Here is a 69,979-nt window from a genome sequence, read left to right as displayed (position 1 = left end):
AAAGACAGTAGAGGTGTGAGCGCAGGCTCCGTGCTAGGCAATCCGGAGAGCAACACCTGGCGTGTTTTGAGTACTTGCTATGACCAGACACCATTAAATGTGCTGTGTTTGTATTGACTTGTTTGATCCTCACGACAAACCTATGAGGTAGGACCATTATTATCCCTGCTTTACAAGTTAGGGGACCAGTATGGTGAGGTTAAAGTCTGGCAGCCTGCATTCCGGGCCTCTAGGAAGTCATAATTCTCCTGTCCACAGCGGTTGACAATTGATAAAGGATGGTTTCGTTCTACTGTCACCCAAATTTTGCAACATAAAAATTATTTTCCGCCGAAACCGGTTTGGCTCAGTGGATAGAGCGTCGGCCTGCGGACTGAAGGGTCCCGGGTTCGATTCCGGTCAAGGGCATGTACCTTGGTTGCGGGCACATCCCCAGTGGGAGGTGTGCAGGAGGCAGCTGATCGATGTTTCTCTCTCATCGATGTTTCTAGCTCTCTATCCCTCTTCCTTCCTCTCTGTAAAATGTCAATAGAATATATTAAAAAAAATTATTTTCCTCATATTGCTGATGAGGAACTCAAAGGTCAGAGTGGTTAAGTGATGGGCCCCAAGTCACACAGCTAGTAGGTAACAGAGCTGGGACTTGAGCCCAGGGTCTTTTTCCTACTAAGCAGACCTGGGCCGTCCTGCGCTCACATGGGCAGGCAGGTCAGGACTGCTTAGTATATAGCTTTAGGCCCACAGGTTGAGAGCCGCTAGCAGGGTCGCCTAAGACCATCGGAAAACACAGATATTGACATTACGATATATAACAGTAGCAAAATTACAATTATGAAGTAGCAACGAAAATAATTTTATGGTTGGGGGTCACCACCACATGAGGAACTGTATTAAAGGGTCGCGGCATTAGAAAGGTTGAGAACCACTGCTCTAGGGGTTTGTGGGGGAAGGGGCGTGTTTCTGTGCTTTTAGCACAGCGCCAACCCTTTCTCTACACATCCACACACGCTCGCACACAGGCCCCGGCCCACGGAGGCTGTCCTCTCCCAGCCAGGGGCGGCCCACCCCCTCACAGCAGGCTTCCCAGGCAGGTGAGCCTGCCCACACCTGCGTGCTCCCCTGGGAGCGGCGGCTAGAGGCACATCTCCCCACCCCACTCATTCTGTGTGACTAGGCCCCACTTCCCAAGGAGGGAGAAACTTCCAGAGGTCTGTGAGGCCACTGGAACTTTTGGGATTTTTTTCCGAAAAAGAGTGAGGATCCTACATTTCCGAGCTTGGAGCCTAGGCTACATAAGGTAGGGGAGTCTCTGTCATCCCTAAAGGACACGGGCCTGTTGTTCTTCCAGTGCCCATGTTTTATTTCACATATTTGATTACCTGTCCCCTGATCTGATTATCTTCTGGATGGCGGCCTTTGATGTTTAAAAGTCCTACGATGCCTGCGGTAAGTGCAGTGGCCTTCTAACTATCTGTCTTTCTGTCTCGTCGCCGACAGACTATTCTATATTTCCAACTGAGAGGTTACCTCTAAGGTCTGGAAGGAAAATCACATTTGCTTACGATCCATCATGGCACAGATGTTGATCGTATGCCTTCCCTTCAGAGCCGGGGTCTCCATGGGAAAGTGAGGACGCCTTTAGACCCACCTCTTCCCACCTCTGCAGAGACAAGGGAGGCAACAGCAGCCTCCAGTCTTGCCAAGTTCCCTCTCAGAGGGTGGGCTAGAGAAGGGGCAGAGACCTGACGGGGCAGAATTAAGGTCCTCTCCCCAGCTCCATCGGCCTGACTCTCTGCCTCCATCCAGTTCCCTCTGAAAGGCCCACAGTCCGCCTTAGGACTTGAAACAGTCCTAAGAGGCTTGGACACCCCAGCTTTCCCCAGCAGCTGCAGACCCCGCCATGCCTCAGCATGAACCCCATGTCTGTTCAATGTCCAGCTGCAAAGGATCAGAGAAGTGTTAGCACACTGCAACCAGCTCCCAGTTTCCTCACTTGTGTAGAAGCCAGCCATGAAGCTTTCCTTTAGAGGACCGGACATCCATGCGCAGGACAGCCTGGCCCCCAAAGTGGAGTGGGCAAGGGGGAGAGGCTGCAGACACAGGGAGAAGGAGAGCCAGAAAGTGAGGAAGTGGGGGCTGGTGGGAGAGTGAGCAGAGGGGCGACCGGTGGTAAAAGTATGTCAATACCATGTTGTTATTCCTCTGGTGGGGAGGGGGATGAGGGAGGACATCCTGCTGCCTTGAGTGCTGAGCACCTGTGCACCCCCTCCCCCCAGCCTGGCTCGGGCATGCAGTGAGTATTTAGTAAGTGCACTAGAGCCGGTGGTTATGTTGATAAGATGACGGCACAGCACTCAGTCTGCGAAGTCCAGACTTCTGTCTCTCCCACCCCCTGGGAATGTCATAAATAAATCCCTGGACCTGTTCCAAGAAGAATTTCAAGGCTTCTCTGCGTGTGTGTGTGTGTGTGTGTGTGTGTGTTTTCAGAAACACAACAATTTTACATGCTGCTTGGTATGCAAACTTCTAAGCAACCCATGGGGGAAATGAGGGCTGGGCCCCACAAAGAGAAGGTAGAGGCAGGATCGGGCCAGACTGGGTCAGGCAAGCAGCGGTTAACAGCGTAGGTCCCAGCCAGCTCTGTAGCTGGCTCCGATAACCTGGCTCCCAGACACCCAGTCGGCCCCAGGCTCAGGTTGCTCAGCCCCCACCCCCTCGGGTTTGGCAGTATTCTCCACCAGGTTTTTGCAAAGTGCTGGGGTCTTAAAATAGCATAAAGGCACACACACTCAGACGCTAGTGTCAATTCCTGTACCACAGAATGGTCACAAAGGAGGGAGAGTGGAGAGGGGAGAGAGAACTGCAGGGCATCTTCCTGAGCAGAGAGCAGTGTGAGTGTGAGGATGGGGTGGGCACTTGGTGTGCGGAAGGGGATGAAGGAACAGGCAGGAGAAAACTCCCAGAGGGCAAGAACGAAGAACTTCATTGGAACCATTCCCAGGGCCTAGCCCAGTGCCTGGCACATAGACATCCAATACATGTTCCAGGATAAAGAAATGATGGATGGACCTGTGGATTTGCTAGAACATAAAATGATAGCAATATAGTCCAACTTCAAATAGCAAAATTAGAAATGGGTGCCCCAAATTAGAAGATTCTATCAATCAATAAGTATTTACTGAATGTCATGAGGGAAATGGAAGTGGTGGGGATTATGATCTGTCTGGGGAAGGAGAGATGAACACACCCAAAAGATGGAGGGTTGGGGGGGCGGGGGGGCTTCCTGGAGGAATCAGACCCGAGCTCCTTCTGAAGGCAGGGAAGAGTTCCTTGAGCTGGTGTTCTAGCCACAGCTCCTAATCTACGTACAAGACAAACACACTCAAACCAGTGGAAGTGAAAAGAGAATTTCCTGGAAAGATGCATGGAAATCTCAAAGAAATGCACTGTGGAAAATACACCAAATCTCATGGGATCGGAAAAGGCAGGGGGCTGGGTATGTGCTGAGGACAATTTGACTGCTACAGTGGGCGAGGCTGGAGGGCATGTGTGGGTAATCTCTCTCCCCCCACACACCCCCTTTCCCCTGCCGCTGCCCCCTCTCTTCTCCTGGCTCGTCCTGCTGCCACATGGCCCAACATGGCTTCCAGGCACTCCTCTGTGGCACCCACCACCATCTAAGTAACTGGGTTTCTATGCCTCGTTAGTTCAAATGCTCATGAAAGAGCAGCTGATTAGCTCGGCCAGTTTATTTTATTGCTTTCCCTTGGTTCAGATGCCCAACCCTGGTGCAATCATCTGTGGCCAGAGGGCAGACTGTGCACTCACCTAGGAGAAGAGGGTGTAGGCAGGTGAGAGCCATACACTCTTGTCATCCAGATATGAAAGAGGGAGCAAGGACTCTCCAGGCACGGGAAGACTATGAACGAGGGTGTGTGTGTGTGTGTGTGTGTGTGTGTGTGTGTGTGTGTGTGAGAGAGAGAGAGAGAGAGAGAGAGAGATAAAGCCAGGATAATAGGAGAGCTGTCAGGGCTAGAATTAGCTGATGACCTTGGCCAAGTTTTCTAAAATTTCTCTATGTCTCAGTTCCTTATCTCCACAATGGGTAAATAGTAGTACCTCTCTTATGGGCTTGTTGTGAAGAGTAAATAAATAACCTACATAAAGCTCTTAGGAGAGTAAATGGTCAGTCTCTGCACACTATTTTTATGTGTAGGGGGAAATAATTCTGGATGGATATCATGTAGAGGTCTTTTTTGGGGGGGAGGGTACAGTGAACTTTATTGATAGTGGTGCATGACAATGTAGGGCTTCCTAAACCCCTCTCCTTCTTCAGGGGTTTGGGAAGGAACCTGTGGGGGTCAGGAGATTCTCAGTGTGGTGGGGGCTTGATTGTGGGCAAGAGCTCCCCAGCAGCTGAGGGCCTCTTTTCCTCTCACTGGGGCTGGTGGTCAGGGGGCTCTTACTCCTTGGAGGCCATGTGGACCATAAGGTTCACTACCCTGTTGCTGTAAACAAATTCATTGTCATACCAGGAAACGAGCTTGACAAAGTGGTCATTGAGGGCAACGCCAGACCCAGCATTGAAGGTGGAGAAGTGGGTTTCACTGTTAAAGTTGCAGGAGACAACCTGGTACTAAGGATGACCCAGGATGTCCTTTTTTTTTTTTTTTTTTTTTAAATATATTTTATTGATATTTTTACAGAGAGGAAGGGAGAGGGATAGAAAGCTAGAAACATCGATGAGAGAGAAACATCGATCAGCTGCCTCCTGCACACCCCCCACTGGGGATGTGCCCGCAGCCAAGGTACATGCCCTTGACCGGAATCGAACCCGGGACCCTTCAGTCCACAGGCCGACGCTCTATCCACTGAGCCAAACCGGTTTCGGCCCAGGATGTCCTTGAGGGGGCCCTCTGACACCTGCTTCATTACCTTTTTGATGTCATTGGATTGGTCAGCTTTCTCCACGCAGTTGGTCAGATCCAAACCCAACACGTTGAGGCGGGGACATGGAAGCCCATGCCAGTGAGCTTCCCATTCAGCTCAGGAATGACCTTGCCCACAGCCTTGGCAGCACCAGTAGAAGCAGGGATGATGTTCTGGGCAGCCCCTTGGCCATCATGTCACAGCTTCCCAGAGGGGTCGCCCATGGTCTTCTGGGTGGCAATGATGCATGGACTGTGGCATGAGTCCCTTCATGATGCCAAAGTTGTGCATGACCTTGGCCAGGGACGCCAAGCAGTTGGTGACAATCTTGAGGGAGTTGTCACACTTGTCATGGCTCACACCCATCACAAACTTGGGGCCATCTGCAGAAGCGCAGAGATGATGATCCTCTTGGATCCATCCTTCAAGGGACCCCCAGCCTTCTTCAAGGTAGTGAAGGCGCCAGTGGACTCCAAGACATACTCAGCACCAGCATCACCCCCTTTGACGGTGGCGGGATCTCACTCCTGGAAGATGGAGATGGACTTTCCATTGATCACAGGCTTCCCGGTCTCAGCCTTGACTGTGCCTTTAAACTTGCCCTGAGTAGAATCATACTGGAATATGTAGACCATGTAGTTAGGGTCAATGAAAGGGTCATTGATGGCAACAAAATCCACTTGCCAGAGTTAAAAGCAGCCCTTGTGACCAGGCGCCCAAGAAGGCCGAATCTGTTCACTCTGACCTTCACCATCGTGTCTCAGGGTTGTGGCTGGCACTGTGCAGGAAGACGCGGCTGTCTGTCAAACAGGAGGAGCAGAGAGCTTCATGTAGAGGTCTTGATTGCCAGTTTTGGATCTTCCTGTGCAAGTCACTATCTTCTCTGAACTTCAGTCTCTCTATCTGTAAAACAATGGGATCAAACAAAATACTTTTGAAAATCTGCTCCAGATTTAGGATGCATTCATTTGGCCGGGTGTTATGGGTCAATAGGGAGCCTGTGTGTTTTCAAGAAGTCAGATGACAAAATGAAAGGGACCTTCTCGGAACACAGTTATTCGAGGTGTGCCTGGTAACTATAGGGAGGCATGGCCAGGAGGTAGGGCAGTGGTAGCAGTAGCAGTACCAGAAATGTGTGGTATGAGACTCTGGACTGTGGCTTCACTGAGGCCATGGAGAAGAGGGGGCCAGGTAGGCAAAAGCTCAGAGGTCCACAACAAAAGGAGAATAACCAGGAGAGCCATCCTGCTTGGCCACTGCGCATGCCGGATAGAAACTGAAGTATGAGTCATCAAGGCTGAGGGCACAGACCTGTTTACCAAGGAGGCACTGGGGTAGAACAAGGTCAGTGTGAGGGTTAAAGAAAGGAAAGAAGCCTTGCCTCTAAAATCATTCAATGGCCTCTGGAGAAAAGCCTAGGGAGGGTTTTCTTCAAGATGGAACAGCTCATCACCATCCCAAGAGATCACTGAGCACAGACTGCATGCTGCTGACCACATCAAGTCCCTGATGCTGACTAGGGCCTTTGGGCTTCTCAGGCCAGTAGCAGTCCCTCTAACCAGCGTCCCATCCTCAGCCACCAGGCACATCAAGTTCAAGTTCCTTCCATTGCTTAAGTGTTCCTCCCTCTGCTTCCTTCAACTCCCTGGCCCATCTGCTCTCCCACCAGCCCCTACACCTCACCTCCTACCGCTTCAGCCTCCAAATATCTCCTTTTCTTGTCCCACCCTGGGTTGCTGACCATTTCCAGAGGAAATTGTACCATCAAAGAAAGAGGCATGTTATGACCTTTACTCTCTGTGCTGCAACCCTAGCCTAATGCCATCTTGGCAATCACTTTCTGCTTTTCTAAGTCTCTGGACACCACTCCATGCTCCACAGTGGCTTTTACAAATTCTCACCACTCTCTTAGAGCACACCCACCATACATACCATCCTGCCTCCTGAGCATATTGTCACAAAACAAGTGGCCATGACTGAAAAGTGACCTTCTCATGCCTAAAAACTTCTTTGTTCAAACCTCTTTCCTCTAGCCTCCAAGAGGGTAATATTCTCCTCCAGGCCAAAGCTACTCCCTGTACCTCTGGGTCTTGATCCTGTGCCCTCATCAACCCTGGGTTCTGGTGTCATCACTTACTTCTTCTTCCTGTATCTTTGAGCAATTCCTGGCTCCTTTATAATGATCTGCGTTTCAGTCTCTCCTTCTTACAAAAGCAACAAAACAAAGGAAACACTTCTGTGATCTTGTGTCCTAGAATTCCCCTTTTCTCTCTTTCTCTTGTCTAGTTTAGAAATCTGTATTTTTAAATTGGATTATTTAGTCTATTTATATTTATTATAATCATGGATATATTTGAATTTATTTTCACTATTTTGTGTTTTCTATTTATTCCACCTCAATATTATCCTTTTCCTTTCCTTGCTTGCCTCCTTTTGGATTATTTTTATCTCACTCTATTTCCTTCCTTCTTTCACCCTGGGAGTTTTCCTTCTATTAGTCAATATCTGACAATTGACAAAGTACACATGAGTTCATACACAACTTATACCTTTCAATTAAACTCTAACGTTTAAAAGGCATTTTCTATGGGCATGCAATTCTAAATTGGCTATTTATTTGTTTATTTTTTTGGATTTAACTATGCAGGTTCTATTTCTTGGAATTTTGCCTGTGAGGATTCCTCGTAGTCTGAATTGAAGATGGGTTCCTCTGAAGAGGATTTGCTCTTCTTCCTTCCAGGTCCTACCAAGGAGTGCCACCAGCCCAGGATCACTTGAATCTAAATAGTGTTTAGTTTTTCAAACCACCCAGGTAGGGTGACTGTGGAATAAAATTAAATCATGAAGGCCATCTTGGGGTTATGAATCCTCAATGATGATTTCCCCCCAATTCTCACTCAAAGCCAAGATCCAGGTCAGGCAATTTCCCTTCCAGTCTTCTGGAAGAGTGTTCCTAGTTCATTGATCAAATGAGGGTATTATCACCCTTTGTGGGTCACAGCTTTGTGCGGATGGTCACTTATTAGACTGCCCACTTTGGGCAGACCTAGATTTTGTGTCCTGTCCCCTATATCCAGCTCACCTTAGAAAACCAAGGTTCAGCCCTGGCTGGTTTGGCTCACTGGATAGAGTGTTGGCCTGCAGACTGAAGGGTCCTGGGTTCGATTCTGGTCAAGGGCACATGCCCGGGGTGGGAGTTCAATCCCCAGTGTGGGTCGTGCAGGAGGCAGCTGATCCATGATTTTCTCTCATCATTGATGTTTCTAGCTCTCTCTCCCTCTCTGTTCCTCTCTGAAATCAATAAAAGTATATTAAAAAAAGAAAAGAGAAAAAAAACACACAAACAAATGAAAATCAAAGTTCAAGTTCACCTGGTATACAAATGTTCTCAAGGGGAAAGCCACCTTTGGTGTTCTGCTCTCCTATCTTTGTTCCTTAGTTTTGACTTGAGTGTTCTTCACTTTCTAGATTGTTTATCAAGTATTTTGAGTTGTTTCTTCAGCAGGAAGAATGTGGTCTATCATTCTGAAGAAAACCCAAATTTCCCCTTCCCATCACAGCCAAGTTCTTTTAAAGAATAGATGACCTCGGTCTTTTTAAGCCTTCACCTCCCATTCACTTGTAGCCTCCTGAAGATGGGCCTCCACACCATCTCCCAGTGAACCTGCTCAGGTAAATGTGACCAATGGGCTTCAAATTATCAAATCCTAGACACACTTTGCTCCTCATCTCACTTGAACCCTTCTTAACATTAGATACTGCTGATCTCTTGAACCCCTCTCCTGCCTTGGTTTCTATTCTTTCCAGGTTCTCTTCTATTTCTCTGATCGTTCCTTCTCTGTCTACTTTTTTCCTATAGTATTGATGTACTTCCAGAATTCTCTCACCGCCTCCCCCACCCCCACCCCGAGTTGTTTGAATAGGTATTATATGCTACTGACTTCCAAATCCATATCTCCATGGCTCCAGGTACCTTCAGGAGGCATCAATGCCCAGTGGGGGAGCTCAACATCTTCCTCCCAACCTGCTCTTGCTAATCTGCTAAAGGGAGCCACCAAGCAGCCGGGCAAGTCAGATTACCCAGGAGTCTTTGGGGCCATCCTCATTTCCTCCTCACTTCTCATATCCAATCACTCCTACAGTTTCTACCTCTTTAAAGCCTCTTGAATCTATTTCTCTTTCCCATTTCAATTGCTGCTGCCTCGGGTCAGGTCCTCCTCCTATCTTGTCTGGGCTACTGAAATGGCCTCTGGTTTCCTTTCTCAAACCATCTGCACAAAGTTCAAGTTCATTTGGATCAGCAAAGTAGTTTTTCTAAAACATAAATATGATCACTTTCCATCCTTGCTTAGAACCCTTCTAGTGTCCTGGAGAATAGTATACTTCCAAGTGTATATCCATATCTGTCTGTCTTTCCAACACTACCTTTCAGCTCCCGCATCATCCTTCTTCACTCTGCACTCCCTGGGGTGCTGCCATGCTGCTCATAGTTCCCTTAAATGCCAGGCAATTTCATTGCAGTATCTTGCTCATACTGCTCCCTGTGCCAGGAACAATCTCCTGCCTTCCCTTGCCCCATACAAGCCTGTCTATCTAGGAAACATTCTTTTATCTTCCAAGAGTCAGCTATAGCATGGCCTGTTCCTGAAACCCTTCCCACCTCCTCAGCTCGTCCCTACAGAGTTCAATCATCATGCCCTCCTAACTGCCCTCTCTGACCCTTTACAGGTGTATGCTATAACACATTGCTCTTAATCCTCACCCGAGGATATGTTTCTTGGTTTTTAGAGAGAGGAAGAGAAAGAGAAAGAGAGAGAGAGAGAAAGAGAGAGGAGAAACATCAAACATTGATGTGGGAGAAAAACTTTGATTGGTTACCTCTTGTACATGCCCCAACCGGGGACGAACCTACAACCCAGGTATGTGCCCTGGCTGGGAATCGGACCCCCAAACCCCTGGTGTACGGGATGATGTTCTAACCAACTGAGCCACAACAGCCAGGGCAACACTTGGTTGCTTTTTTTTTAATGCATGTTTTATTAGATTGTAAGTTCCATGAGGGCAAGAACTTATCTATGTTTATATGTTGTGCCTTGGACACCATGTGTTTAATAAGTGTTTGTAGAATGGATAACTGAAGATGGGCTATTGCCTTCTTGGGATTAATAATGCTGCTATTTGCGCACCAAGGCAAACTGTGCTGAATTCCCCAAGAGTTGGGGGGGGGGGGGAGGTGGTCTTGATTTGCTGCAAGCAAGAAGGCAGCTGTAGCACCAGGTGGTCTCATCAGTGGAGCCCGGGGAGGAGGACTTTTTCCTGGAAAAGGGAATCCTGGCAGCTCTGGGGAATCTCTGACAAAGGGCCAGAGCAGGGCTGGCGAGGAGTTCATAGACTGTGATATGGGTCCTGCCCTAAAGTTAAAGAGGCTTACTGAAATGGACACTTTGCTGAGGCCTTCAGGGGTGGTAAGAGAGCCAGGCTGCAGCAGGGGGCACAGTCTGTCCCCATGCAGCTCGGGACCTAAAAGGCAGGGTCAATGCATCACCTAGGACAGTGGTTGGCAAACTCATTAGTCAACAGAGAGGCAAACCGCAGCTCGCCGACCACTGACCTGGGAAATCTCTGACTTGAGCAGCTGCCTCAAACTCTCAGGAATAGGGTGTGAAGGACATTACTAACCTCCCTCCCCCACCCCATCGAGCCTAATCTCCCACCTTCAGCTGGCTCTTGAAGATCAGACCCTGAAAAAAGCATGAGATGCTTCAGTGTTGAAGAAGGACAGGACCAGCAGGCTGTGGCGTCGACACTTAATTATACGTGAGCCTGGGCAAGTCACTCACCTTGCTTAGGTCTCAGTTGCCTCGCCCATAAACTGAACACACCCTGACATGCCTCAACCACTTCACAGGATTATAGTAAAGGTCAAAGCATCATTGTAAGAATAGCCATTCTTTTTATATCACTTCCTATGCATCAGAGACTATGCTAGGTGCTATGCCATGTCTTCAGCCATCCTCACAACTCCTCTATGAGGTAGAACTATTTTTTAAAAATATATTTTATTGGTTTTTTACAGAGAGGAAGGGAGAGGGATAGAGAGTTAGAAACATCGATGAGAGAGAAACATTGATCAGCTGCCTCCAGCACACCCCCTATTGGGGATGTGCCCACAACTAAGGTACATGCCCTTGACCAGAATCCAACCTGGGACCCTTCAGTCCGCAGGCTGACGCACTGAGCCAAACCGGTCAGGGCGAGGTAGAACTATTATCAGCCTCATTTTACAGATAAGTGAATTGAGGTTTAGGGAGGTAAATGTCTTGCTAAAGTCCAATGCTAACAAGTGGGCTGGGTGAGGTGGCATTTGATCTGGGGACCCAGTGGTCCGGGTGCCTGGGCTGTATATTCAGGTATGTGGCTGACCTTGCAGTTTAGGAGCAGAGCTACCACAGGGCCCCTCTGGGACTCTTGGTCTTGCGGCCACAGTGGCAGCACTTAGTGAGATGTAGGACAGAACAGTCCCTTCCCCTGGGCCTCAGAGACCTGCCCCAGAGGGCTCAGCATTTCCTTCCCAACCACAGGGGTTGGTCAACATACTGTATTGAATAGTGGCCCCTAAAATTCATATCCAGCCAGAACCTGTGAATATGAACTTACTGGGACGTAGGATATTTGCATATGTAATCAAGTTATAATTACTTGAGCTCCTACTGGATTAGGCTGGACCCTAATTCAGTGACTGGTGTCTTTATAAGAAGAGAGAAATTTGGAAAGAGATACACACACAGAGGGAAGACGACCATATGAAGACGAAGGCAGAGATTGAAGTTATGCTTCCACAAGCAAAGAATTGGGGAAGAACACCAAGGATTCTGGGAACCAGCAGAAACTAGAAGAGACGAGGCATGGTTCTTCCCCAGAGCCTTCAGGGAGAACATGGGCCTGCTGACACCCTGGTTTCAGATTTCCAGCCTCCAGAACTGGGAGAGAATACATTTCTGTTATTTTAAGCTATCCAGTTTGTGGTGTTATAGCAGCCCCAGGAAACTAACACAGTCACCGAGTGCTGGGCCCACCACAGCGGGGAGCCCTAGGGTGTGGGTTCAGCAGAGTTTGGGAGACCAGTTTAATGGACTAGAGAAGGGAGGTGCCTATTGCGGGGGGGGGGGGAGGAGGGGGTAGGGAGGGTGAGGGAGAGCAGTATAAAAATAAGGTGTTTACTCATCTAGCTACACTGACCCATTTGTAGACAGTGCCTCTGCATGACTTTGCACGTGTGCGTGTCGGGGGAATGTGTCTACAGTCTTGTTTTTTTCTGGTGAGGATGGGGCTTCTTCAGGTTGGTGATAACTTACAAAGTGAGGACTTCATTTGAGAAACTCCTCCTTTTACCCTTTGGTCACCGTTTCCAACCCTAGATCCTAGACGATAAAACTGGACTTAGGTTAAAATACTTGCCCAAGTTGTCAGTCGGTAAGAAAAGGAGAATTCAGATCCATAATTCTGGCTTTTTTACAATCTCAAGCTCTTTCTTAAGCCAAAGAAAGTAAACTCTTTTCAGAAAGATAGAGGTGATTTTATCTTTTATAAGCATTTCCCCTGAATTTGAAAGTAACACTTGTTTATTTGTAAAAGGTTTAGAAAATACTGAAATGTTTAAAGAAAAAGTAAAAAATAATTCTGGCAATGACTACTGATAATATCCTCCTGGTCCTTTTCTATGCAGATATATATTATAATAAAATTAGAATAATACTGTAAACAGCTTTGTGTGTTTTTTTAAATCCTCACCCCAGGATATATAAGGGGTCCCCAAAAATATATACATACTTTTATAACTGATAATCAATTTTGAAAATGAACTGTATGTTAATAAACACTGACTTTATAATCACTCAAAGCATGTATCATTTTGGGGGACATCCTGTATTTCCATTGATTTGAGAGAAGGGGTAGAGACAGGAATGGGTTGCCTTCTTAGGGGTCCTGACCCTGACCAGGGATGGAACCTGAAACCTAGGTATGTGCTCTGATTGGAATTGAACCCTCAACCCTTTGGGTGTATGGGACCACACTCTAACCAAATGAGCCACACCACAGGGCACATCTTTGTATTTTGCTTTTTAATTTAATATTATCTCATTTATCATTATCATTTACTTAACATTTTCTCACTTCATGGCTTTTTATAACCATACCTTTTAATTACTAAACAATACTCCATCATATGGATGGGCCATAATTTTTTTGTCTTTTATAATTGCCTAGTTACTAGCCTTTTACAATGATAAACATGCAACAGTTAAAACTTTTCATAAGCATTTATTCTGTATTTATTTCCTGAAGACAGATAGAGGATGGTACAGGGCCAACGGGTATGAGTATTTTAAGGCATTATATACATAATGCCAAATTGTTTACCCAAAAGGTTCTACCTAGGAGTAGAATGTGAGTGCCTCTCAAGCACCCTCGCTGAGATTAAGTACTATCATTAAAGAGCCTTAGAATGTTCTGAAAAGGGGCATCCCATCATTGATCATACAGGTTGCTGGGCGCCCAGAGGATTGCAGACGGTTGCGAAGATCCTGCTGGGACATGAGGCTAGGCAGTGGGATGAAGGGAACCAGAAAACGCAGGGGAACCGCGGGACATTCGATGCGGGGGAGGAGGCTGGTGCTGATAAGATAACTGCACTGGGTGGGGTGCAGAGGAGGGCGGAAGCTGCGCGTTCCCCTCGGCTTCCTCCTAGCCTAGCCGCACTCTTACAAGCTGGTGAGGGGGACCAAGGGGCACACCCCTCCCACACCCCTCCCACCCTTTAACAGGGACACTCCCCTTTAAGGCGGGCGCCCGCGCGCACCCGGCCCCGCCCTTCGGGTGCGCGCGCGGCGGCCGCGGGGCCGGCTCCGCCGGGAGCGCACGTGCCGGCGCCGGGCGGAGGAGCGGGAGGCGGGAGCGGGGCCGCGGGAGGAGGGGAGGCGCCGGGGGCGCGCGCGCGCGCGCTGGGCGCTGCTGGGCTGCGGCGGCGGCGGCGGCGGCGGTTACTATGGCGGAGTCGGCCGGAGCCTCCCCATTCTTCCCCCTCGTCGTCCTCCTGCTCGCCGGCAGCAGCGGGTCCGGGCCCCGGGGAATCCAGGGTGAGTCCGGATGCGGGGGGCGGGGGCCGGGATGGAGAGGGCCGGGCGAGGGCGAGGCCTCGCGCCGCGGCGCCTGGGCTACAGCGCGCCCCTTCCCCACGCGCACAATATGGCCGGGCGGGGGGCGCGGAGGAGTCGGGTGACCCCAGTGTCTTCTCCTGACCCCCTAGGCTCGGCCGTCCAGCCTCGACCGAGCTCACGCCGGGCCCCTGAGGACTCGAGCCCTCTTCCAGGCGGAGCTGGATTCGGGGAGCTCTCGGGGGTTGTGCTCCAAGCACCCCTGTATTTCATAAAGGGAGTGCGGGCTTCTTTCCAAAAATGTGGAGATCATGTTTTTGCCCCTCCGCTTGTCCAGGGGCGGGGGTCTTCATTTCCTCTCTCCAGATGCTCCTGGGGGATGCCTTTTCTCCCGCCAAGATTGTGGGGCTGCGGCGGTAGGGTCTTTGCTTTCCAAGGTATCCAGATGCGGAGAGCCCTTGCGCACCTCAGATGGTAGGGGAAGGGGTCTCTAACCTTTCCTTCCGATCCTGCACTTGGGGCATCTTTTCGCCTCCCTCTCCCCCCTCCCTCATTCCGGGCAAGGGTGTCACATTTCCCCTTCACGCAGCCCCTGGAGTTCAGTGGGGCAATCCCCCCACCTCCAATACACGTGCCCTGTGGGAGCTCTTTGGAGGAAGTGGGATGAACAGGCCCCTCCACCGGTTAGGAGTTTGCCTTTGGAGTCTCTCTAACCCTAGGAAACCAGGTTCCAGAATGGTTAATCTTCATCTAGGTGTGTTTGCTTTCCATCTCGCCTCCCCCACCCCACCCCAGGGGGCCCATTCAGTTGCTCACTTCATGGATGCCTTTCAGGTGAAATCCTAGAACCCGCCTCCAACCCTCAAGATTATTTAAAGATCCCACCACTGGACCCGCTCCCTGGCCCTTGGTCAGTACTTATTTACCTTCCCACACGACCCCTCTTAACTCCCCTTCCCCCCTCACACTCCCCCACCTTCACACACCCCTCACCTTCCAACCCCCACAGCCTTTGGCTCCCCATACCACCCCCACCCTTGCAACTGTAGAGGTGGGTGCCTTTTTTTGGCACCCTTAACTGGGTGTGTTATTTATGAGGCTTTGTGGGGCTGAGAAGAGCAGATGAAACCCTAAAATATTTCATTTAAGAGAGTTGTCTCCGATGTGTTTTGGCTTTGGGGTAGCAGATGAAGGTTATATTTGGCAGTTATATTGAAGTGATTATTGACCCACAGATGGATCTGGGAGAGACGATCAGGATTGTATATGTTCTGATGTACGAAGCCTGCTGCTTTGACTTCTCAGCAGCCCCTAGCCTGTCAGCAGTGGGAGATCAAGTGTGTGTTCTGTGGCTCTCCTCTCCACTACACATAATGATTCTCAGGTGGGTTCAGGCTCCTTTAATACACCAGACCAGTGGTCGGCCACTCTGTTGACTAATGAGTTTGCCGACCACTGCACCAGACAATCAAGAAAGGACCTCATCCCACTTTGGAGTGTCAAAGACAAGTTCATTATCTCCAGCTCTGATGCTTGTTCCCAGTGGGGTAGCCTGTGCAGGTAGCCTGTGCAGTGGGGTCTTTGTTCAGTGGCTAATACTCCTGTTAAGCACCTCCTGTGTTCCTGGGTCTCCATGCGCTGTGCACGGTAATACACGGTAGTTCTCATCAACACAGGGAAGGTGTGTGAACACAGCCTGACATTTAAGATCATGGTTTTCGTGAATAACGTTTTCTGGGCCTTATTGTGGGCCATGTTTTTGGAAAGTGTAACATCAGGTTATTTCTCTACTGGGGTAGTAAATAAGGAGACTTGGCCTTCAGGTTTGTCATCTGATATGTGTATGAATAAATCTTTAAATTCCTTCCATAGGAATTTTTATCCAGTCCCTGCTGTGTGCAAGATTTTTAACAGCCGTTTCCCTGTTAACTTGTAGTGTTTGTGGGCTTGTTGTGAGCTTAATTAAGAATGTTTAATTGATAATCCAACTGTTTCTGAATGGGGCAGAGTTCATTTTATTTTTTTGTAACCTTCCTAAAATGGATGTTTGTTGGGGTGAGATGGGTGGTCAAAATAGGGAATTAGTTTCTTTTTTTGGTAAATTGGAAATTGGGTTGTGTGTCCAGCAAACATTCTCGAAGGCCTTTAAACTTCTTGGCCAGACACTACAGTTTTTTCCGGGACACAGCTAGTTGCCAATAGTGCATGCTACAGAGACCACTGTTGCAAAAGGCTTAAAGTAAAACGTCAGTTCTGGGAAAATAGAGGCTGATGATAACAAGAAGTTGATTGCTTTCCTCCCCTGCACTTCCTCTGTGCGCTTCCCTAGGTGGCCCGGAGGAGCCGCAGAGCCCCAGCCCTGCTGCCTGCTGCTCGGGCATGACATGAGGACAGCAAGGGATAGGTGTTTCTTTTAATTAGTGAATTAACTTGAACTTATTGAAAGGCCAGTGATAAGGCGAATGGCTTCCAGGTCATAAACAGCAGCCATTTGATAGGTGTACCATGTTTTAAGGCCTCTCTTTGGAATTTTCACATTAGTATTTAAAAATGAAAAATGGCATTGGTTAGTAACAGAAGACACTCATTTCTTAAGACAAAAGCAATAATGGCAACATTTGAGCTTCTGATAGGAACATTTTGAATTTCTTTGAACAGACTGAAAATCTCATTTCAGGCCCAGTCTTGTAACTATTCGGTGGACATGGTTGTGAAGTACAGCTGAAAGTGAACTCTTGTAGAGAGGAAGGGAATCTCTGATTAGTTTTGTTAAAAGCTCCTGGAACAGATGTGATTGAAACACAGTAAAATGGCTACTCTGGTTAAAGGTTAGAGCCAGAGGGAGGGAGGAAGCTGGTTTTCAGCCCCACAACGTCGTTCCCTTACAGATTGTCCTTGAATAAGTTACTTAACCTGACTGTGCCTGCCTCAGTTCTCCCTCTGTAAAGTAAGGAAACAATCTGTGTCACTCTTATTGGGACATTTGTGGTACTGACTTACTGATAGCCAGTTGGCTGGGAGGTATTTTTAGACACAGTTTCTGACTTCAGTGAACAAGCAAAGTTGCGTTACTTTCTATCTTATGGGGCAGAATAACATACTGTCGGGATTGATAGAAGCGCCACCTCGTCACAGTGTGGTTAATTTCTTCTTATTTGTGCATTTTTGTAGATGAGTCAGATTTCCTCAGTTAATTTCTGTCTTTTGACAGGCTCTTCCATCGTAGACCCGGCAGCATACCTGTGCTAATCAAAAACAGTCTGGAGGGAGTGACCTGCTTTAGGCTTTATTGGTTTGGCAACGTTTTAATTCTTACGCAACTCTGGGTATGTTTATGGCACTATGTAAATGTTACATAAGAACATGGAGGCTGCGAGGTGGCCGGAATGGTGCCTGTGAACACAGGAAGGTTAGGCTTCATCCTAAAGGACCTTGGGAACCTGCAATCAGTGCAGGGAGAAGCGGCACTTCATTTCCCTCTGGAAGCCTTTTTGGTTGATTGTGTCTTTCAGGTGGACTGCTGTGTTATAAATAGGTTTACTCTCCACTGGTGAGCTAATTGTAACCTTGCTACCAAAATATGAATCAGAAGGCGAGGAGAGGAGACGTGCTGCTGCTTTCAGCAGGTCCTGTGGAAGCCGCTTGTTGCATTTTGGAACATGAGTTGAATTGCGTTGCAGTCTGTTCTCATAATAACTCAGGGGTACAGGGTGTTGAGGTGGAATGGAATTGTCAGTTCATGGTGCTGTAGGGCTTTCTTTTTGAAGGTTAAATTAGAATACTGAAGTGGCTCTTTTGTTTTAATTTTGAAATCTTTATTGTTTACTGTTCAGTTTTTGCTCAGAACAGCAGTGAACATTAATTCTGGAATCCCGCCTCTTTGTCTTGAATTCTTGTGTTGTTTGTCTGGTATAGTAGGGGTTGATGTAAGGGGGTCTTATCTCATTTTCCTCTCTGTATTTATACAATGAAAATCCTAGAGTCCTCTTTCTCACCAACCCTGCTGCTGCTGGAAGTGCTGCAGGCACCGGAGCCCATCAGTTCCGCCTAGACTGGGGTTGCTGAAACCTTTTAAGGAATCAGCTGCTCAGCTGCTCAGACCTGACAGTCCCCCACAGTCTAACTTGCATGCTCTCACTCTGCAGGCACTGCTTCCTGGCCAGGTTCAAATACGTGCTCATGGTTTTTGCTCACCTCAGTTTCTCCCTCACACATGGTTTAACCTGAGCTTGGGCTCCAGAGGCACCATCTCGGCCCTGGTGTGTTCTCCCTGCCTCTGGCTTCTCTGTCATGGATAAAGGTAGCAGCAGGGGAAACTGCTATTGCACAGTGTACTCGTATCTTTCTGCCCTTACTCTGTAGAGTTGCCAGAATTTAGTTGTGAAGTTTCCATCCCAGGTAATCTCACCTGCTGTCTGGGTTTCAGACGGTGCTACTTCTGGCAGCTTGGGGGTTCTTTTCTCTCTCTCTCTCTCTCTCTCTCTCTCTCTCTCTCTCTCTCTCCATGTAGTCTTTTTTTTTCTCTCTCTCTCTCTCTTCACTTAGTCTTAAGCCTGCATTTGTCTTGCTAAATATATTAAATTTAACATGATAAAAGTAACTACTTCTCCCTTTACAGTATCAATCAACCCTAATATTTACACAATTACATACAGGAGAATTCTTTATTCATTCAGATGGGTATGTGCCTGGAATGGTTCTTGGCATGAGGAAATAACAGTGAACAAGATGGACAGAGATCCATAAATCCCTGATTGTCATGGAATTTACAACTGCAGTGGCTTAGACTGAAAATAAAGAAGTAAACACAGTGATCAGTTGTGAGTGCTGTGAAGACAATAAACCAGGATGCTGTGTTAGAGGGTGCTGGGAGCTGCCCTTTCACATCCACCTCAACTCTGTAAAATGGGGTGTTGCACTCATCTCGTTATTTGTGATCGTTATGTTCTATAAAGTCAACTAGAACGCTGAATTATCAAATACGGAACCAGTGCTCCCAGGGGAAACAGAGGGTTAGGTTCCTGTGAGCCGCTGGTCACAGCATTACATCAACCAATCAGTGCATCACCTTGTCTGCGTATTTCTATTTAAGACACCTTGTTTAACATACATTGTTGATTATTAAACATGGAACTCAAGGCCAATAGCACTATAACATATGCCTGAACAAAGCTTTTCTAACATACGTATTTTCTCTGTAAGGCACATCATGTTCTTAGCATTTCAGCACTACTCTTGAAGGCCATTTTAAACTGAAATCACCAACAAAACCACAGAAAGGCAAAAAGCACTGCACTAAATAGACCATGAAAAGGACGCATACTTGCAGTGTAAGAGCTGAAACAGGCAGAGCGCTGCCTGTCCACCTCAGCTGGGACATGTGCGTTGGGTGTTCAGACTTCCGGGCACATGTTCAGATTTTTCACCCCTCAGTGCATGTCCACAAATGACCGTGAGAGCATCGAGAGTACCGATTTGGGGGTTACAAGTAAATTTTAGCAATTAGGCTGATTCACAAATACAGAATCTATGATTGATAAGGATCAACTGTATTTTGTTAAAGCTGTTGAAATAATTGTGGGTGAGAGAAAATCATACAGACATTCAAGGACTCCATCTAAATGGTTTCATTGAACCAGGATTTTAATATATATAGTTAGAAGTCCCATTTTCAGCCTGTAAATAAATTAAACACACACACACACGCGCACACACACACACACACACACACATACACACACACACATAGAGAGAGGGAGAGAGAGAGAGAACTGTGGTATCTAAAGATTCTTTTAACATGTTTATTGAGCACCTACCATATTCCAAACACTATTGTTTACAGTAAACAAAAAGACAAAAATGCCTTTCTTCATGAAGCTTACCTTCCTGGCAGGTGAGATAGTCAATAAAGAAATAAAATATTTCTACAGCCCACCCTTTACCTCCCACCCCCCAAGACTCCCAGCCTTTGGTATACACACACCTCTTCCAGTTATTCAGTCAAACATGAATGTAGGTACTTCTGTGAAGGGAGTTTGTAGATGTAATTAAGGTCCCAAATAAGTTGATCTTCATATAGGGAGACTGTTATGGTAGACAGAACCTAATCAAGCTAGCTAGCCCTTTGAAAGCAGAGAATTTTCTCAGCTGATTGCAAAAGAGGAAGGCAGGGATACTCCAGCTGGCTTGAAAGAAAATAAACATCTGTATATGAACCGCCCACGGGGCCACGGGGGCCAGGAACTGCAGGCTGACTATAGGAGCTGAGAGTGGTCCCTGGCTGTCAGCATCGGGGGAAATGGGGATCTCAGCCCTTGTGCACAAGGTACTGGGGTTTGCCAACAACCAATGAACTTGAAAGATACTTGAGACCTGGTACTTGGCCATCCCATGGCTGGACCTTGCATGTGAAAAGCACTTTGACCATGTGGCTTTCATCTACTGCCTGTTGCCTTTTCCTAGCTATTTGATTGGCTCTGCCTCCAATCTCCCAGTTTTCCTCCATCCCAGTGCTGAATTTAACTTGGGAAAATACACCTCTGCATCTGATGGTTTGGAGGAGAGAGGAAATTTTGGGTGCTTTGGCTATAGTGTTTTTAGGTGATTGTGATGTGTATACACACACACACACACACACACACATACACACACACAGAGGGTGGGGCAAAAGTAGGTTTACAATTGTGAGTACGTGGAACACAGTTTATTCTCGTATTATTAATTATTAATAATCATTAATTATTGTATTTATTTTTAAGTAAGTATTTGTGGTGAACCCACCTTGCCCCAAATCTTCATTTGTTATCTTGGTATATGTTTGTGTATTACATTTTACAATTGTAGGTAAGATTGAATCAGATTCTATCAGTGTTTGTTTCTAATATCCAGACCAAGCTGAATGAGAGGGACACTGAGGAGTCTGTCTTTGCCCTTTAGAAGTTTATACACAGATTGACTTTTTGTCTGCTTGTTGGAACAACCACAGAATTACGAAGAGTTCATACCCTTATTGACTGGATGACAGTAGTAATAAAAGCTTCTGATTGACTGAATGTTTACTGCATACTCAAGTGTTGAGCGGAGGCACTCTTGTCCCCATTTTACCTAGGAAACAACTGGGGCTTACAGAGGTTAGGCCATGGGCCGAGCGAGGTCCGTCTGACTCCAAAGCATGTGCCCTAAATACTGTACTGTACACTACGATGCCTACTCAAGTAATTTTCTAACCAGGCTCTGCCTCCAATCTCCCAGTTTTCCTCCATCCCAGTGCTGAATTTAACTTGGGAAAATACACCTTCTGCATCTGATGGTTCTACCGTTTTTATGTGGCCTCCAGGATCAATGCCAGACCCCTTATTGCCTGGCATCACAATCCGTCCAGTCTGGCCTCGTCTCTCTTACTGCCCCATCTGTGGCTGGAACCTTGATATTGTTGCATCTGCCCATTCACTGTGGACCTAACATGCCTTGTGCTTTTCTTGGCCTTGGCCTTCTTTTAGCCAAATCCAGCATCCTGCAATGTGGACCTTCTCTGTCCTCTCTTTCCCCGGTCAGTGATCCCATCCTCTCTGCTTTTCTCTTTGGTCCTTATTGGTAGTACGGAGGTTTTTAGTTGTCTGCTCCTCCCATTCTCCCACCCTCTAGCCCCCCAAAATTGATGCTAGAAACTGGCTTATTCTTCTTTACATGGCTTTGTCCTGTCACAGAGCCTTGCATACTTTAAGTACATAATAAATTTGCTTATTTCTGTCCTCTCAGCAAAATCCTAGGTAAATAATTCCAATTCTGACCTATAATTTTATCATCTCCTGTATATGCAGTTTTTATCCCAGTTACTCAAAAATATTACAGAAATTTTGTGAGTTACTTGGAATGTCATAATCTCTCTTCCTACCTCACCTCTTTCATCTTCATTTATTCTACCACCTATTTTATTCCAGCCAAATTAACTTGATTTCAACCTCATTAGTTTTATTCTCAGGCCTGGCTGAATTTTTTTCTTCTCTTTCATTGTCCCAGATGCCTGAAACAACCATTTCTATCCTTTTTCTACTCATGTACACCATCTCCTTTCCACTCATCCATTGTATCGTAAATAGATCAGGAAACAAATACAAAATATCACCATAAATATCCTCCCTGCCCTAATGAGCCACAAATATGTCTACTTATATACAACAAAGAAAGAAAACAATGTTTTGCATGTTCATTGTAAACTGTTAGTAAAGGAGAGTTACCAAGTTACTAGTAGATAGTTTAAATATGGTGGCTGAGTCTGGAACATTGGACGTGCTCCATCATAATGATGCCACTCACTCTGGTTTTACCTTGACATTCTCCCAAACAGCAGGTGGGCCCTTGCTGGATGTTCAGGTATTTACAGTAGGCCATAAATTAAGTTGCATTGACAGGTCTATTTAGCATAAACATCAAACATCTCTTTTGAGAACAAAGCTTTCATTCTCTAGACCTGAGGCTTAGGGGTGAACTTGTTTAAACAGCTCTCCAAGTAGAATGTCAGAAAGGCAGTTTGTAGAATAGATATAGTGTGAAGCTGGCTTTTCAAACACCTTTCTCTCATGCAAACTCCATTCCGAGACCTTTTCCCAGAATGGAATTAAATACCAAGTTTATCAAGTGTTTTATTGCTAAATCTGTGTGTGTGGTTTTTTCCCCTCCTCATACAAATAGCTTCCTTTATGAAGTCAGTTACATTTTTTTTCACAAGTGCTTTTACCAGTACATTGTGTGTGTGTGTGTGTGTGTGTGTGTGTGTGTGTTTAGGTACCACCACTACACATGAAATTTGACTTTATTATGGCTCTTGGGAACTTGAGAGGTTTTGTTTTACAATCACCTTGTGAAAGGTGAAGGTGTAACTTGGGTCTTTTTTACCAATAACATCTGATCACTTTACTGCAAGATTTTTCTACTTTGGTTAGTTAGAGCTTTGGCTGCCGGTACAATGGCAGTCCCCATTATTCCCCCCTACACTTCCCCTTTTCAGGAAAACCTACCTTTGTTTTGTGACAGTTTACTGCCAGACACCACCTTCTTTAGAATAAATAACATTAAAAAATTTTTTTATTGATTTTACAGAGAGGAAGGGAAGGGGGATGGGGAGAGAGAGAGAGATAGAAACATCAATGAGTTGCCTCCCGCATGCTACCCCACACACCCAGACCAGGGATTGAATCTGCAACATGGGTATGTGTCCTGACTGGGAATCAAACGTGCCACCTTTGGTGTATGGAATGATGTTCCATTCAACTGAGCCACACCAGCCAGGTGATACCTCCATTTAAAAATATATATATATATATATATATATATATATATATATATATATATGTGTGTGTGTGTGTGTGTGTGTGTATATATATATATATATATATATATATATATATATATATATATATATCTTATTGATTTCAGAGAAGAAGGGAGAGGGGGAGAGAGAGAGAAACATCCATGATGAGAGAGAATCACTGATCAGCTGCCTCCTGCATGCTCCCTACTGGGGATCAAGCCCAAAACCTGGGCATGTGCCCTGACCAGGAATTGAACTGTGACCTCCTGGTTCATAGGTTGACACTTAACCATTGAGCCACGCTAGCCGGGCAACACCTCCATTTTTAAATTAAGGATTTTCATAAACACATTGGCTGTTGTCTAGATCAATAATTACTATAGCCCTAGCCAGTTTGGCTCAGTAGATAGAGCGTCGGCCTGTGGACTGAAGGGTCCCCGGTTGTCAAAGGGGTGGGGGTGGGGGATTAATTTGCTTTCTGGATATTTAATATAAATGGGATCATACAATGTGCTACTTTCACTTAACATAATGGTTTTTAAAAGTTTATCCATATTGTAGTATATGTCAGTAACTTATTTTTGTAGCTGAATAATACTCCATTGTATGAATATACCATATTTTGTTCACCCATTCATTATTTGATGGGTATTTGGGTTGTTTCTACCTTTTGATTATTGTGAATAGTGCTGTTACGAACATTTGTATACAAATTTTTGTGTGAACACTTGTTTTTAATCTTCTGAATATACTATATCTAGGAGTAGAATTACTGGGTTATATGGTAATTCAATGTTTAACTTAACGAGGAACCATCGAACTGTTTTCCACAGCAATGTTTGAGGGTTCAGTTTCTCTCACCAATACTTGCTGTTTTCCTTTTTCATTTCCTTTTGGCCTTCCTAGTAAGTATGAAGTGATATCTAATTGTGGTTTTTATTTGCATTTGAATTTGAAATTCACTTGCATTTGAGATCTTATTGAACATTTTTCGTGAGCTTGTTGACCATTTGTATATTTTCTTTGAAGAAATGTCTGTTCAGGTCCTTTGCCCATTTCTTTAAAAATTGTTTTTTTTGTTATTGAGTTGTAAGAGTTCTTTACATATTCTATATACTAGATCATTATTAGTTATGTGATTTCTTTTCACCCTCTTAATATTTGTTCTTCTTTGGTGCACAGAAGTTTTTAATTTTTATGAAGGCCAATTATCTATTTTTGTTTTGTTGCTTGTGCTCTCGGTGTGATATCTAAGAGACCATAACCAAATACAAAATCAAGAAGATTTGCCCCTGTTTTCTTTTTTAAGTTGTAGAATATAAGTTTCACTCTTATATGTAGATTTTTTTATTCATTTTGAGTTAGTTTTTGTCTATGGTGGAAGGTAAGGGTTCTATTTTTCTTTCTTTTTTGCATGTGGCTATCCAGTTGTCCAGCACCATTTGTTGAAGACTAGTCTTCCCCCCTGAAGGTTCTAGACATTCCTCTCAAAAATCCGTTGATCTTAGATATGTAGGTTTGTTTCTCACAAGTGTTTCATTGATTTACATGCCCATACTTATGCCTGGAGTAAGTTTTGAAATCAGGAAGTGTGAGTCCTCCTTTATTTTTTAGTTTTTCAAGATCACTTTGGCCATTCAGTATCACAGAGTTGTGTAGAGTTGTGGTCTTTGTTCGATCCTAAGGAAGATGTAGGGGGTTTGGATAAGAGTAAGGGCAGCACAGGCTGATTTGGGCACCAAATATTGGATACGCTAGATACAGTGGTCGGCAAACTGCGGCTCGCGAGCCACATGTGGCTCTTTGGCCCCTTGAGTGTGGCTCTTCTACAAAATACCATGGCCTGGGCGAGTCTATTTTGAAGAAGTGGCGTTAGAAGAAGTTTACGTTTTAAAAATTTGTCTCTCAAAAGAAATTTCAATCATTGTACTATTGATATTTGGCTCTGCTGACTAATGAGTTTGCCGACCACTGCGCTAGAAGTAGGAGGCTGCCTGGTGAAGTTTGAAGTGGCAAGTTTGGTGTGCTTATTAAACAGGACAGTACTCCACACAAGAACTAATTTGATGAAACTTATCTCCAAGAAGCACTTAACATAAGCTACAAATCATAAACACTATAGCTTTAAAACATTTTAGAACATTCACAAACCTTTATCTCCCAGGACAGACGTGCCTGTTTTGCGGTGTGCCTCTTACCTTTTGAGGTTTGTGCCACCACCTACGCTCTCCTACACTTTGTCCCTTGGTGATGTGGTCTGGGACCTAATACTGGGTGAGTGGCATGAGTCTAGCCCTGTATGGTGGTTCTTAGGAACTCCCAGTGAACCACAGCCTCACCGAGTGTCTTCCCAGTGTCCGCCAGTGGGTAATAGAGGGTACCGAACCAGTGTCCTGCCTGTGGTGAGTTTGTCTTGCTGGGACCTGGCTGTATTGGTGCCTCCACAGCATGCAGCTAGACCGAATCTGCCCAGGCTGGGGCTTGTCAGCCTTCCTCAAAACACAGCCTCTCTCACGAATCAAATTTGCATTTATTTCTTACCACAAACCACCTTGTAATCATACTTTGGAACCATGTTCAAATCCTGCCAAAGCGGTTTTGCCTTTTTAGTTCAGGTTTGACTAGCTTGTTAACAACAAAAATTCCGTGCTAGTGGGAATTTTGTTCCGACCCCTTTTAACTTGTTTGTGTGTAGAATGATTTTGTTACTCCTCTGTGATTGGTTTTCCTAACTGTGTTATTTCAACTATGTAACTGTTAGATAGGTGTTGTTTATATTCACGTGTATAGACTGATTTAACTTGATGAGACAATATGAAACATTATAAAGGCTGTTATCATTAATCCAGATTTAGCTTTTCAAAGACATTGAAATTAGGTTTGTGATTTATAGCAGATTTATAGTAAATTCAGATGTTTGTGTAATTTTATTATCACTTACTTTGTTTTGGTGAAAAATGAATATTTACAGAAGACTAGCCATAATGTCTGTCTTTAAAGTTCAGGATAAGGTATATAAAATTTAAAGCAGAACTTCCCAGTGTTGGATCAGTGAGGCAAACAATGTGGAATTTAGAAATAAACTGGATTCGCATTTCAGCTGGAGGGTTTTAGAGGTCATCTAGTTCAGTCTCTTCTTTCTGGTTAATCATGAGGAAAATGAGGTTCAGAGAGGTTAAATGACTTGCCCAATGCCACGCGACTCAGTTACTGGCAGAGCTGAGGCTCAAACAGCACTTTGTGCTGTGGTCTTGCTTTAACTTGCTACTCCCTAATTAATGGATAAAGAGACAAATGTTAAGTGTCTTTGAGTTTTACAATGAGAGTTAGGATTAAAATTTATTGAGCATCTATTTGTTAAGCACTTTTTAATTTCATTTAATTCTTACCTAGTCCTGTGACCTAATTATTAACAGTTCCACTTTACAGATTAGGAAACCAGGGTGCATGAAGGTTCCTAACTTGCTCAAGGTCATGTGATTAATATTAGAGCTGGTATTTGAGCCAGGTCTTTCTGACCCGTTTCCTGCTGTGATACCCTGCCGTGGCTCCAGTGATAGTAACGGAAACCTTTTCAGGGGTGCGGGCAGTAGTGATGGTTACGTTAAAAATAGATCTTTTTCAGACTTGTCACTCATTGTAAAACACATAGACGTACACAGATCGGTGCAGAGAGGATCTTTCTCAGAGTACCCACAGCACTTAACGGCTGATCTTTATACCATTTCTGTAAGATAAATGGTATTTTTTGGTTGGGCAGCCAAGGCCCAGATAGATTCAGGGACTTGCTCAATTCCTTATCGCAAACCCACAAGGCCCTGCTCCCAGTTCCGGTCTTCGTCCAGTCTAGCATAGATTTCACCACTTTTGTTCTTTCCTGTCTTACACCAAGATTGTTTAAGTACTTCCCAAAAATAATGAGCCACGTGTGGGTGTGTTCCTTCTCCAGGATGAGTCACTGTGAAAGGGGCCGTGAACCAATGAAAGGAGGATAAGTATCTGGAATCAGAGACTCCTGGCTCCCAATTGACGACTCTGAAGTGAGCTTTTTTCAAAAGGCGGCTTCGGGTCTGGCCTGTGTGTCCCACTGTGCTCAGAATAGCCCTCTTGGAGTTGTTCGCTTTCCCTTCTCGCTTCCCAAAATAGACCCAATGCTGTTCTCTTTGCTGGATGGCCTGGCGCATGTATTGAGAGGTGTTCACTCCATGGGGAACCCCTTTTGTGCTTGAATGTCCCCACTGACACAAAGGAGTGGCTATTGGCTTCCCTGAAGTAACAGGACTGCAGCTTGAGTAAAAGAGATTTGAATTGAGTATTCGGAAGGTCACAGAAGTAAATTTGTTAACAAGAGGAATAAAAGAGGGAGCAAATAAAGGTATTTGGGAGGAAAAATGGAGAAGGTTCTTTTAGTCTTTCTTGTGTCTAAAAGGGTTGGGATTGAAGTTTAGGAGGCGTTTACTTTTAAAATTCCTTCTGGATTTGGAATGTAGCCTGAAGAGTACCTGCTTTAAACTTCCTGCCTTTAAACATGTAGCCCTGCCCAAACCCTTCGGCAGGTAGCTACATGTTTGGGAATTCCTCCCAGAAGAAAGGCTCTGATCAAATGCTGTGAAGAAAATAACCACAGGCCATGCTGCTGTTCACCTGTCAGTGCTCGCTCTCCCTTGTTTCCGTGGCTGGGGATGGCAAGGGATTGTGTCCCTTATAGAAGCCTGAGAAAGGAGGGGTGTGACACTGAGATATTTAGAATCTGTCTTTGGATTTGAAAGCCAAGAGGTGCCTCCCATTGTATTGGAGAAGGAGACAAAGATAAACTGTTTACAGCCTGAAGGGGTGAGTTACAACAGACTAGGTTTTCATGGGACTGGTCATATGTGTCTCTTCTCTAGGGGCCCTAGTTTGAATACCTTCGCACTCGGTATCCAGATAGTATCCACTTAGTGTCTAGTCTGGGACCTGGGTGGGCCCTACCACCTCCATTCCCTGATGGGCAAGTGCTTCGTTCAGCACTGTGAGTCCCAACCTAAGCATTGTAGTGGCCAAAGCCACACTCCTGCCCCTCCCAAGAGGTCAGGGCTCGGTTAGGCTCATGAGAGACAGTGCTGGGCAGAACCAACTGCTGCTGTCTGTGCTATTCCTGTTAGACAGATAAATTAAGGATTTCAGACTCCAGGGCTGCTGAACTAGCTTTCAGAGGCACAAATTCACTTAAGAGTAATTTCCTGTCAATAGTCTACACTTATGTATACTACACACCCAGCTAAACTCACTAGGCCCAGAGATGATTGCATATACTACCTATTTGTTGGGGGGGGGGGGGGGACATATATTACTCTTTAAAGTGATATCCAGGGTCCTTTCAGAATGGGTTAAACACATTGAGTACTTTTTATGCATTAGCTCATTTAACCCTCACTATAACTTTATGAGGTAGCCACTGATACTATCTTCTTTGGGTATTGTTTTTGCCCCTCATGAGAGAGGTACTTGCCATAGACTAAAGGAAGAGGATGTTGGACAGTCAGGGGAAACTTTTCTTTTTTTTAAATCCTCACCTGAGGATATGTTTATTGATTTGAGAGAGAGAGAGAGAGAGAGAGAGAGAGAGAGAGAGAGAGAGAGAGAGAGAGACATTAATGTGGGAAACATCTATCAGTTGCCTCCTGCAGCACCCTGACCGGGATTGAACCCGCAGCCTTTTGGTGCACAGGACGATGCTCCAACCAGCTGAGCCACCCAGCCAGGATGGCAGGGGAAGCTTTTCAAAGGAAGTGATGTTTAAGCTGAATTTTAAAGGATTTGTAAGAATTAGCCAGGAAAAAGAGCATTGCAGCAAAAGAATATATGAGAGCATGCATACTGACTGCATTCAGGAGGCTAGGCATCTAAATTTAAAGAAAAACGTCTTTCCCAGTCACAAAATTATTTGTATTAAGTCTAAGGCAAAGTTCAGAAGCAGTTTCTCTGTGTCTCAGAGGCATAAAATAGAGCACTTAGAGGAAAGTGGTGGGGCCTAGAAAGTCTTGTTTGTGAGCTGAATAAACAGGTGAAAAGGTTGTGTCTCCATTGATGATATCATCTTTCTGACCCAATCTCTATAAAAGCTCCTTATTTTGGAACATCAAGGATGCTAAGGAATTATATTCTAAGTTTGTGAAAGGACCTCGGATAAGGTCTAATCTTTGATGTCAATGTCTGCTCCCAAATTTCCTGCAGCTCTGCTGTGTACATGCACCAGCTGTCTACAGGCCAACTACACGTGTGAAACCGATGGCGCCTGCATGGTTTCCATTTTCAACCTGGACGGGATGGAGCACCACGTGCGCACCTGCATCCCCAAAGTGGAGCTGGTCCCCGCTGGGAAGCCCTTCTATTGCCTGAGCTCCGAGGACCTGCGTAACACCCACTGCTGCTACACTGACTTCTGCAACAAGATCGACCTGAGGGTGCCCAGTGGTGAGTGGACACCCTTGTTGGACTATTGGCTCATCTTGTCATTTCATCCTTTTCTACGCTTCCCAATCCCTTGGTTTGATGATAGGTAAACTTTTTGAAGTTCCCTAAGGTGACAAGGGATGGGATTGCTCCCACATCAGGTTTGTAGATTAGAGGATGAGGGAGACAGATTGTTGTCAAATTGGTCCCAGAGGTGAAAGCTGCATTTTGGATGGTGGCCAAGTGGCATAGGCAACTGTTGAGGAGTGGGAGAACCAGGCAAGGATGGGGGGGGGGGGGGGAGAAGGGTATGGGACTGATTCTGAAGGAGGCAACCCCAGATCTCATGAAGGGAGCTTTTGGGGTGGGGTGAAGGCAGTAATGGAAAGAGGGGCTACAGTTAGGCAAAGAGGGCAGTGATCAAGGCTGGGAAGTTTTAGATCTCACCCCTCTGCAGGCCTGCCATTCAGAAGGTATCACTGAGGAGATAGAAGAGCAGGAGAGAGACTGGGACAGAGCTTAAAAGAGTTGTAAGTTGAAGAGTAGATCCTGGCATCTGTCTGGGCCACTGAGATGGGAAAAGTACCATAAATTACAAAATGGGTTATGGATTTGACTGCTGCAAAGGGCACTAGAGAGGTTTGCATTTGAGAGCAGGAAGACTGGAGAGGCCAAGCACACCTTGAGCATGTGGGGAGGGAAAGGGCATTTCACTTAGAGGGAGATGTTGGGGATAAATAAGGCCAATGCACTCCCTTGTTTTTACTCTTTGTTCTTTCCCTCTTCTTTCTCACTTGACCCAGGTCACCTCAAGGAGCCTGAGCACCCTTCCATGTGGGGCCCCGTGGAGCTGGTCGGCATCATTGCCGGCCCCGTGTTCCTCCTGTTTCTCATCATCATCATTGTTTTCCTTGTCATTAACTATCATCAGCGTGTCTATCACAACCGCCAGAGGCTGGACATGGAAGATCCCTCGTGTGAGATGTGCCTCTCCAAAGACAAGACGCTCCAAGATCTTGTCTACGATCTCTCCACATCGGGGTCTGGCTCAGGTACTGAGTTCTTCTGCCTTGTGTGTGTTGTTGGCCTTCATCACTGCTTCCCAGCAGAATAGAGCATGTATAAGAAAAGCTGGGCCTTACACTTGTTTCTAGCAGCATTCAGTCTTTTGGTTTCATACTTCCCCTTCTTGTGGAGTCTGACATGTAATAAGATAAGGGGGTCACAGAAAATCTTTCATTCCCTGGGATTCCAAAGGTCAAGTGCAAAACTCTCTCCTCCAGAAACTCTGCCTCTCTCCAAGTTCTGTAACCATACATCTATTAAAATTCATCTGGTTCCACCTGAGCGGCGGAGTGCTCAATTTAAGGGCCCCTTTTGAGAAACAGGAGTGTGCCGCGTTCCTGTGAGGTGGTGACAGCTAATCATTGATCTCTGAGCAACCACAAGGGGAGTTTAAGGACATTGAGTGAAGCTGAAAGCTGGGTTTGGTGAATCATTGACTTGTCCCAGTTGCCCAGGGTTTTTTTCATGCGGTTAAATAAAGGCAGCTTGGGCTTCCGGCAGGCATCAGCTCCATTTCTTGTCCTGCCTGTTGGTAACCGAGTCTTCCTTAGATGAGGGAATTGAGCCAAACACTGGGCCTTGTCGTGAGACCAGGATTGGCAAAAGGGAATTGGATTGGTCGGGTCTCAGGGTATATAGCTCAGCTAGCTATTAGAGATGAGTATGATGGCAAAATAGTCTTTTTATGAAGATAAACAGTTATTTTAGTGATGGTGGTATTCTGTTCTTGTAAAAAAAATCACAAAAATCATTATTGTTGCCATTGTAGCTAAAACATACAGATCATATTTGTGAGAATTTTGTGTTTATGTATTTTTTTTTTGCCACATGACAAGACCGTTCTGTAGGGAAATTATACCATCAGTCATAGCCAGACATTTCTCCTTGAACACAAGGAATACTTTGACATCTCTTGAATTTTAGTGGTTTTTGCCTTTATTAAGCTCTGCAGTAGAGTGTGCCAAAATGATGGATGTATTAAAAGCTGTATACATTTAGGAAGAGAGAAAAATAGATGGCCTGTTCTTTGATGAAGGAGGAAGGGCAGTGGTTAGAACTTCCTGACTGCCTGTGACTTGATTCGCTGCCAGAGGAGGGTAGCTCGGTTTCCAGAGTCTAGCTGAGGCTCTGGAAGGTGCGTGGTGGTTAGTCAGCTGGAGTGGAGTGATTAGTAACCATTTCTCTCTGGATGGTTTAGTCCATTCTTAATTCTGAATATGCAGAGTTTCCAAGATGTTGGAGTTTTAATTCTGTGGATTTAAAGCGAATAAGTCCTTGCTGCTTACGTGACTTTCAGTTCACATGAACAAATACATAAAGAACACCCTCTGGATGATACAGGATGAACCAAGATAAGAAGGAAGCTGAGCCAAAGTTGGATAAGAGATGGAGATGGTTGGGAAAGGTCCTACAGAGGGGGGTGCACTCACAGGGGTCTTTAACACTGAATTTGAAGTTTTAAGAGAAATGAGAGGACAGGGAACATTCCAGGCCAAAGAAAATCTCTTGAGCAAAAGGACAAAAAGGCATGGAAGTTCACTGGGTGTTTAGAGAATGATAGAGAGTCCGGCATGGCGTGGCCACGCTGGGTGTGGGAAAGGGCAGGCTGACCAGGAGGAAAGGACCTTGGGAGCTGTGCTTTTTCTGGCAAGATCAGAGGCATCTACTGAAACGTTAGTCATGATGGTAGGGGTGGATTGGTTAGATAGGGAGACATTGAATGAGTCAAATGAGGCAATAAATGAGTTCTAGAAAGACAATAAAATTAATCTTAGAATAAGTATGGGTAAGTCTCCCATTCTGCATCTGGAGCTCCACCTGTGAGCAGAACTTTGATCGCTAGATCCTTCTATGCCCTGACCACAATTTGGGTTTCATGGGCCACACAGCACTGCCCTCTAGTGGCAAATGAGCAGAGCAGCCAGAAGGTGCTCCCAGTGCTCAAGGCCTCACTTTCATCTTTTCTGCCCTCTTTCCTCTTCATCTACATAAGGTAGATGTGGGTGGATTGGCCCACAGGTGGCTAGTGACAGAGCTGATAAATCTGGTCAGATGTTTATATTAAAATCTGTCATCCACGCTAACTGAGAGGATAAATTGCTTAGATCAGCAACAGCTAATCCTTTGCATTTCCCTTTCTGTATTCACTCTTCTCAGGTGCTGCCTGGCTTAGTCTTCTGGTGGATTACCTGGACATGGTACAGGGGCAGCCACAGCTCTCCATGGCCAGGGCATCAGTGTAGCATGGGGCACGGTGATAAGGACTTTTCCAGTGTGGCAATGAGAGCGGGAGTTACAAAGTTTAGCAAAATTACAGTGTCAGCTTTCTTTCCATCCTTTGGTCCATAGGGTTACCACTTTTTGTCCAGCGCACAGTGGCCAGAACCATCGTTTTACAAGAGATTATTGGCAAGGGCCGGTTTGGAGAAGTGTGGCGCGGCCGCTGGAGGGGTGGTGATGTGGCTGTGAAAATTTTCTCTTCTCGTGAAGAACGGTCTTGGTTCCGGGAAGCAGAGATATACCAGACAGTCATGCTGCGCCACGAGAACATCCTCGGATTTATTGCTGCTGACAATAAAGGTAAAGAAAGGGCTGGGTGTGGAGACAGTGTGTCCTAAAGCCAACCATGGTTCCAGACAGAGGGGTGACTGGGCCAACACAGCTCTGTTTGCCTTCATAGTTATTACCCATAGAGAGAGAAGCTAAATCTATACTACTAATAGAGGACTTCGCAAATTGTCCAGGACACCGTCACAGTAGCGACCGAACAGCAGGCTGCATGGGGCAACCAGGCCAGCTGGGGGGTTAGTGAGGGACGACCAAACGACTGAACAGCAGGCTGCATGGGGCGACCAGGCCGGCAGGGGGGTTAGTGAGGGACGACCAAACGACTGAACAGCAGGCTGCATGGGGCGACCAGGCCGACAGGCAGAGGCAGTTAGGGGTGATCGGGCTGGGAAGGGGGGCAGTTAGGGGCAATCAGGCAGGCAGGCAGGTGAGCAGTTAGGAGCCAGCGGTCTCGGATTGTGAGAGGGATGTCCGACTGCCAGTTTAGGCCTGATCCCCAGGATTGGGCCTAAACCGGCAATCAGACATCCCCTGAGGGGTCCCGGATTGGAGAGGGTGCAGGCTGGGCTGAGGGCATGCACGAATTTTGTGCACCAGGCCTTTAGTAGGGTAATAATTTTCAAACTTTTCTTCTACAAAAAGCTATGTAGAAACCCAGGTTACTTAGCAAGTAAATAAGCAGTTATTAAGCAGGTAAACAGGATAAAGCTCTTGCCCCTCCTGCTCACTTCCCTTCCAAGACATTCTTAAACCTCCTCTCCCCCCCTTCCCCGCCAGGTTAGTCCCTGAGGGGCCCCAGGAAGTTTACCTTGAATATAACTGGAGGGAAGACCTGTGGCCTCAGCTCCTGCCAGGAAAGGATGGCCCCAGAAAAGCACGTCGTCCACATTCTGTGACACCCCAGCAGCAGGCACAGTTTAGCAGTGGAGCAGGTGCAGCAAAGCAGTGACCTGCTTGCCCCCAAAGTGCTACCTCGTGGCTTTCAGACTCAGCTTTGGGTCCACTTATTTCTGAGGTCCCTTATTTCCTCCTCCTCCTCGCTCCTGTTTTTGCTTTTGTTTTTGAGTCTCTCTTGTGCGACCAAGCACGTTGTCATTTTTGAGGACCTCATTCACTACAAAAGGATAAAGTAATGGTTAATTATAAGATGTGATCAAGTAACGTGCTGTTCTAGTGAGAACAGTCGGGGGTGAGAAGCGAGTCCGGGAGGGCATACCTGAGCTTGATTGAGGCGAAGGTGGCAGGAGCTGGTCAGAAAGCAAAACCAATGGAAGGTTCATTCCAGACAGGTGAGCAGAGGTGAAGTGTGTTTGGGAACCTGCAGGTAACTTGGGATGGCTATGTTACAGCAGAAGACGTGGTGAAGTCCCGGAGGACAGATTGTGAGGGCCTTTTTGAGAGGAGTGTATTTTTTTTATGAGATAGTGGGTGGTTACTGAAATTTCATTCATTAATTCAGTAACATCTATTGACAACTATGGGCAGGACCTCTGCCAGCTGCTTAGATCATCGCACCTAAGAACAAGGCACAGTCCCCGCCCTCACAGCCCCAGGAAGAGGGGACGGCAGACACATGGGGAGGTAGTCCGTCCACTTGGAGTCAAAGACCATGAGGCAATGGGCTTTACCGTTTTGGAATCTCCTGGCAGTTGTGACACAGTTTGCTCCCAGGGCACAGCGATTTTTAGAAGTTAGTGTCTACAAAGCCTACGGAAGATGCTAAGTATTTATGTTTCCTTCCTAAAACAGCAGCAGGCTGCTCATTCCTCACATTGCTGTGGGGGTTGGTAGTAATCCCAGCCGAAGAGTCTTGGACTCATACACAAGGGAAGAAGCAGAAGAGAATTTTTTACTCCTGAATAAAACAACATCACCTTGGAATAAAAGTTAAATCTTACATATATTTTAAAGGATCAAAAGATGTCTTCCCTTTTGACTTATTGGCAGGGTCTTCAAGACTTGGGGACTGGTTGGCGTGTAAGAGGGTGTGTTGAGTGGACCCCTGTTCAGAGAAGCCAAGACTAGTGCTTTTCAGAAGCCACTCCCTTGATTGATCTGGCAGCTGTGTGAGTCGGGCCTGGCTGTCAAAGCCACATAGGACCAGAGGAAGGGAAAATGGGACTCCTCTGACTTGCCTTTTAACACGATATGTAGTAACAGTGTAGGGTCCTGAAACCAGCACCGGCCTGGAATTTAGAAGATCTCAATCCAGTTTCCGATTTTCCTATTGACTACAGCATAACCCAATTAGATTGACAGCTTTTGGTTTTACTTTTTCTCCCCCTCCTCCTCCCCATGCACACCCCCACCCCCACAATGTATGAGTGTGTGCTATGCACCTTCCATTGCTCTTCTGAGGGCAAGATGACCTCTCTGGAATACTTGGACCTGTGTTCATCATGCCCTGAAAAGTGTTTTTTTGGCCTGAGATACAATAATGCACAAAGGAGCCCTTTCCTACTCAGAGCTCATAACCTGGAAAGAGCAATGGATTTAGGAAAGAAATGCTACAAATGAGACAGGTGCTGGGCTGGGCTCAAAGGGTCTTGGAGACTGGGGGTGGGGCAAGGGGGATAATGGTGATTTAAGGAGACTTGAACACACAATACAATATACCAGATGATGTATTATAGAACTGCACACCTGAAACCGATATAATTTTATTAACCCGTGTTACCACAATAAATTTCATTTTTGAAAAAGGGTCTTGCCGCAGAGAGGGCCTGCGAAGCCTCCGTCTATGGCGTTGGTGGACGCAGCCAGTCGTGGTTGCTAACGTAGATGAGCGGTCTCCTCAGGATCAAAAGCAGCGTTACTCTCTCTAGGCGTACGCTTCCTCTTCTGGAGACCTCTCACTTAAAATTTGGGGTTACAGTGGGATGCTGTCCAGAACCCTACAGGCACCTACGAGAAATAAGGGAGCAGGTCTAAGAAAGAAATGCTGTTCTCCTGTCCTCCCTGGAGCCCGAAACTGGTAGACACCTGCAGATGAAACGGGCGCAGAGGGGGCCTCGGAGGTGTGGAGGCCAGAGGCGGGAGTTCAGGAGCAGCTGGAGTCCATGGGGTACACTTCTTCCTTTCCTGCTTTAACCTCTGTGGTTGTGCCTTTTGTGGAACTCTTCTGTGGTTCTCTGCAGATAATGGCACCTGGACACAGCTGTGGCTCGTCTCGGACTACCATGAGCACGGCTCCCTGTTCGATTATCTTAACCGGTACACAGTGACCATCGAGGGGATGATCAAGCTGGCCTTGTCTGCTGCCAGTGGGCTGGCACACCTGCACATGGAGATCGTGGGCACCCAAGGTGCGTGGACCCAGCCGAGGGGCAGTGATGCTGGGTTGACTGTAAAAGCTTGTACCATCCTGATTTGGTCCCCAGACACCTTTTTACTGAGAAAGTTGGAGCTGGACCTCAGGAACTATCGTCTGATCTAAAGGAGAGAGGTTTGGGCTTGACTTGAGTGAGAACAAGAGGATCTCCAGGCTTCTTCCCGCCTGCCTCCAGCACTCCCACAGAGGCTCCCGTGGGAAAGGGCGGGTATTGGCCACTCCTTGGCCTGGCATCGTTGTTGGTTGGTGAGCTAGTGTTCACTGAGTAATCATCGCAGAAGTCACAATGCACAGGAACTAAGAGGATTCAACAGACTCTTGTGACGGGAGCATCAGTTTAGTAATTCCACACATTCACTGTTGGGGGCAGCTGGCTGAAAGACTGCCTGGTGGTTAGACCCTGGGCTTCCCTGGACTAGGAAGGTTTTTCTGGAGGCAGAAGACCTTGACCATCCTGCTTGTTGACTGTAATGTCAGCTCTTTAGGAAACCCTGGATCTTGTCACGCTGGCAGGGTGTGTTCCTTGATGCCTCGTTGACCAGGGCAACAGCACTTGCTGGCCATGACAGAAAACCAGCCATTAAAAGTTTGGTCCTGTTCTTAGCCTCTGTTGGGTATCAGCAGTCCTTATTAATTGGTTGGTGATTTTGTTTGATTCTAAGACCTAGCCAACACAGCAATTTTTCTTTGAATTCCTCAGCACTTCAATACTGGAGCGTGTTCAGGGAAGGCGAGTAGTAGCAGTAGTCATAGTAATAGCATCTAATATACATGCCCTTCTGAGCTCATCACTTACCTACATTAACGCATTACTCCTCACAACATTTCCGTGAAGTCAGTCCTGGGGTTAGTCTTTACAGTTGGGTTAAGTCGCTTTTCCAGGGTTACTGGGTTAGTGGGAGGCAAAGCCAGTACTCGAACTCATGCGACCTTCTTAACATTCAGTCTGGCTGTAGACTCTTGCTTGTAACATTTTTACTACCTTTCTTTAAAGGTCCCTGTTTTTTTCCTCTGCCAGGGAAACCTGGGATTGCTCATCGAGACTTAAAGTCGAAGAACATCCTAGTGAAGAAAAATGGCATGTGCGCCATTGCAGACCTGGGCCTGGCCGTCCGTCATGATGCAGTCACTGACACCATTGACATTGCCCCAAATCAGAGGGTGGGAACCAAACGGTAGGAAGGCCCTGGGCCTCTGCCTTTGCCCTCTGCCCCTCCTGCGTGGTCCATGTGTGCCCTTCCTCATTGTGCAGGAGGAAGTAAGAGAGGGTCTGCTTATCGATTGAATCTCAGGGAACTTCACTAAGTTGTTTTGCTGCTTTTCCCTCCCCTTTGACCTGAATAAATGAATGACCCAGGATCCAAATTGTGAGGCCTGAGGTGACCCCCTAATTTGCCTTACTGTGTGTGTGTGTGTGTGTGTGTGTGTGTGTGTAGTAGTAGTAGTATTAATTAGCTGAGAGGGACTTTGATGACTATCTAGAATAATTTTCACATTATCTGCAACCAGGTAAGATAAAGAAGTACAGAATGAAATTTAAGCTCAATCCATCACTGTGGCTACATTTAATAAAGTCCAAGACCCCAGTAGCAACTAGATATTATATATTGTTAATGCCCTGTGACCCACAGTACAAATACCTCTGCCAAGAAATCAAAACATGCTAAAAATAAATCTTGATGTTAAAAAGCAGAGGTACAAGTAAGAGTAGCCTATGCTACTTCCCAAAGCTATGCTGAAGAATTTAGATTCGAATCCAAAACATGGGAGTTTGCAATAAAAACATTGATCAGTTCCTTGTCCCCAAGGGGCTTTTCTGGGCCTCGAGTCAGTGCTTCGATTGAAGGAGAGACGTCATCTTTTCCTGTGCATGATCCTGTTTCCTTTGCTGTTGCAGATACATGGCCCCTGAAGTGCTTGATGAAACCATTAACATGAAGCACTTTGACTCCTTTAAATGTGCTGACATCTATGCCCTCGGGCTCGTATATTGGGAGATTGCTCGAAGATGCAATTCTGGAGGTACTTTTCTCTTCTGCCTTTTCTTGCTCCTGCCTCCCAGTCTAGGATGCTGATCACCTGAGGATGCTGGCGTTCTACTGCCTCCTTTCTTTTTACAGCCTGTCGGATGCCTAGTGACAGACGACATCAATCACAGCGTTCTCATCAAATATGAGGGAACCTTGGAGGTAGCTGTGCTAAGGGTGTGTTTACTCTTTGGAACAGCTTCCAAAATTTACATTGTGGTAAACATTCTGGAGGCCTATTTGGCTTTTTAAAAATTTTAAACAAATTGTTCTTACTGGTCCTGGAGCTTGCGAAAGGCCTGGGCAGGAATAGCATGGACTACTGCAGGGGTCTCCTTTATACAGGAGGCATTGTATGCCAACACACTGGCTCTCAAGCTGCGCTCCTGGGGAACATGGGTTTCATTGACAAATTAATAGTGGTAATTTCTCAATTTGTAGGACAAACTTAACCAGTGTGTAGAGTTTTCTCAAAATGAGTTTTTCTCTTGTACTTTTTCTTAAACCTTTGGAATTTGCAACTGCTCACTCATGTCAGAATCGAGTAAAAGGTAGTGTCAGGTTTAGCTGCAAACATTTTTGTCATCAGCTTCGTACATCAGTATTTTACAATGACTTTTAAGTATGCTGCTCTCAAGTTCAAGAACCGCTAGAGCCCTGCCCTCAGCCATTTATCTCTAAGAAATTCCAGTAGGGAATGAAATGAAATGAATTAAAAAGAACTGGTGAGTCTTCCAGCTAGACCCCTTTCTGTGTTACTGTCTTTTTATGTCTATAATATTTTTGGTAAGATCCAAATTATGGAGAAGGCACCCAGGTATTCATAGAATTGTACTTCTAAAATTTTGATCCTTATATACAGAAAACAGATTAATAAAATCTGGTCACACAGATCTTAAACTGAGTAACTTAATTTGTTCTTCCTCATACCATCCAGAAATTGGGGCTAAGTGTATAATAATAATAATGCTAACATTTACCCCTTTTTATGTATAAATTAGTTTAATCTTTACTATAAACCTGTAAAGTGGGTACTAATATTGTCACCATTTTGCAGATGAATAAAATGAGTCATAGATTAGCTAATTTGCCCAAGATCATATGGCTGATAAACTAGGATTCAACCTGTGGTAAATTGAGGTCAGAGCTCAAGCTCTTAACTACCCCTGAGATAACTACCAAGTCAACTCTATTGCTTTTTTTTTTTATTATTATTTCAGAGAGGAAGGGAGAAGGGGAGAGAGAGAGAGAGAACCATCAATGATGAGAATCATTGATCAGTTGCCTCCTGCACACTCCACACTAGGGACTGAGCTCACAACTGGGGCATATGCCCTTTACTGGGAATCCAACTTCGACCTCCTGATTCATAGGTTGAGCTCAACCACTGAGCAACACTGGCCGGGCGGGACTCTATTTAAAAGTCTCCTGTAAGCTCCCGATAGCAGAATTTTTCCTAGGAAAAGGCATGAGAAAGTTACATTGGATTTTTAAAAAATATATTTTTATTGATTTCAGAGAGGAAGGGAGGGGGAGAGAGAGATCAATGATGAGAGAGAATCATTGATCGGCTGCCTCCAGCATGCCCCCCACTGGGGATTGAGCCTGGGATCCTTCAGTTCGCAGGCTCACGTTCTATCCACTGAGCCAAACTGGTTAGGGCACATTGGATTTTTTTAAATTAATTTTTTATTATGGAAAATATTTCAGTATGTAGCTCTGACTTCCAAAAATAATACTCATCACACTTTTTTAAATGAACATTAATTCTTAATATCATTTACATCAGTCAGTCTTGCGATTTCCCCAATTTTCTCCTGAACAGTTAGTTCAGAATTAGGGTTAATGTTCATATGTTGTAGTTGAATGATGCATTGCTTAAGTCTCTTATAATCTACTAGAGGCCCAGTGCACGAATTCGTGCACGGGTGGGGTCTGGCCAGCCTGCCCAATGGGGGGGCGATTGGGGGCTGGGCTGGCCAGGGGGAGGGGCCGCAGGAGTTTGGCCAGCCAGCCCCGCCCCCTATCAGGGTGGGGGTGCCGATCGGGGCCCTGATCAGGCCAGTTGGCTGCCGCAGTGCACGTCATAGTGAGCAGTCCTCCTAGTTCCAGTCATTCTGTTGTTCCGGTTGCTTGACTTTTATATATATAGATAGGTTTCACCTCCATTTTTCCCCCATGGTTTTTTTTAATTGGAGGATCCAGTCATTTGTCCTATAAATTTTCCTGTTTGTCTCTTCATGGAGTTCATATGTTCCTGTGAATTTTCTGTGATAGTTACATTTAATGACTACAATCAGATTTTTTTCCCCAAAAGTTCTTCTGTTACAAGGCACATAGTGCTGGTAACTCTTTCTGTGATGTTAACAGCCATTGATGATCATAACAAGGTGTCTAGTTTGAAAAGGAAAGGCAGGAAAAATACTTGATTTCCATTTATCAAAATAACAAGTTTGTTACTTATCGTCTTACAAAGGTGACCATGATTTTGAGGGTTTTGTTGTTTCGTATAAGTATGAATTGGAAGACTTTTTTTTTTGAATTGGTGGATTTTAAATATTTGTCTCCATTAAAGTTATTAATCTTACTGTTGCATAAATGTTCTCATCTTTGACTAGTTGGGAGCTTTTCAAGTTGGTGCCTGTGAACTTGACCTCAGTAGTCTCTGATAGTGTTCTTGCTTTTTGGTATGAAAGAGATGTTTCTGGCTAATCGTCTGTACCTCTTGTCCCATCCCTAGATCCACCGAGCTCTCCACGGAGCCCATTCCCTCCTAGTGGGACGTGGTGTTTGCAGGCCACAGTGTGCTTGTTCTCATTGGAGTTTGAGTCATCTCTTCCTTCTGTTGGTAACTCAGGTGGACATTTTCTTTTCTTCCAGGAGTCCATGAAGAATATCAGCTGCCATATTATGACTTAGTGCCCTCTGACCCTTCCATTGAGGAAATGCGCAAGGTCGTATGCGACCAGAAGCTGCGTCCCAACATCCCCAACTGGTGGCAGAGTTATGAGGTAGGAAGTTCCCCTACCTCCTGCTGCTTTTCCGTCTGCGTGGTTTTTCTACCTTACATGACAGTGGGTCCAACCCCTGAGTGTGTCTGTTACGATATACCACTGTGCTATTATATACTAAGCCCTGAGAGGCCGCAGTCCCTTGTCCTGGGCACTGTAGGGTCCCCTTTGGAATCCACAGCCTAGTAGAAGAAATTGGCCCTGGGGACACAGATGAGATAGGTGGTCAACAGGAGACAGAAACAAAAGCCTAGTGGGAGCTGTTAGACCTGTCTAACTGGAAAGGTGACTTAGTGAGTCCATGTCTGTGAGGGAGGTGGCCTTTCTAACAATTCAGAAGAAGGGAGGAGGATGTGGAGAATTTGAATTTGGGGGAGATGGCAGATGAAGTTAAGAGGGAACAACATGCCTGACTGGTGTAGCTCAATAGTTGAACATCAGCCTGTGAACCAGGAGGTCATGGTTTGATTCTGGGTCAAGGCACATGCCCGGGTTGCAGGCTGGATCCCCAGTATGGGGCGTGCAGGAGGCAACTGATCAATGATTCTCATCATTTATGTTTCTCTCTCTCTTCCTCTCTGAAATCAATAAAAATATATTTTTTTTTAAAAAGAGGAAACGTTTTGTGGAAAGAATTGAAATGACAAATTTATTATACACATTCCTAATAAACATGGAGTTCTGGGTCTTAGAGTCTTCAGGGGGAGCGGGTTTGCCTAGCTAAGTGCACTTGGGCCTCTTTTTCCCTCATAGCTCTGCTTTTTTTATTTTATTTTTTTATTTCAGAGAGGAAGGGAGAGGGAGAGAGAGAAAAACATCAATGAGAGAGAATCATCGATTGGCTGCCTTCTGCACAGCCTCACTGGGGATCTAGCCTGTAACCCAGGCATGGGCCCTGACCCAGAATGGAGCGGTGACCTTTAAGTTCATAGGTGGCTGGCTGCTCAACTACTGGCAGGCAGCTCTGCTTTTTAGGAATATAACCGCTAGAGGGCGCTTCTGCATTGACCAAAAAATTACTAGTAGTTCACATTTTAGGTGATGTCCTCTCATTACATAATACAGCAACATTTTCCAAATGTTCCTTGGAACCCCTGATTTGGTTTACTTCAGAGGATGAGTCTGAGGCTGGAAGAGTTGCTTTTACTGCCCTGCCCCACCCTCTGTTCAGTCACCACTGTTTGTATTGTTGGAACACTACTCAGGAAAGTGGGGAAAAAAATTGTTTTCCTCTCTGAAAATTCCACTGCTAAAAGGAATTTTGAAAAATAGTGGCCTAGAGCAGCAATCGAGGAACTTTGTAGCCCTCAATAACCAGTAGCGGTCCTTAGGTGACCTTCCATGTCACCTTTTGGCCTGACTGTAGTGGTCACCTGGGTCATCTTGGCAACGACAGTGTAGCTTTCTGCCTCTGACAAGATTGCTTTCAGGGATAGTTTCCACCAGGACCTCACTAATTATTCTTTTAGAAAGTAGCATATGGCCCTGACTGGTTTGGCTCAGTGGATAGAGCATCAACCTGTGGACTGAAGGGTCCGGGGTTCGATTTTGGTCAAGGGCATGTACCTTGGTTGCAAGCTCGATCCCTGGTCCCCGGCCCTGGTCAGAGCATGTGGAGGAGGCAACCAATTGATGTGTCTTTCTCACATCGATGCTTTCTCTGTCTCTGTCTCTTCCCCTCCCTTCCACTATCTCTAAAAAAACAACCAATGGAAAAAGTATCACTCGGGTGAAGATGGACAAACAAGCAAACAAAAGTGGCAGATGAGCCCTGGCCAGGTAGCTCATTTGGTTAGAGCATTGTCCTGATATGCCAAAATTGTGGGTTTGATTTCTGGTCAGAGCACGTACAAAAAAGCAACCAGCCTGGCCGGGTGGCTCAGTGGATGAGCATCAACCTATTAAACCAGGAGTTCAATTCCCGGTCAGGGTATATGCCTGAGTTGCGGGCTCAATCCCCAGGGTGGGGCAGCCAGTCAATGATTCTCTCTCATCATTGATGTTTCTATCTCTCTCTCTCCGTTCCTCTCTGAAATCAATAAAAATTATTTAAAGAAAAATTAAAAATGCAACCAGTGAATGCATAAATAAGTGAAACAACAAATCAATTTCTCTGTCTCTCCCTCCCTTCTTTCCTCTCTCTAAAGCCAATAAAAATTTTTTAAGTAAAAATAGAACAATAATCATGAAAATGGATTCTCAAACCTGATAGAAATGATTGTCAGACCACAGGCTGTTGTGGGTGTTTCTTTCCAGATTGCGCAGATGACGGGGAGCGGCTCGCTGTGCTTGCAGAGAGCTCCCTCTCCTGCTGAAGCTTTCTCCTTGTGCCTGCACAGTGTCCCCTAAGGAAGGGCGAGCCCCGGGGACAGGGAAGCTTGCAAAGTGTTTCCCTAGGTTCAGAGGGGGAGAGGAGATCCTGGCAGACTTTCACTGAGAAATGAGGGGCCTGGGAACCAGGAAGGCTCCCGCTGGGCCAGGGTCACATTGATGCCTCTGGGTCTCTGTGCAGGCGTTACGAGTGATGGGGAAGATGATGCGAGAGTGCTGGTATGCCAACGGCGCAGCCCGCCTGACTGCTCTGCGCATTAAGAAGACCCTCTCCCAGCTCAGCGTGCAGGAAGATGTGAAGATCTAACCCTGCTTCCCTCCCCTACATGCAACCGGGGCAGTGAGGACTACACGGAGCTGCCATGTCAAGTGTACGATGGAGGCCTACCTCTCGTTTCTGCCCAGCCCTCTGGCCAGAAGCCCTGGTCCGAAAGAGGGACAGAGCCCGGGAGACCCACTCACTCCCATGTTGGGTTTGAGACACAGATACCTTTTATACTTACCTCCTAGTGGCATGGAGATTCTGAGCGAATGGTGTGAGAACTCAGTGCCACAACTCAAACGGGTTGTAGTGGGAAGTCCCGCCCAACCCGGTGCACCTGGGGTATATCCAGGAGTGGTGACAGCGGCCTGGAGGGCCCAGGTGAAGCTGCGTGCTAAGCAGCACTGAGATTTTCCTCCAGGGACCAGCCCCAGCACCGAGGTGGCCCAGAGGAACCCGAAGCGCAGCCCCTCTGGCAGGCAGTTCTGTGCCCCGTGCTCCACCTTCGCACGGACATCGGCAGGGGCTGCCAGCGGAGACGGAATCCGCTCCTGTCTGTCCAGCCAGGTGTGCATGTGCTGAGGTGCGTCTCCTGTTGTGCCTGGTCCGTGCCATGCCCGTGTGTGTGTGTGTGTGTGTGTGTGTGTGTGTATGTACGTACACGTGTGTGTCTGTAGGTGTGTACTTCCCTGCTTGAGCTTTCTGTGCATGTGCAGGTCAGGGGTGTGTTCTTCATACCGTCTTCGTGCTGGTGCCTCTGTTCAGTAGTGAGCAGCGTCTCGTTTCCTGGTGCCCTGCCCAGAGGTCTCCTCCCTGCCCCTGCCCCTGCCCCTGCCCCTGCCCCAGCCCCAGAGCTCTGAGCCACGGTACCTCCTTTCCCACAGGCCACTCTGCCCACCCTGTGTGAGCACCGCTCTCCATTTCAGACTGGAACCAAAGCTGGCCCAGTTGTCCATGGCAGGCGAGGCTTTTGGGTCCAAATGTGAGGGAGGGGTGAGTGGACAGGGAAAGCATCTTGGTGTGTCTTGGGTGTGTGGTCAGCTGCCACCGTGGGAAATGAGCCAGCCCAGGGCATGGTCCTCAGCAGCATCGAGGAAGGCCCAAGGCGTTTGGAGCCCAGATCTTGGGACTCGGATTAGAATGTCACATCTGTCTTTCCTGTCCCAGAGTCTGGAAACAGCCGTGTATATTTTTGGTGGTGGTGGGTTTAGTGGGGGGAGGGAGAGGGGGCAAGGAGTGGGGAGGGCGTGGGGGTGGGAGGGAGGCATCTGCATGGGTCTTTTACTGGATTATCTGATCATGGTGGAGGGAAGGTAGGAGGCTTGTACCCACTTCAGGGGCCCTACTAAAGGGAACAGCCTGAGCCGAATCATATTTAACCTGAATGTAGTATTTAACGATGTCTAGAAGCACGGTTGTGGGTGGTGGTTTGGTCACCATATCTTAGGTATATAATAACTTTGAAGCCATAACTTTTAACTGGAGTGGATTTTTTGTTGTTTGTTTTTTTTAATTTTATTGGGAGGGTCTAGATTTTAACTTTTTTTAATATTATTAAGTTTTTATAAAAGAAAAATCATCTCTATGTGATGATTACCTCTCAATTTATTTGTTTTTAAAGAAATCCCTACAAAAACAACCACAAAAAAAAAAAAAAAGCTTCAATCAAGCGCACATAGCTCAATCACACTGGAAATGTCTGTCCTTGTCCTGAGCCTGTCCCCACTCCACGGAGAGACCCGTCCTGCCCTGGGGTCAGTCTCTTCCTTCTGCCCACCCCACCCCAGTTCCATGGTTTGGGGCCAGGGCCCTGCCTTTCGTGCATTGTCCAGCTGGTTGCACCTTCTCCTCCAGGCATTTGCTCAGCTAATGTTGGGTGCCTGTTGGGTGCCAGGCACTGTGCTCGGTGCTGGGAATACGGCTGTGAACAAGACAGGCTTGGGTCCTCCTCTTGGAGCGCTGAGGAAGGACCTGATCCAAGTTAGTGGGTGCCTGTTTTGAGACCAGAAGTTTTGTACAGTAGTTGGTTCTGAGAGCCTTTGCACCTGGAATGTTTGCTCTCATAGAAGAAGACCACTGAGGAGCAAGGATGCCTCCCACGCCAAAGAGACCAGTGGTGGGCACGAGAGCCCAGTCACTGCATTCCTCCTGAGCTTCCTTCCTGCCCCAGGGGAGATGGTATGGATCCAGCTTCACAGCAGCCCTGCCTCCAGCCCAGCGATTCTCTGCCAAAGCTTGTGGAGGAGGGGGGAGCCCTCTCCCTGCTTATGTGTCTCCCGGATGCCCCTGGCCTTTCTATTTATTTTCCTGATGTATTGCCTCTTTCCTTGCATTAAAGGAGATTTCCCCCTAACTGTTTGGGCCAATTTACTGGCTATTGACTAATTTCCCTAGAATACCAATTGTGTCATCAGGGGACTTCCTTTCCTCACCTCTGCTGGCCCCTCGCCCCTCTGCCCTGCAGAACCTGGCGGGTTCTAAGTGATAACGGGATTAGACTCCTGTGCCCGTCACAACCAGCCTCTGGGATCTGCCAACACTCCTCAACCCAGGGACTCCCAAGCCACTAGCCTACTCCCTAGGTGGCCCTTCGTCCTCACCACACACGTCCAGCTCCTCCACCCTGAGGAAGACTGAGCAGTTTTTGGGAAGCTCCCATCCTCACCGTCGCCACTCTTAGCCATAAGCATTAGGAGTTTAGAGAGTCAGGGAGAAACTACAGCCTGAAGCCGTGGTGTTTGGCCCCCTGAGGCTCACCCTGACCCTTAGGGCCACCTGCACCTCTGGATTCTGGATTCACAGACCAAGACCAAGCCCGTTCTTTTGTTGCCATCAAGGCCCCCGAACGGCATTCTCGGTACTTCTGTTTGTTTTTGTACATTTTATTAGAAAGGACTGTAAAATAGCCACTTAGACACTTTACCTCTTCAGTATGCAAATGTAAATAAGTTGTAATATAGGAAATCTTTTGTTTTAATATAAGAATGAGCCTGTCCAATTTCTGCTGTACATTATTAAAGTTTTATTCACAGAGCTGTTCTGGTGCCATCTGTATTTTTTTTTAATACATCCTTATTGATTTCAGAGAGGAAGAGAGAGAGAAACATGATAGAATCATTAACTGGCTGCCTCCCGCACACCCCCCACTGGTGATCGAGCCTGCAACCCAGGCATGTGCCCTTGGCTGGAATTGAACCTGGGACCTTCAGTCCGCAGGCTGAAGCTCCATCCACTGAGCCAAACCGGCTAGGCTAGGGCCTGGTGCCATCTGTTTTCCATCTGTGGGTTGCTCCTAGCTGTTGTCAGGGGAGTGGGCCTGGGCAGATGTTCTCAGGTAGCGTTTCTCCCCCACTGGGCTGGGCAGCAGGTCACAGAGAGGAGCTGACCCGGCCCTGTCGGGGCTCCTGAGACTGTCCTCTGTTCCGTGGAGGGAGAAGGCCTGGCACGTGAGAGGGAGTGGGACACTAAACACCTTTTCCTGGGCTTTGTATTTTAGTCTTGTAGCATTTTCCTTTTTAGACAAAAGAGGGTCTTGATCCTGCTTAGTTGCAAACCACGTAGTCTCAAAGACAGCCTACGAGCTCTCCTCAGTTTCTGCTTCCCCTCCTAAAGTGGAGTATAAATGTGAATTTGGGGCTTTGAGATGTGAGTCTCCAGTGGTTCTGGCATTTTCAGTGTGTGGGTGGCTGAGGGAACCTAGGATAAAAGTCCTAGAATCAGAATTTCATGTTTAGGTGGGACCCTAGAGGTACCCTAGTCTACCACCCATTGGGCACTTGCCTCCTGACAGCATCCCGCCACGTGGTTGTGGGCCACGTGATTTTGAACCTCCTGCTGTAACACGGGATCACAACTTGCACGTCTGCTGTGGAGAACGTTCTTCCTCATGTAGAACCGGGCAACCTCCGTGTGACTTCCATCCACAGGCGCTTCAGAGCAGCTTTCTCTCTTGCATATAAGGCCCTTAAAATACTTGAAGGCAGCTGTCATGTTACCATGAATCGGGCAAAGCTTCGAGTTTCTTCAGTTAATATTAGCAGATACTTACGTGTGCTGAGCAATGCACCCAAATTTGCTTTTATGTATTTAATTGCTTTAATCCTAAAAGCGTGTGAGGCGGGCATTATTGTCCTCTCTTTATGGGTTAGGAAACGGGGTTAGAGAACTCAAGTAAATGGCCAGTAAATCAGGTAAGTATAGCTCACAGGCTGGGAAAGACCTTGGCTTTAGGATGTGGGACCGCAGACTGCAGCCCGTTAGCCTTTGCACCGTCCGGCCTCCATGGTCCACGGTTCTTCCCCAGGCCAGCTGCTCTCCGCGGAGCCAGCTAGAGCCCGGGCCAGGAAGGACACGTAACATTTCACCTAGGCATTAACGGGCAGCACAGACTAGAACAGGAGCCCCAGACTGTGCTTGACACCAGCAGGTCACATCCCATGGCTGCATCTCATGTCCTGGGTTGAGTAAAATCCAGCCACCTGGATGAGGACAAATATGTAATACCTTAATCAATAAATCAAAATAAAAAAAATCCAGCCACCTTCTCCTTCACCTGTATAGGGGAAGTTGAACACAGGTGCAGGATCGCATATGTTTAACCTGTTAAGTTTTACCATAGAACCTGCCCTTTGCTCCAGCATCCAGCCTGTCGATATTTTAAAATTCTGATGGTTTGCCCAGACTTTTTCCTTGTTTTCCCATCTGAGACTGTGGGGCTGGAGAAAGTCAAGTAACTTAATTTTAGAAGTTGGCTTTAAGTCTGGCATCTATCCCCATTACCCAGGTTAGCTGCTAATTAAATGCTCCTGGCCACAATTCTTTGACGCACAAAGAAAACAGCAGAAGCCCAGGTAGCTTGCTGAAGTGGCCAAGTATTAGGGCCGCTGCATCTCTTTGACCTGTCTGTCGGAAGGAAAGGTGAAGTGGCTTGTAGCTAATCTCAACCCAGTTCAAAAGACAGTCACCTTGCAGGCATGGACCTACAATTCACATGACTAGGCTATGGATTGCAGGTTCAACTTCATTCTGGAAATCAGAATGCCAACCATTCTGGTACCTCTTCATGGGCCCTTGGAGGTTACTAACAGGGTTTCACCTTTGTAAGGCCCAGTACAGGAGACCTGAATTCATTTGGTGTATCACTTGGGTTTTCGTTACACACATTTTACATTTCTGCTTCCTCCTTCCCCCTAGGCCATGTCTTCTGATCTTTGCAATCTGGAAAACATGATTGCTAAAAACAACCAAAACAAAATAAGGAGTAGAGTCGGAGCCTTCAAGAGACACTCAGGAACAGAGAGGGATGCAGAATGAAGGTGGTGGGAGGGGAGGAAGCTTTGGATCCAGCCACAAATGCTGTATTAGGGTTCCCCAGAGAAAGAGAAGCAGTAAGGTGGATGGATGGATAGATAGATAGATAGATGATAGATAGATAGATAGATAGATAGATAGATAGATAGATAATTTTAAGGAATTGATTCATGGTTGTGGGGGCTGGCAAGTCTGAAATGAGGCCAACAAGCTAGAGAGCCAGGGAAGAATTGATGATGCAGTCTTGTGTCTGAAGGCAGCCTGGAGGCAGAATTCGTTTTTCCTCAGGGACCTCAGTGTTTTAAGGCTTTCAGCTGAGTGATGAGGCCCAACCACATTTACAAGGCAATTTGCTTTACTGAAATTCTACAGATTTAAAGGTTAATCATATCTAAAACATGCCTTCACAGCAATGTCTAAGCTGGTGTTTGACCAAGCATACCCAACGGAAAGTTGACAGGCACCCCATGGTCAGACAGGATGGCATAAGGAATATGGCAGAGAGCCCTGGGTCTGTCTGGGAATGCTCTTTGGAAGCCAAGGATGGGGCTAATGGGTAGGAAGGTTTAAGGAACAATTAATGAATATTAATAATAAATAGATTGTTATTAAATAAGCATTTGTTGAGCAACCGTAGTGTGTAAAGCACAAGGCAGAATGAACAGTCTGACCCCTTCTCTTCACCACAGAGAGAGGATCTGTAGGGAGAGAACGATGAAGCAGATTTTGGCAAGTCCTGTAGCAATACATACCGAGTGATGGAAGCGCAGATGCCTTGCCTAGGGAACTTCAGGACTGCCCTCCAGGGCCCCTCACTGGTGGAACAGACTAGTAAATAGATAACTACAATGAACTGAGATAAGTGCTATGATAAGGGCAGACACCGAATGCTCTGGGAACACAGGACAAACAAGAGGTTGGGGTCAAGAGAGGTGACATCTCATCTATTTTGGAGCAGACATTGGCCTGCTAATTGAAGAGAGGAGGGAGTTTTAGTCAAAACGAGTGTGTCACCAAGAACCACATATGTCAGTACTGCTAGTGCAAGGGAGCCTGGGCTGCAATGGAGCTTTCACGTGCTGAAAACAGAATTCATTCTGGGGCCACCAATGCCATCACTTCCCCTGTGACAGGTACCCCAGAAGGTGCTAATCTATCAGTAATTTTTTTTCCTCTTGAGTCTAGACTTGGTCTCCAAATTTTTCTCAACAGCATGCTTATGTGGAGTTGTCCCATAAAGCCTCTCTGTCATTCCTGATGTAGGGAATGGGCACTTTAAAGCAAGGCTTTATGCAAGGGCGTGATGTGACCCTATAAGTGTTTGGGGACAATCACAGCACTGGCTCCAGGAAGCAATTGCAGTGGTGGTAGCAGGACCAGCTGCAGGAAAGGGGGAGACTGTTGGTAGAATGCACGGGGTTTGGGGTGTGAGCAAAAGCAAACAGTGAGAGAAAGGGGCGAGCTGGCCAGTGTAAACAGGAGAATCTTAGCCTGGTGCCCAATGCTCTCCCCCAGGAGAGAGAATCAACCACCAGAGCAGCTGTGTTAGCCAAGAGGGTGGAGATCCGGGGAACCTGGGTCCCTAAGAGCTGCTACTTTCTGTCCTAACTGTACCTGTTCTGAAATGAAGCAGGTAAATAATGCATACCCTCTGTCCTAGGAGGGTGCTGTAAGGAGAGCTGGAGAGTAACCCTCCTTCCTTCCACCAGTCTGACTTATTCAGGCTGGAGACACCTTGCCATCCCAGCACAAGATGGTCTCTGACCTCTGGGTGGGACCAGACTCAGAGGCCACCCATATCCAACGGAAATAAATTGTCATATCTGCCTTGCCCCAACATTCAAACCCCCTAGAATCAACTCTGGGCTGTGATGGATCCCCCCTGCTGCCAGGCTCCCGGGGCCACAATACTACACTCACACTACCCCGTGGGAACTGTTGAGCAATAGGAGTCATTCAGAAAAACAACCACTCCTTCCCTGTCAGCTGCCCACCGGCTGTCCATGCCTCCCTCAGTGTCATGCAACTGGGGGCCCAGCCCCTCATTCCTGACAGGAGAGCCAGCTGAGTCCCAGGCCCTCTCCCTCCCACCCCCCTGCTTGGGAGCAGTGGCAATACCCAGAGAGGAGCCCCAGTGGCAGACTGGTCATCCCTCCAGTTCTGCCACTGAGTGAGACTCCATAGGGGCCTGAGCTTCTGGAGCTTGAGCAGGTCGCTGGGGGTGAGATCCAGCTCTCCCACTTCCGCCATGGGGGCTGTTGAGTGTGTGGGCAAGGGCTTGTGCCAAAGAGAAGGGGGTCTTACCTTGGCCTTGTCCAGGAGCTGAGCCCCTGCTGTCTGTGCCCCCAGCACAAGCCAAGCCCTATCCTGAGAGCTGGGAGCTAGGGCACCTGGGGCAGAAGGAAGCCAGACTTGGGAAGCTCCTCCTGAAAGGCAGGGGACTTGCCCTTGGGAGTAAAGTACAGATTGAGTGCAGATGTCTGAGGAGCCAGAGAGATGGGGCTTTTACAAGGAGGCTTCCCAGAGAGAGGAGAAAGGGGGAAGGTGTGCGCCGTGCGAGGTGCGGGCAGAGTGCAGCACACGGCCCCCAAGCGTCAAGGAACTGCAGGAGACGGACTGAGGAGAAGATGGCTAGACAAGAGGCTGGGCTTCGGAGGCCGTCGTGGAGGCTTGGGAAAGGCAGAGGTTAAGGGCCTCATGTGCTGTCTGGCGGAGGTTATAGCACCAGGCGGCCCACCAGCGGTCTGCCTTCCCGATGAATTTCACCTGCAGCAGGGCAGCGCTGGCTGAGATCAAAACACAGCTTCCTCTCTGTGACAGGTATGAGATTCCAACCTCGGTGACTAAAGTGGAGCTGGGCTCCTCAGGGGAACACAGGCCTTCTGGGTGCGAGAGTTGTGGGGGGTCCACAAAACCAGCTGGGATTCCAGGTGGAGTCCTGGCACCAGCCCTTCATTCTGATTTGAAGGTTTTCCACCAAGAGACTCGTGACCACCAGAGGGCATCACCACCCCATGGTGTGGTATCTTCACCGCCTTCCCTGGAGAAACTGGGGAGGTGAGGGTGGAGGTGGGAGCAAGCAGCACAGGGCTCTACACTCTCAGGGGAGCTACCAGCAACGGAATTGAACAGCCCCTGGGGTCAAGAGCCCCGGGATCTTGTGGTTATAGCACCTGTTCGGCCACCCTCTTGGCCTCAGTTTGCCTCCTCTGTTAAACAAGGGCTTTAACCACATGGTATCCCTCCTGGACCATAAGGCCCTTTCCAGCTCTGAAATTCCTGGGTTTGGGGAATCGTGCAATGACCCTGACAGAATTGCATCTCCCGTGCCCACCCTTCCTCTGGGGTTCTCTAGGGCTCTCTGCCTGGCAGGAGGAGGAGCCTGGGCGACCTTCTCTGGGGGTGGCCTCTCACTTGGAGGCAGGGAGGCAGACTGGCCTGCATACTGAGGGGAGTCTGCCTCCGCCTCGGCCTGAAGGAGGAATGTCTCAGCAGGGCTGTCCATCCAGGTGCTGTGCTACCCACGGTGTCCACTTCTCCAGGTCTCCGGCAGGGAGGTGTCAGTGAGGTAGCCCCTCTGGGATAGGTAGGATGGTGGCCCTTTCGCAGGTCTCTTCAGGGATAAGCACAGGAATACAGAGAATAGAAACCATTGCCTCTCCTGCCTTCGCTCGCCTCCCCACCCCCACCCCACCCCCAGCACAGATGCCGTCTGTCAGGAGCAGGCAGCAGACGGTCCAGGGGTCCATCTGTGCTAATGCTTCACAATAGAGTCCCATGTTTCCCCACCGACACCCCCTCAGCCCCTCCGCTGATGGCCACTTGGTGGTGCCAAGGGGAGAAGTGGGAGGAGGAAGGTGAAGGCACTCTGGGAGTTAGCTCTTTGCTCCTGGCAGTCCCCACTCCACCCCTGCCCCCCCACACCCAACAGGCATCCTGCCATCTGGACTTGTGAAATCACTGAGGGGCAGAGAAGTACCCCCTCCCACCCACACCTCCTGCAGGGCAAGGCCCCGGGGGGCCCGGGGCCTGAGGTGGGGAAGAGGCAGACACAGAAAGTCAAGGAGACAAAGAAGCAAGGAGACTGTGTGACAGACCCGTGAATGAGATAAACAGGAGACAGCCTGTCCTGGCTGCCCCAGGTGGATGTGGCCACTTGTCCCTCCGAACGCCTCATGCCAGGTGTCTAACACAGCACTTGTGCAGGCACCACTCCCTGCCAGCCCAAGAGCCTCTGTAACCCCAGTGCCCAGCCAGGACCTGGCATGGAGCAGGGCTTCCATGCAGAGAGAATGAAGAACTGAAGGTGACAGCATCATATGGTGGGGGATTGCAGGCTCTGGAATCAGGCTGCCAGGGTTTGAATCTCAGCTCTGCCACTAAGTAGCCTAGAGCAAGTTACTGAACCTCCCTGGGCCTCAGCTTTCTCGTGTGTAAGGGATGATAAAGACATATTTCATAGGGTTGTCATGAGAACCAAGTGAGTTAATTTGTGTATGTAAAGCATATGCAGAACAGTGTGCACAGCACATGGTCCGTGTTCGTGAATGTTAGCTATAAAGGCTAACACAGGGACAGCGCTTCCCTGGCCTTGGCCTCTGTTTAGTGGCTGATGTGGTGCTTGACACCCTGTGGGGGTTACCCGCTCCTCAGACGCCAGACCTGGCCTTCCACTTCCTCCTCTCACTTCTTATTCAGGCACCTCTGACGACAGAGCCGTCAGCTGGGCGTCCCCACCTCTCCTGTGGCCTGGGAGCCCTAGGGATGGTCCCTAAGACTAGGTCAGAGAGTGGCTGAGCACACCCCAACCTTGAACACCAGAACAGCTGAGCACACCCCCTCCCCATGAGTCAGCTCCTTAGTCTGCTGTGGAAGGGGTATGTGAGCTCTGACGTCAAGAGCTGAGGAGAGATTTACCCAGGAGGGACCACTTCTTCCCATCTGAGGGGACGGGCCGGAATTAAGCCCACCGTCTTCAGGGTTTCCACCCCTTCCCTTCCCCTTGACTTGGGAGGCGGAGAAGGCCTCTCTGACCTCTGCTGGGGAAACCTGGGACTCTCCCTCCTTGGGCTTCTGCACAGCCCTGCAGTGGCTGTCTCTTCCCTAGGGGCCGCACCCCTCCCCCTGCACAGCCCTCGGCCTCTCCCCTTGCCTACAGTCTTCTGCAGCCCCCAGGGTCTCCCAGAAGCTTCCCTGGGTCGCCAAACCTCCTCACAATGACCCCTTACTGCTCATCCACCACCAGATGTCCCACGAGTCTCCAAAGCCATCCGTCCGCAAATGTTCAAATCTCCCACACGAGCCCCTTCACAGCACCCCTCCCCCAGGTGTCACGGAGACCCTGGAACCCGCCCAGGATGCCCTGCTTCCCACCCCACTCCTCCGCGGCTAGGTTTTCCCCCATTGAGTGCTCCGGTCCCCGACTTTCCCCAACGCGCCGGGCTTTGGGCGCCGTGGGCCGGGCTCTGGGCAGCGCCCCCCGGGGGCGGGGCCTGCGGCTCTGGGGGCGAGGCCGCCGGGAGGCCGCCCCCCGCCCCGGGTCCGCCCAGCGGATCCTATAAAGGGAAGCGACGGCCGCCCGTTTGGCTGGCACCCCCGAGCTGCAGTCGCCCGCGGCGCGGAGCAAGCGCCTCCGAGGGGCACGGGCCGCGGGCCGGAGCGATGACCCTCCGCCGACTCCGGAAGCTGCAGCAGAAGGAGGAGGCGGCCTCCGCCCCGGACCCCGCCGCCCGGGCTCCCGCCTCCGAAGTCGCCCCGGCCCGGACCCCGGCCTCGGGCGCCCCCGCCGCAGCCGCCAGCGCCGGGCCCCCGGGGGACGAGCTGTACGCCGCGCTGGAGGACTACCACCCCGCCGAGCTGTACCGGGCGCTCGCCGTGTCGGGGGGCACCCTGCCCCGCCGGAAGGTGCGTCCCCCCTCCGCCAGCTCCGCGGACCCCACTCCGGTGCCTCTACCCCACCCCCCGGGTCCCTTCCTCCTGACCTCAAGCCCGCAGCATCCCCACCTGTGCCTGCTGACCCCTGCACCCCCAGCGACCCTCACAACATTCTGCTCAGCGTCCCCCGGTCCTCCACTATGTTCCCAGCCCGCAACCCCCACGGCCAGGTCCAGAACCTGCCGAGTCCCCTCGGCCCTCTCCCGGAAGGTGCCAGCCCCTGGCCCCCGCAGCCCACGCATCCACGTCGCCCGATCTCGGGGCTCTCCATTCCACTCCGCCTCGCCGCCGCCCCATCTAGCTCCTCTCCCTCCTGACCCCCCCAGCACCCCCTTTTCCTCCTCATCCATCTGGCCGGCAATCTCCGCGCCCTGCCTCCCGGAGCCCAGGGGTCTTGAGACCCCTAGGGCCCCTCGCCCGGCTCCTGCAATTGGAGCGGGGACCGGGCTGGGGTCCCGCCGCTCGCCGACCACTGACTGGAGGGTCCCGGTGGAGAGGAAGGGCGACGGGCGTGCCGAGTCCATGAGCGCTCACCCCTCGGAGGGAACTCTGGATGCCTAGCCTGGGGCTGCTGCCCTGCGTGCGGCTGAGGTGCGGGGGGTGAGGTCACGGCTCCCTGGACCTGGCTGGCCCGGACTGGCTGGACCGGACGCGGTGGGAGGGGTCCCAGGGCGCCCGCGGGGCAGGAAGGATGCGGGCCTCGCCTGCCCTCTGAGTATCCCCTCCTCCGCGGGTTCTTCCTCTGGCCTGAGGGAAACCCGAGCTCCCAGAAGAGGGGGTGGGGGGGTACAAGACCCAGGTTAGGAGAGGGGGCTGGTGGCCTTTCCTTGCTCGATCCCCCTCCTCCTCCCCTGGCCCTTGGCTCCCCCCACACAATGAACAGCTTGTTGAGAATTTGCATTTTATGAAAATAGGGTGGAAAGACAAAGGGGTCTCTCTCTGTGCTGCCCAGTGCTTCCTCCCTGGCCCATTTGGGAAGTGTCCCCACCCCTGAGGCCAATCTTTGGTTCTGGAGAAAGAGGGTCCCCTTATCTTCCTAGCCTTGGGGAGGCTTGTGAGGAGAGTTAACAAGGGCACCAACCAGGAAGGCCCAAGGCTCCTTGGGGCTCATGGGACAATGGCTGGTCTGGGACAGGACTTCTTCCAAGGATCAATACTTTAGGGGGAGAGAGAGAGGGGAGGGGTGGGTAGGGAGGGACTGTTATAGTTTCTCAAGGGCCCTAAAGAGGCAGGAACCCTCAGCTCTTTCATTCCCCCCTTACCCCCCAAAAAATAAAAAAATAAAAAGAACTCCCAATCTCTCTCCTAAGTATGATGAGACTTAAGGATACATTTGAGGGCTAAGGTTTTTGTTTGTTTGTTTATTTGTTTTTGTCCCAGAAAGCATCAGATGTCCAAGCTGAGCTGGGCACTGCTGGTCCCTGAAATACTCTGTACTTTGGAGGAGGCCATTGGCCCCTCTGTCCCCTGCCTTCCCACAGTTGGGCTGGGATTGCCCGCCCTCCAGACCTGGGCCCAGAGCCCAGCTCCCCAAGCCCTGTCTGCGGCTGAGAGATTAGGAGAGGCCTGGCTAGCAGGAGGTCTCTGGAGTGCCTTGACGGGAGTCTGGGAGGCCGGAGCCCTTGCAGGCATGCACCCCGGGGTGGAGACTATTCTGCCTAGATGAATGAAATGTCCACCCCCAGTGTGGGCTTAGAGGTTCATGTATGTGGAACCCAGGAGGACTATGTGCCTCTGCAGTCCCAGTTATGGGGAGAATGCCATGGGGTGACACTGATAGTGGACTTAGCAAGTAGTTACACCAGCACCAAAGCAGGTGTGCAACTGGGACCAGACTACAGGGAGTGCTGGGGCCGGGGCTGGAGTCCAGGGAGGGACCTCCCAGAGCAAGGCTTTCAGCATCTGCTCAAGGACAGCCCTTTTCTCACCTGCTCCTTCCTGATTCTCTATCTTCCTGCCCAGGGTTCAGGATTCCGCTGGAAGAATCTCAACCAGAGTCCTGAACAGCAGCGGTAAGTAACCACCACCCCAGCCCCAGCCCTGGTTCAAAGACGGGGAGGTACCTGGGTGAGGTGGGAGGTAGCCTGACAGTATCTCGCCCCAGCCCGGGGCAGTCATTCTCCCACCCTTTCAGCGTAGTAAGGGGCAGGTGTGGGTGTGGGTGTGGGCTGTGTGAAGGGGGTGGCAGACAAAGAGTCCCTACTTTTGAGTCATCAGATGCTCTTCAACCCACCCCTGGTCCCTGCAAATTTCCCCTCCCTGGGAGGCCTGGACCTGGGAGGTGAGGAAGTTAAGAGAAGTTTTCAGGGTCCTGAGCCCTCCCAGCCCCAGCAAATCCAGAGGGCCCAGCCTATAGCCAAGCTGTGTCCAGCTGCTTCAGTCTTGCTGCCCCGGCTTCCAGAACCTGTCCCATCCTGTGGCAGCCCTGTTAGGAAGGATCTGAGGGAGTGCAGACATAAATGCTGATTCAGGCCCCACTCAGCCGGGTCCCGATTTGGGCCTGGCTTCTTCTAAAATGGATCAGCTGGCCAGATTGGCCTGTTTGGTGCCTGAGCTAAGAGTTGTTTTTATATGTCTAGCAGGGGTCCTCAAACGACAGCCCGCGGGCCACATGTGGCCCGCTGAGGACATTTATCCGGCCTGCCGGGTTCTGCTGCCTGTCCTGCTTAGCAGACGACTCGTCCCAGGCCCGCAGTGCGCATAGGAATTTGTTCATAGTTTTTTTTTTTTAAACTATAGTCCGGCCCTCCAACGGTCTGAGGGACAGTGAACTGGCCCCCTGTTTAAAAAGTTTGAGGACCCCTGAAAAGGGTTGTAAAAATAAAAACAAAGAACCATATATTAGAGGCTGAATGAAATCCGAAAAGAAAGCCTAAAATATTTACTATCTGACCCTTTGCAGAAAAAGTTTGCCAACCCTTCCAGAAAACCAGAGAGCACTGGGGTAAACACAGACTTCTCAGTCACCCTGCTCCCTTCCCCAACACACTCAGAGGGTTCAAAGTGGGGAGGCGCTCAGGCTGGGGCTGGGAATTGCCACTCAGCATTTGGGGAGTATCTGGGTCAGGCTGAGAGCTGGGGACCTGCGTCTCCAGGGCCTTTCTGAGGCGAGGAGACTCGAAGGAGCCTTTGGCAGCTGCTTTAACTCTGCCTCTGGCTGGGAGGGAAGGAAGGGGGTGGAGTGGGCAGAGGAAACTCTGGCTCCCCCAGCAGGCGAGGATCTGGAGCGGCTCCAGACCATTGTGTCCAGTGGGCAGGCCTTCAGTGCGGGAAGGGGCGGCCTTGAGGCTCCCCTCCCCCCAGCCCTCACATCTGGTGGGCTGGCCCCACCAAAGCTGGGAGGAGCAGCTGTGGTCTGGGCTCAGCCTCGTGACTGGCCTCTGGGGGGCAGGGCCAGCCCTCTTCCCAAGGCTGTGGATCAGAGGAGGCTCCGGGCTGGGGCTGAATTTAGAGCCTTCGCTAACTCAGTAAGTGGTACTCTGGGGCTCATAGGAAGGAGGAACTGACTAAGAAATCCAGCTCTGGAGGCTGGACATCCCCAGTGCCTCCCCACCACCAGAGGCTGGATTGACTCTGGGCGGCTGGATGAAGCTGATTTCAGCTGGGCATGGGGAGGACATTCCAGCAACCTGTGATGAGAATGAATTGTCACTGGAGACAGTGAGCCCTGACTGGATGTTCTAGAGCTGACTCCAGCGTCAGTGGCAGGCCACGCTATGGGACTGCCAAGCTCCTTTAAATGCTGACAGTCTTGATGAGATGGCCCTTCTGTCTCCTGCAGGAAAGTGCTGACTTTGAAGAAGGAGGAAAACCAGACCTTTGGCTTTGAGATCCAGGTGGGAGAAGCTGGGTGCAGAGCAAGTGAGGGGTTGGGAGGCCAGTCTGAGAAATGAATGGATGGACCCTGCCCCAACCCAGGACTAAGGGTCCCCTCGTCTATTACAGACATACGGCCTTCACCACCGAGAGGAGCAGCGTGTGGAGATGGTGACTTTTGTCTGCCGTGTTCATGAGTCAAGCCCCGCCCAGCTGGCTGGGCTCACGCCAGGTGGGGCCTGAGCTCAAGACACAGGGCTCTGGGAAGGGGTATAACCTTATTCCCAAGCAGAGGGGGCAAGAAATCTCTTCTAAAATCAGTTCCCCTTCCTTGTCCTATTTTAGGAAGGCCAGAAAGAAGAATGGGTAGATTCCAGGTTTTGGATCCAGGCAAATTTGCCATTTACTATGTGATCTAGCAGTCTCATCCATAAATGGGGGCAATAACATTTCCTCACATTATAGTGTGGAGAGGGGGTTCCCTTGACACAGCCAGGGCCAGGTAAATGCCTGATGATTTTTTAAAATATATTTTTATTGATTTTTTACAGAGAGGAAGGGAGAGGGATATAGTGTTAGAAACATCGATGAGAGAGAAACATTGATCAGCTGCCTCCTGCACACCCCCTACTGGGGATATGCCTGCAACCAAGGTACATGCCCTTGACCGGAATCAAACCTGGGACCCTTCAGTCTGCAGGCCGACGCTCTATCCACTGAGCCAAACTGGTTAGGGTTGCCTGATGATGTTTTGCCTCCTCCTGGCAATCTGGCAACCCAGCACCTACAGGAGCTGGGGAAGGAGCAACATTCCCTTAGATCTGCCTGATCTTAGGGATCAGGGCCTATCCTGTCCCTGACCTGGCCCAACTCTGGGGTACCTGACAAGGAAATGATGCCTCCAGTAGGAGACCCTGGGGATTGGTCAAATTTAGAGTCCCAAGTCCCAGGAAGGAGCAGCATGAAACTGCACAAACTGACCCCTCTCAATTCTATTACCATTTTCTTTCCTAAGCCCTCACCTACTTGCCCACTTACCAGCAGCCCCTCATAGCCAAGTGGTATATTGCAACTTTGCAAAACAGGTTCATTCATACCCACTCCCCTTCCTGATCCCCGAGGTAGGCACAGCTGGGATCATGCCCTTTTTGTACAGCTGGGAAAGGAACTCTCAGAGATGGTGGTTTGCCCTACCTGAGGTCAGGAGGCTATGCAATGGCACAGGGTATTAGAAGCGCTCATGCCCAGGACCAGTGTTAGTTCTTAGCTTGGTGCTACTCACCCTGCCCCCTTCCTGTCTGTCTGGATCTCATGACAGCCTTTGGGCTAGACTGAAATAACCTCTGGGGGCAGCCCAAAGTTGCCGGGAGGGCTCAGACTTTGGGGTAAGAGCTTGCTGAGGGTGGAATGTGGGGGTGGGTTTAAGAGGGCCTGACCCCTAGGCTGGGGTCTGGGCCTGGACAAGTTCTTCCCACAACCATGGGGAGGTGGAAAGGGGAGTTCAGGATGATTCTGTGGGGTTATTGCCCCTACGCTTTCTGGCTGGGATTCTCCCCCCATTGAGCAGATGCTGACCTGACCCCCTCTCTTCCTGGCAGGGGACACCATCGCCAGTGTCAACGGCCTGAACGTGGAAGGCATCCGTCATCGAGAGATTGTTGACATCATTAAGGCATCTGGCAACGTTCTCAGGTAGGTCCAGGTGCCAGGGTCCCTGTGAGTCCTGAGCTGAGCTCAGCTTGTCTTGGTGTTTCTGCATCCTGGGCGCTCACTCAGCCTTCGGTTCCCCAACCTCCTCAGGCTGGAAACTCTGTATGGAACGTCCATTCGGAAGGCGGAACTGGAGGCTCGCCTGCAGTACCTGAAGGTAAAGCAGCCCGGATAATGTCCAGCTCCCCCCGTCCTCTCCCCGAGCCCCTGCCCCTGCAGGCCTCACTCTTCTTCAGGGGGTTATTTTTTTTTGAACCTCCGTTTAACCATAAGGTTTCCTCTGGGAACTCCCCGATCCCTCAGTCCGTACCCACCTCTGGCTCGTTTCTGGCTGGCTCCTGACAGGGAGGCGGGTGGTGTGTCTTGCAGCAAACCCTGTATGAGAAGTGGGGAGAATACAGGTCCCTAATGGTGCAGGAGCAGCGGCTGGTGCATGGTGAGTACATTGCGTTGTGAAGGGCAATTTGTGCCCCTACTGATACCTTCACACTCGCAGCCATGTTTTCCCCTCAGAACTGGTAAGCGGGTTACGTCCCCCTCCAAAGTGAAGAAAGGTTTGTTGAGCTACTACTTTGGGTACAATACTGCCCTGGGCTGATGCACTCACATTGCTAGTTTATTCTCAATAGTCCTCTGAAGGTAAGTATTAGATAGTCTCTCCATCTTACAGATGGGAACACCAAGGCTCAAAGAGCAGGTTTTTAAATCCCTTCCGTGGCTCATGTGCCATACATAAGTGGTCCTCATAAGGATTTGAGTGTATCATTCATTTTACAGACAGGGAAGTGGGACTCGCGTTGGGACTTGCCCAGGGCCACATAGATGGTTAATAGGAAGTTGCTGTGCCCCTCCTCCCCCGCGTCCCCCCAGCTGTGCCCTCTGACGGCCCTCCCTCCTGTCTTTGACCCTGGCAGGCCTCGTGGTGAAGGACCCCAGCATCTACGACACGTTGGAGTCGGTGCGCTCCTGCCTATACGGGGCTGGCCTGCTCCCCTGCTCGCTGCCCTTCGGACCCCTGCTGGCCGCGCCCGGGGCCCCCCGCGGGGGTTCACGGCAGGCTGGGGGCGACCCCGACGACGCTGTCTACCACACGTGCTTCTTCGAGGGCGCCCAGCCGCCCTTGCCGCCGCCCCCACCGCCGCCCCCCACCCGCGCACCGGCGCTGGGCCCGGCCGAGGCGCTCACCTCGGGGCTGCGGGCGGGGCTGAGCCGCAGCGCCAGCGTGCGGTGCCCGGGCCCCGGGGGCGGCGGCGGCGGCGGGGGCGCGCCCGGCTCGCTCTGGACTGAGGCCCGCGAGCAGGCCCTGTGCGGCCCCGGCCTGCGCAAAGCCAAGTACCGCAGCTTCCGCCGGCGGCTGCTCAAATTCATCCCCGGACTCAACCGCTCCCTGGAGGAGGAGGAGAGCCAGCTGTAAGGGCGGGGCGGGCGGGGGAAGGTATTTATTTATTTATTCGTTCCTGCCAGTGCGGAAAGCAAGGGGGCGCGGGCGAGGGAGGCGGGCTCCCGGACGCGGGGGACCCCAGGAGCCCAGAGCAGCGGGAGAGGGTCCTTGCCAGCTCAGCTGGGCGCCTGGCTTGTCTCTGCCCAGCGGGGAACCCGGGCCCCAGACGCCTTTCCTCCTTCTCCCTTAACCACAGTGGGAGCTGGCGCAGGGAGAACCAGCCGGGCTGGGGGCTGGGAGAGGTTTCGGGGCCATCCTACACTGGTCAGCAGTGCCTTGTGGGGTGTCCGGGAAACGCCTCCTGATGGGGGACCCTGTCCCACGAAGCCTCCCCTCAGCTTTCCTCGCCCCTTGGCCTTGGGGAGAAGTGGCTATGGCCTGCAGTCCCCCCCTTCCATACACACAGTTCCAGCTAAAGGCCCCCCTCGCTCCGGCCTTAACCCAAGGGCTCCGCCTCGCCGAGGGGCCTGTAACTAAGTTGGGTTCTCTGCCCCTTGGGGGACAGAAATGAGCATGTCCGGGTGGGGTGAGGGCAGGACCGGCTGTTCCACCATTTCGCATATTGTTGCTTCTGAACCACAAAGTGTATAAAATGGACGGTTTTTGATCTGTGTCAGCGTGGTGACTGCCTGACGGAGGGACTGGGCTCAGGCAAGCTCTGACTCCACCATGCACCCACCTCCACACACACACACACACACACACACACACACACACGCACGCACAAATGCTGTATTTTACACCTTGTTTACTCGGAGCCTGCAGCCAGGGAAATAGTCGGGGGATTTCTAACGTATGTGTATGGGCATGAACTGGAGGCCCACGCCCTCTTCAGAACTTAGCCTCTTGTTTGAATACATTTTGAGTCTCCCTCCCCAAATACCCACAGCAGGGGGCGGCCATGTCTCCTAAAGCCTGAGCTATCCTTGTGTAGATAACTGCTGGGCACCCTCTCTTCCCAGGGCCTGGGTCTCCTGCAGAGGAGACCTTAGCCATCATCCAGCCAGCTTGTGACAGGCCCAGTCATGGGTCTCCTCCGTGGGTTTCCAGTGTCCCCAAAATAAGATTTCTAGCTCATAGGCTTTGATTTCTGATCCCTGCCTGGCTTGTCTCCCCCTCTGGGTCCCTGCTCTGGCCACCTTGTTTTACCTGGTACACAGCAATCCCTCCCCTTGGGGGTCTCTGCACTTGCCCCTCCCAGAGCTGGCCCCTTCGGCCCTCAACTCTGCCTCCCTCAGGTCTTGCCGCCCAGTCTGAAATACAGTCACACCCTTCGCGGTGAAGGAGTCCTGTTTTATTTCCATCATCTTAACTCGTCACCACCTGAAATTGCCTGGATTTTTATGGGGTTTGTGTTTTGCCTGGCCTCCCTCCTTCCTGGACCCTTGCCTCTGGAACGGCCTCCCTCCTTCCTTTCTTATCCCTGGACCATCCCTTCACACAGCAAGCCGTGGGGTGGGGGGAATGAGCTTTCCAAAAAGGAAGTCAGATCATAACCCTTCTCGACTTAAAACTCATTATGGCTTCCCTTGGAATAAAAGAATAAGATCTAAACTGTTTTCCATAACACGTCCCTCCGGGCAGACAAATTATAAAGAGGCCTCCCTCCCGCTGGGTTCACAGCAGCCACACAGGCCCAGCCACTTCATAGCGCGAGCCGTTGTGTGGGGCGCAACCTGCATGAAGCCCTCCAGGATCGGGCCCCTGCCTCTCTTGAAACTCAAATTGTTTCTCCTTCCATGTCACTTACATGTAAGCCCCTCTGTTCTTTCTAGTCCTCTTCCTCAAATACGCCAACTTCTTTCCTGCCTCTGGCCTTTGTCCATGCTGTTCTCTGCCTGGAATTCTCTTCTTTCCAAGGCTGATTCCTCCTCAGTTCTCTGCTTAAACATTACCTCCTCAGAGAGGTTTCCCTGACCAGAAGTAGTTCCCTGTCCCCATTATTCTTTATTTTAAGCCCCCATCCGCATTTTCTTTATAGCATTTACTACCAATTGGTAATTTTAAAAAAATGTTTTTATTGATTTTAGAGAAAGGAAGGGAGAGAGAGAAACATCGATTGGCTGCCTCAGATACACACACCCCAACAGGGGATTGAACCCACAACCTGGGTATGTGCCTGACCAGGAATCAAACCGGCGAGCCTTCGGTGCACAGGATGAAGCTCAACCTACTGAGCCACATCGGCCAGGACTACCAATTGGTAATTTTACTGACTTCTTTTGCATCTGCCTTTTGCCTTCCTAAGGCAGGAAACTGCTTTGTTTACCTTGTACCTCCAGGGCCTAACACAGCCCGGCACACAGTAGATGATCAATAAATAGGAATGCCTCCTTGGGGCCAGCCCTGCATAGAGTTGACCACTGCCTCCCACCTCTCAGCCCTGGGTGTGGGGAGGAGCCCTCCCCTGCTCCACCTGTAATTGACATCTGTGGGCCCCTTTCACGCAATCCCTTGGGGGCTGGGAGTCAGCTCGACAACGCACCTGCACCTGGCAGCCCTACCCTCCCTGGTCCAAGGGAGGGAGGACATTTGATTAAGAAAATGGAGCTTCCCCAAGCTCCCTGTTTGAACAGCTGCTCTGCTGTGATGACAGACAGAGGCTCCCAGGGGCTCAGGCCTAGAGGAGGGGCCCTCTCACCTTGTTTCCAGACCCAGGGCTGCCAGGAGACCATTTGCCTGGGCATGGCTGCCACCTTACTGGGGGCGGGGACTATACGGCCTCCCTGCCTTTCTCCTCCCAGAATAGATGCCCAGCCACTTTCCTCCCAGCTGGTTCTTCCCTCTCCATGCAGCTTGTCAGGAGTGATGTCCGGACTCCTCGCCCAGGCTGACAGGGGCTCCTGACTAGCCCTGTGCACCCAGCGGAGGGGGAGAGGGTACCCAGGGCGGGGCTGGATCCCACCTCTCAGCTGATGGGATGACGGCACCAGCACAGCAGTCTCCTGCCGTGTAGGTGGGTGACAGGGAGTGACTAATGTGTGAGCTGTGATGCTAAAAATTAACCCAGGAATGGTGTTGGGTGGAGGGATGGGAGTGGGTGGGAAAGGAGCAGGGACTCACAATCTCGTGTGGTCGGTATTCCCCCTGCCCTGCCTCCCCTCCTTCACCTCCTACCACCCTTCTGGTCCTCCCAAAGCCTCAGAGGACTCTAGGGGAGCCCTTCCCCATCAAGGCCAAAGGGAGCCCCAATAATTCCAGAGAGGAGGAGGAGAGTGGACACCACTCCAGGTCTTGGGCATGGTAGAGTGAGGACACAGCCCTGCAGACGGAGTTCTGGTCTGAGGTCCCCACAGCACCACATCGGCCCCATCTCCTCAGCATGGTGTCTGCCATGCCCTGAGTCCCCTGGCTCTTCCCCCTCTGCCCGGGGCAGTGGGGGGATCAGAAGCAGCCAGTGCACAAAGACAAGGCAGTTCCCATCAGCAGGCCAGAGGGGGACAGTGTGGGGGGGTGGGGTGGGGGTGGGGAGCCGTACCTTAAGGAAAGGACAGGGGAGTATCTCCCCGGCACCTGCTATGGACCCAGCACTGTATCAAGCACTTCCTCATCCATCACCCCACTCAGCCTCACAGCACAGCTGAGCCATGTACCAGGGCCCCCGTTTTACGGATGAAGAAACAGAATTAGAGAGGTTAAGGTAGCACAGCTGGTACCTGGCAGAGCCGCATCCTCTCATATCTGTTTGTCTCTAGATCCTGGATTGGGGAGGGGAAGGCTTCTTGAAGGGAGTGTGAGGACAGGGTCAAAGTGGGAAAGAATTATTTAGAGGAGCTTAATCTTTAAAGTTGTGGGACTCGCTTTTTGGGGGGAGGGTGGGAGTGTGGAGTGTATATAAAAGATGGGACCTGGAGGAGCAGGGTCTGAGATGTGCCAGGTAACAAAAGGAGGAGATGGGGTCCAGAGGGATCAAGGTTCCACAGATGTGGGTGCTATGCTGGGGTGAGCTGAGAACATTCCCGTCAAAGGGGGAGCTCTTGGGCGGGGGCTCTAGGGGCCACAAAAGGGGCTTGGGCTTGGCCAAGAGATTTGTTGACCCACATAAGAAAACCTGTTAGGAGCGAACCCATATACGAAACCGGGGAACTTGAGCTGAAGGGCAGCAGGAGGAGAAGAGGTGAGACAGTCCACGGCCTTTCTGCTCACAGTCAGTCACAAGTGAAGTTGGGGAACTGAGAGGCTATGGGACTCCCCAAGGGTCAAGAGAAACGTCAGGCTGTGTCGTTGGAAGGCTGCCTCCTGCACTGACGGATGGATGGGATGACCTAAAGGAGGGAGTGATGAGCTACAAGAAGTGAGAGAGAAAGGGACACGGGGCTGTGAGAGGGCGGGGGACCCAGGAGGCTTTCTCAATAGAATACAATAGCCAGGAACTGAGACACACGCTGGTCAGTAGAGCAGGTGGTCTGACCCCTGGTGGTGACCTCAGAACACTGCACCTCTCAGCTCTGACCTCACAGACAGACCAGCAGGGTGTTGGGCAGACAGCTCTCCTTTCCAAAGCCCACCTCTTCTGCCTTCCTTAGCCCTGCCCCACACTCAGAAAGGGGAGCCTCCTCTGAACCCAACTCTCTGACACCTGGCCGTGCCTGGCACTGAGTGGGCAAACACTTACTGGAGGCAGTTACGTCTGAAGGAACTGAGTTCAGAACTTCCCTTATCAAACTTAATTCATTTCAGCCTTCTCCGTGTGAGACCCCATATGGTCTGAAGTCTCATGGACTGGGGCACGGGGAGAGGGAGGAAGCACACTTGCAAAACTGCAAGACAAAAATTTTTGCTATAAGTAGGAGACCCCACCCCCCAACCCCCACACCTCAGTGAATTTTCTATTCTTGGAGTTTAGCCTTTCAGTAGAGAACAAACAAATCTATGTCAAAAGTAAAAATTATGCAAATCCTGCCCCTCTGGGCCTCTTTCCCTGCGGCTACTCTACAGAGTCACTTAACAGCTCCGCTCACAGCTGGCCAGGTCCATTCAGCAACCTCCCCCAACCCCCAGAGTGACAGGCAACCCATGTCCCGCTTGCAGCGAGCGCTCTCTAAATCTCACTCTGATCCAGGGCCTGGCTCAAACCCTACTATTTCTGGGGAAGGTGATCTCTGGTTAAGTGAATGCAAGACATGTGATTACCAACTAAAGACACTTAACAGTAGGTAGGGCCCATCCCTCCCCTTAAGATTGGGGAGTTCGGAGGTGGGTTGGAGCATTGGTATTTTAAAAAACACCCCAGGCCCTGGCCAGTGTGGTTCAGTTAGTTGGAACGTGGTCCCGTGCACTGTAAGGTTGCAGGTTCAATTCCCAGTCAGGGCACATGCCCAGGTTGTGGGTTCGGTCTCTGGTCTGGGTGTGTATGGGAGGCAACCAATCAATGTTTTCCTCTCTTTCTCTTTCCCTCTCCCTTCCTCTCTCTCTAAAACCAAATAAACACAAAAATAAAATAAAATAAAAACACCCCAGTTGCTCAATAAGGATTTGTGGACTGGATGTGGAATGAAGATTATTCTAGAGAGCTCTGGACTCCAAATACTGCCAGAACGCAGGCCCTGCTGAGGCCGACATCCGTATCCTTGTCATCCTCCTCCTCTACTCGGGGAACTGAGGACGGGTGCCCCACACTGACACAGAACCACTTTTGGGGTTGCGGTGTAAGTGTTGGTATATGTGGTGGCCATCACCCCCACAGACTGGGAGCTCCTGAAGGGCAAGGAGATCCCATCAGACACAGCCATGCCCCCACCTTGGTTGGAGTCAGGGATCAGGACACAACCCAGGCATCCAGGACTTGCGCTGTAGCTGATGCTCTAGGGTAAGGGGAGGGGAGAGGAGGCTGCGATGAGCAGGAGTTCATGTCTAGACCCCCTCTGGGGGTCAGAGGGGTGGTGCTGGGGGGCGCAGCCCCTTGAGCTGGAGTCAGCTCGGCACCCCCTCCCACCCTCGCCCAATCTGAGACCGAGGGCTGACATGGCAGCGGCAGGCTCCAGCCGGGGGCGCAGCTGCCTTTAGCTGGCGGGGGTGGAAATGAGGACTCCGGGTGGTGGAGCCAGGAGGGAAGCAGGTGGCAAAGCCCGAGTGAGTAACCGCCTCTCCGCAGCAGCAAATCTTGCCGCTTCAGGAAGTCCCACAGACATCTGCACCCCCGCCGCCCCCGCCGGGACCTTCTCCGCGCCCACACCTACCAGCACCTCCAGCTCGCTCTTGCCTCACTCTCCAGGCCGCAGCCGCGGCGCCCCAGCACAGACACCACGCTTGACGCAGACACCGCGGGCCCCGCCGGGCAACCTCTCCTGCGGGTCCTCCCTCCCTCCCTCGCTCCACCACATCCCCACGCCCCGACTTTCAGATTTGGGGCTAGGAACCCCACGCTCCTCCTGGCTTCCAGGGTCTCCTGACAGGGTTGCGGAGCTTTGGGAAGGTGTCGCCCTCTGCTGGGGAGACTCGCGAACTGCTTCATGTCGTCGTCGCGTCCCAGCGGGCCCTTTTGGTTGCCCGGTTTCAGACCTTCCTTGACTTCTTGGGCTGCTACCCTTCTTTCCTTGACCTGACTCCTGGAGGACTTGCAATGCATGTATGTAGACGTCGGTCCTGGTCCCAGCTCTATTACAAACGATCTGAGTCCCAGCCTCCTCCTACCCAGGGAAATAGCAGTCAGGAAGACTCAGCGCAGGACAGTGAAAGGAGACCCTTCGTAAGCCCAAGGGAGTGTGTGGGTGCGAGGCGTGGTGGCTGTAAATACTAAGGGCGTTCTCTTCCGCCTTCCGGGAGTAAATGATCTTTCCCCCGGGCTCTGGCCCCTCGTGGAAAGAGGGCATAATTCATCCCTGGAGAGCATCCCCTTCTGATTTATTGCCACCCTCTCCGTGCTGTTTTACGTCCTGCCTTTTTCCCCTCTCCAAGTGCACAATTCGTGATTAAAAGCCTGGATTCTGGAGTCAGACAAACCCAGATTTGCATCCCTGCTCTGTGACTTTACATATCTGTCCTTGGGCAAACCACATAACCTCCACCCTTCACAGCCTCAGTCCCCTCCTCTGCAAAATGGAGGTAATGCCAGGAATACCCGCCTCTCGGGCTGTGCTAATCCCTGGACCTAGCCGGCTCAGGACTTGTTAGTCGATGTTAATGTGTTTGCATTCTGAGCAGGACTTCTCAGCCACATGACTGACTCTCCCTTCTACAGGGGCCACAATAGTAATGAAGGGGCCCAAAGTTTGCCACCCTAAAATAATGCCTTTGAGGTATTGATTTTAAGCTTGTCATTAATAAACAAAAGATGGTGTCAGACGGGTACTGGACTTACCAGAGTAATCACTATCAATGTCGAATCACTATGTTGTACACCTG

The 69,979-nt window shown here is 49.5% G+C and overlaps 2 protein-coding genes and 1 long non-coding RNA gene across 6 annotated transcripts; 2 read left to right on the top strand and 1 right to left on the bottom strand.

Moving 5' to 3' along the window:
• Positions 1–13,898: 13,898 nt before the first annotated feature.
• Positions 13,899–47,457, top strand: ACVR1B (activin A receptor type 1B). Its single transcript, XM_080662063.1, has 9 exons — positions 13,899–14,066; positions 29,611–29,850; positions 30,633–30,881; positions 33,244–33,474; positions 36,600–36,767; positions 37,812–37,968; positions 38,691–38,815; positions 41,701–41,831; positions 44,344–47,457. Exons 1-9 carry the CDS (start codon positions 13,976–13,978, stop codon positions 44,467–44,469), a joined length of 1,518 nt encoding a protein of 505 aa, XP_080518189.1. The 5' UTR covers positions 13,899–13,975; the 3' UTR covers positions 44,470–47,457.
• A 7,812-nt stretch (positions 47,458–55,269) lies between these two features.
• On the top strand, positions 55,270–63,246 carry TAMALIN (trafficking regulator and scaffold protein tamalin). 3 transcript variants are annotated; one of them, XM_080660359.1, is made up of 8 exons: positions 55,270–55,638; positions 57,631–57,680; positions 59,450–59,504; positions 59,614–59,716; positions 61,083–61,176; positions 61,285–61,351; positions 61,564–61,630; positions 62,109–63,246. In XM_080660359.1, the coding sequence occupies exons 1-8, from the start codon at positions 55,396–55,398 to the stop codon at positions 62,606–62,608; spliced, it is 1,179 nt and encodes a 392-aa protein (XP_080516485.1). In that variant the 5' UTR covers positions 55,270–55,395; the 3' UTR covers positions 62,609–63,246. The 3 variants fall into 3 exon arrangements, with proteins under 3 accessions (XP_080516485.1, XP_080516487.1, XP_080516486.1); XM_080660360.1 differs by lacking the exon at positions 55,270–55,638 and adding an exon at positions 56,146–56,259; XM_080660361.1 differs by lacking the exon at positions 59,450–59,504 and having other exon boundaries at positions 55,565–55,638.
• On the bottom strand, positions 60,008–69,047 carry LOC308244406. Of its 2 annotated transcripts, XR_013960135.1 has the most exons (4): positions 68,815–69,047; positions 61,509–61,569; positions 61,060–61,345; positions 60,008–60,277 (listed from the first exon to the last, which is right to left on the bottom strand). It is a non-coding gene; the product is annotated as an uncharacterized lncRNA (long non-coding RNA). The 2 variants fall into 2 exon arrangements; XR_013960136.1 differs by having other exon boundaries at positions 60,008–61,345; positions 68,815–69,021.
• Between the last annotated feature and the right edge of the window lie 932 nt (positions 69,048–69,979).

Source organism: Plecotus auritus (assembly GCF_963455305.1).
Source record: "Plecotus auritus genome assembly, chromosome: 3".
NCBI classification, from domain to species: domain Eukaryota; kingdom Metazoa; phylum Chordata; class Mammalia; order Chiroptera; family Vespertilionidae; genus Plecotus; species Plecotus auritus.
The sequence above is the reverse complement of the archived record's forward strand: the minus strand, read 5'-3'. Positions and strand labels throughout refer to the sequence as shown.

Excerpts from the sequence above, each read along its gene's own strand:
- ACVR1B (XM_080662063.1), top strand. The coding sequence starts at position 13,976 with ATGGCGGAGTCGGCCGGAGCCTCCCCATTCTTCCCCCTCGTCGTCCTC. Across the intron at positions 14,067-29,610 it reads CGGGCCCCGGGGAATCCAGG|CTCTGCTGTGTACATGCACC; the intron begins GTGAGTCCGGAT and ends AATTTCCTGCAG. Across the intron at positions 41,832-44,343 it reads ACTGGTGGCAGAGTTATGAG|GCGTTACGAGTGATGGGGAA; the intron begins GTAGGAAGTTCC and ends GTCTCTGTGCAG.
- TAMALIN (XM_080660359.1), top strand. The coding sequence starts at position 55,396 with ATGACCCTCCGCCGACTCCGGAAGCTGCAGCAGAAGGAGGAGGCGGCC. Across the intron at positions 55,639-57,630 it reads GCACCCTGCCCCGCCGGAAG|GGTTCAGGATTCCGCTGGAA; the intron begins GTGCGTCCCCCC and ends CTTCCTGCCCAG. Across the intron at positions 59,717-61,082 it reads GCTGGCTGGGCTCACGCCAG|GGGACACCATCGCCAGTGTC; the intron begins GTGGGGCCTGAG and ends TCTTCCTGGCAG.